This window comes from Canis lupus, chromosome 11, assembly GCF_003254725.2.
Source record: "Canis lupus dingo isolate Sandy chromosome 11, ASM325472v2, whole genome shotgun sequence".
Lineage (NCBI taxonomy): Eukaryota > Metazoa > Chordata > Mammalia > Carnivora > Canidae > Canis > Canis lupus.
The window spans coordinates 54,074,275-54,135,222 of NC_064253.1; the positions used below are offsets into that span (position 1 = coordinate 54,074,275).

General features: G+C 46.2%; 1 protein-coding gene across 1 annotated transcript; it reads left to right on the forward strand.

The window, feature by feature from the left end:
* The first annotated feature begins 7,918 nt into the window (after positions 1 to 7,918).
* LOC112650020 (stimulated by retinoic acid gene 6 protein-like) lies at positions 7,919 to 58,297 on the forward strand. Its single transcript, XM_035697084.2, has 18 exons — positions 7,919 to 8,218; positions 21,164 to 21,239; positions 23,080 to 23,180; positions 25,461 to 25,591; positions 30,829 to 30,949; positions 32,777 to 32,822; positions 35,720 to 35,848; positions 36,185 to 36,255; positions 37,615 to 37,726; positions 41,197 to 41,350; positions 47,252 to 47,327; positions 50,919 to 51,000; positions 51,319 to 51,367; positions 51,827 to 51,944; positions 53,503 to 53,622; positions 54,849 to 55,012; positions 55,793 to 55,939; positions 56,582 to 58,297. The coding sequence occupies exons 1-18, from the start codon at positions 8,037 to 8,039 to the stop codon at positions 56,719 to 56,721; spliced, it is 2,019 nt and encodes a 672-aa protein (XP_035552977.1). The 5' UTR covers positions 7,919 to 8,036; the 3' UTR covers positions 56,722 to 58,297.
* Positions 58,298 to 60,948: the final 2,651 nt, after the last annotated feature.

Consider the following 60,948-nt stretch of genomic DNA (forward strand, 5'->3'; position numbering starts at 1 on the left):
TGGCATTGTCTGGTTGTCACAGTGTCCCTAGGAATGAAATAGCATCCTACTAAAATGTTACTTGCTGTGTACAATGGGAAAAAGCTCCAGGTCTGGTGTCCAGAAGCGGATTTGAATCACTAGGTTCTCTTTTCCAATTTTCAGGCCTAATTAGAAGGGGAGGCCAGATCCCTTACACAAAGATGCTATACAAATTCTATTAAGTCCTCCTTCAAGGCCTTCCCAGAAGGACCTCTGACCATTTACTAGAGTGGCTCACTGTAGCCCACAGTCAAAGGGGGCCTTGCAGGACTCAGGGTCCATGTTCAAATCACAGTGAACCATGGGGCGCCTGGGTGGCTCAGTTGGTTAAGCGTCCAACTCTTGACTTCGGCTCAGGCCCTAATCTCAGGGTCATGAGATTGAGCCCTGTGTCAGGCTACCCACTCAGCAGGGAGTCTGCTTGGGATTCTCTCTCTCCCTCTGCCCCTCCTCCCTGCTCCCTCTCTCTCTAAAATAAATAAATCTTTATTAAAAAATCCACAGTGAATAGACACATTTGGCAACTGGCCGAATCCCAACATCAGTTCTGTGACATATGGAGTGTGGACTATTAGAAGAGGCAGGGACTAGTGGAAGCCCCTGGAACTTTTTTTTTTTTTTTTTTTTTTTTAACCAGGAGAGTTAGCAGCTGCCACCAATTTCCTCATAAATAATTGAAAGAGAAGTCACCTTGCCATGGGGAGGATTCATTTTCTTAGAGGACAACACAGCCTAGTCTCACTAGAGGAAAGCATTTACCTCCTTTTAACATGCCCTTGGCTCTACTCTTTTCAAAGTAATAGTGTGTCCTTATTGTGCTAAGGAGTATTTGGTCTCTTCCTGAGCCAGTGTCAACATAAAAATGTACAGTGGATCCTCCAGCAACACGGATTTAAAGTAGGCAGGTTTCTTTTATATACTACAGTACTGTAAATGTGTTTTATTTGTGATGTTTCTTAATATTTTCTTTTCTCAAGTTCACCCTATTGTAAGAATTCAGCATTCAATACATAGGACATACAAAACATGTGTTAGTCGCCTGCGTTATTGGTAAGACTTCTGATCAACAGTGAGCTAATAGTGTTCAGTTTCAGGGAATCAGAAGCTATATGCAGATTTTAAAAAAGATTTTATTTATTTTATGAGAGACACACAGAGAGAGGCAGAGACACAGGAAGAGGAAGGAGAAGCAGGCTCCGTGCAGGGAGCCCGATGCAGGACTCGATCCCAAGACTCTGGGACCACGGCCTGAGCCGAAGGCAGACCCAACCACTGAGCCACCAGGCGTCCCTATATGCAGATTTTCAGCTATGCAGATGGTCAGTGCCCCTACCTACCCGCTCCATGTTGTTCAAGGGTCACCTGTAGTTGTTTTTTCTTATTCTCAAGTGTCTCCCTGTTGGAGGAGAGATGGTTCTCTGTTTGTCTTGCTCCATCACGTCCCTAATTTGTAGATTCATTGACTCATTCTTCATGCGGCAAGCTCTCAGAGGGCCTGCTACTACTTGCCAGGCAGGTGCAGGACAGCAGGGTAAGCCGGGCGCTGTGTGCTCAAGAGGGTGGCCTCTGGAAGGCAAATTGGAAGCAATTTCAGTACAATAAACAGGACTACAGAAAAGCGCTGGGGGCAAAGAGTCCACCTTCTGGAGAAGGTACTCTTTAAACTGAGCCTCGAGGGGCCAGTAGATGCTGTCTAGGAGGGCAGAGAAAGGGAGCGGAGTGTCTGAAGGCATGAAGACCAGAGAAAGCATGGCACAGTCAGGAGCAAAGAGGAGGCTCAGCCCAGCTGCGGGGCTGTGGGAAGTGCTGAGGCTGGTGAGGTCAGCGTGCTGGTCCTGCCGGCTGAGGAGCTTGGAAACATGGGATCCAGGCCTCAGCCCTGTAGCTCAGGTCTGTGTTGCTGTCTGACAGACCGACACCTTAAAGATGGGGAGGAAAGGGATAGTAATACCCACCGGGGAGTCAGAGGATAAGTCTTTCAGGAAAATCCCTGGTTCTCTGTTTTCCCATCAGCATCTTTCCCAGGGCTTCCACCAAATGCGAGGCTTGGGTTAGGGCCACCTGTGCACAGTGCCACCTTGTGGACAAGGTCGGGATTACAGACCTAGAAATGACCTTGTAACCTCCTTCATTTAGTTCAATCTATGCTCCCTGATCATTCATTTTATTTTATTTATTCATGAGAGACACACACACACAGAGGCAGAGACACAGGCGGAGGGAGAAGCAGGCTCCATGCAGGGAGCCTGATGCCGGACTCGATCCCAGGACCCCAGGATCACGCCCTGAGCCGAAGGTAGGCGCTCAACCACTGAGCCACCCAGGTGTCCCGCTCCCTAATCATTCAGATGAACCAAGGTGCTGGCATAAAGCACTCTTGGTTAGGAGAAGAGAACAGAAATGGATACAGATAATCACAGCGTACTCCAGAGGTATGAGTCCATCTGAAGCAGTGGGGTTCTTGAGGGAGCTCAGGGAAGGCTTCATCAGAGCTGGGTCAGGTGGGGAGAAGGGGTCTTTAGAGACCACCTCTGACATCTTCACTTTAAAAAGGGGGTGACTGGAGCCAGAATGGGAAGAAACTTGCTCAAAGTTCCAGAGCCCTGCAGGGCAGAGCTGAGGGGAAGACCCGGGTCTCTGGGTGTCCCAGCGCTGAATTCCTTTTCCCATATGTGGTTGGCTTTCAGTTTAAGTGGGTCCCCCTCCTGATGCTCTAGAAATGGCCTTTGCAGGGTCTGATCTGCTGCTCTGGTCTGTCCCTGTGTAACCCCAGCCCAGCCTCCTGGTGTAGTCATCTCATTCTCTGCATCCCATCTGTGAGCAATTACAGAGTACCAGAACCCTCCCCAGGGAGCACACTGTGCCTCAGCCAGGCTCTTGGCTAATGGGAAGAGGGCCCAAGATGTGTCTCTAGAGTACCTATCCTCAGGGACTGGCATTCTTCTTGGCACACAGGTACTTTGTAAATATTTGTGACAAGAATGAATGGGTGATTGCAGGGGAAATGGATGGTACCTGAGAGGTCAGTCCTGATCTCCTGAGGACTTGTCCAAAGTTGAGTCTAGTATGGGAAGATAAACTGGGGCCAGGTCACAAAGGTCGCTGAATGCCCAGTTAAGTTTGTCTTCATTCTCCTAGCAGGTGGAGCCAGGCTGGTCTGTAATGGAGAAGGAGCAGGATTGGAACATAGATTAGTTTCCTTCTTTTTCTAAGTGAGAAAATTGTCCCTAGTCAAGGGATATCGATGCTCTAGAAAGCTGTCATAGCTACTTTTTTTTTTAAAGATTTTATTTACTTATTCGAGAGAGAGAGAGAGAGAGAGAGAGAGACGGAGGGAGGGAGAGACACAGGCAGAGGGAGAAGCAGGCTCCCTGCAGGGAGCTCAATGAGGGAGTCAATCCTAGGACCCTGGGATCACAACCTGAGCCAAAGGCAGATGCTCAACCACTGAGCCACCCAGGTGCCCCACATCATAGCTACTTAATGGAGAAATTGCACTAGATCATCTGGATAGCTGGGTTCTTTTGTTTCTAAATTTAATAATTAAGCCAGCCACGTGTCTGGAATAAGTAGAGGCTGTCCTATGATAAGCTCCCCACACTCAGGAAACAAGCACAGCCTTTGAGATGCAGTGCTGAGTTCCCTTCTGTCCTGTCACCAAACTCTGAACCCTGCTAAATACACAGCTGCAAGACAGTAAGCCAGCCTAACCCGGGTTCTGGTGTAGCTGCTCATCTCTGTCCTCACTCTCTGCCAACTGCAGCACCATCGCATCGCTGCTGGAAGGAGGTCTCTGGTGGAGTGCTGTAGGGCTCTATAATTAGTGTTTTTATCAATAACCTGGATGAACTCAACATAAGTATTCAGGTGCCCCAAAACTTCAAGAAGGAATTAATGTGCTTTGGATAGAAGAAGCAATATTCTGAAAGGTTTGCATAAGTTAGACTGGTAGAGAAAAATCAAATGTTGAAACGTTCTACAGATGCCCATCAGGTTCTTTGTTTCGATTGAACACTAAAATGAGAAGGCTTGAGAGAAAGAAAATGGAATCTACCAGAGAGGGCTGCCTCCTGTTCAGAGGGGCCACGTCTGGAACATCATAGCTGCTTAGAAATGGGTGCTTATTATTGCAGATGAAATTTTGCTGAACTTGAGCATTTTAGCTCAAGCATGTTAGCGTTTCTCCCACTTTGAAGTGGCTGTTCCCATCCTTCCCAGGGCGGTCAGTGGCAACTCAATAATGACTTTTCCTGAATGGTGTGAAGAGAAGAATTGTAGAATTGAGGGAAACCACCATTATAATCCAAGAACTTAAAATAGCCGTTTGAAGCCTGGGCCATGGAGCCAGGAAGCACCTGGCTCCTGGAAGAGATGGCCTCTCCATGTGTCTGGAGGGAGAAGAGCTTTGCGGTTCTTTTCTCTGAACCATGTGGCATGGACATGGCAAGAACCTCTCCTTCCCAGGAAGGAGAGGGCCTGGTTTTAGAGGAAACACATTTACAGTGTTTCCTTGTTTCTAGACATCCGGTACCAGAGTTGTGTTGGGCTTGATCCTCCTATGTCTCTTTTTCATTTTCCTTTTGTTATTTTCAATTCCAAGAATAAGCATTTACAAAGCCTCCCCTGTATTGCAGACTTTGCATTGAGCCAGATCTAGTGCTGGCTTCCAAGTCACTGTGATCTACTGGGGGAACTGGACACAGTGACCTGGGATGTGACTATATACTCCGAGTCCCAGTCAGCACCCAGCTAATGTCCATCGAGTGCTTACTGGGTGTCAGGCACCCACCTAAACGCTTCATGGGTATTTGCTCATTTCAACCTCACGTGACCACGCAGCATTGTATACCTTATCTCAGGTGAAACCAGTGCTCAGAGAGGATAACAGTAACTTGGTCAAGATTATGCAGCTAGTTCACAATGAAGTTGGTCCCAGAGTCCACACTTGGAACCACTGCACCCATTGTTCCATAAATATGTGTCCTATAGCAAATGAAGAAGACCTAATATGTACCATAAAAGAGCTGCAGATCACACCAAGACAAATAAGGTTACACTGTAGTGACCAGTGACACTTCATGCCAGATACTATGTTTGAGGTAGGACTTACTGAACAAGAACAATGGGGATAAGCAGGAAGAGGAGGTGTTTAATGGGGATAATAAAGGGATAAAAAACAAATGGTCTGAATTTGTCAGTTATGGTGTCTGTTTACTGCTTACGTGACCCTTTCCCACTCCACCAGAGCTGATTAGACCAGTTGTGATGGACTGACTCATGTCCCCCTGCATATTCATATGTTGAAGCCCTAACCCCCAGTATTTTCTAATGCAACTATATTTGGAGATGGGCCATCTAAAGAAATAGTCAAGTTAAAATGGAGCCATTAGGGTGGGCTCCAATCCAATCTGATTGGTGTTCTCCTAAGAAGGGGAGATTAGGATACAGAGAGAGACACTGGCGGTGCACATGTGCAGAGGAAAGGTGGCGCAGGGACAGTGAGGAGGCAATGCTCTGCAAGCCAGAGACCTCAGTAGAAACCAAACCTGCTGACACCTTGATCTGGTTCTTCCTGCTTCCAGAACTGTGAAAGATTACATTTCTGTTGTTTAAGCAACCCTGTGTGTGGTATTTGTTATGGCAGCCCTAGCAAAGTATATACAAAGGCTGCATGAGCCAAAGACAGAAGAACGTAGACTGGTCTATGACCTACACGGGGTAAAGATAAACCAGGACGGAGCTTTACTGTGAGCACTTCCAACTGAGGGAACTGCAGAGGAGGGGGTGACCTTTGGGGGTAGAAGTTGAAAAGATAATCCTCAGGACAGTGGTGAGTTGAAACCACGAGACAGCAGAAGCCATAAAAAAGCAAAGAGACTGAACCATAAAGAGAAGCAAAAATACCCAAAGGGAGAGAGACAAGAGAGGGCTCTCGGCCAGGGAGGTAGAAGAACAATTCTCAAGAGCTGGTTTGAGTTTCCAGAGCCTTCCGGGGTTGGGACCCTGCAGGGGAGTAGTAGGAAACCCCACTAACCCCAGGCACCTTGAGTAGATCTCTGTTCCTTGCTCCCTGAAGATCCAGAGGAGCATGGAAGGTTGTGCTTAGGGATGGACTACAACTCACAGAGAACGTAATGTGGCAGGAAACTAGTGGAGATGAGGCCAGAGAAGAAGGTGGAAGCGACTCCCTGGAAGGTTTGGAAAGGCCCCTAGGAGGGAGGGCAGGAGTGTAGGCCCTGGGAGGGCTCTGAGCAAGGGCAGGAGCGCCTGAGCTGCGCCGGGGAGATGTGCCCTGTCCTGAGCGAGGGGGAGGCGGGGCAGCGGGGGGCAGGGAGCTCCGAGGTGGTCCGGCACCGGCTGTGAGGATGCGGACCAGCAGCTGTAGCAAGCCGCCTCCACCATGCGTAATGACTCGAACGTGATGGACATTTACTCCTTAATCCTGCAGAACCTCAAACAGGTATTTCCCATCCCCCAGTGTTGATGCAGGACCCCGGCTCATTCCGGGTTGTGCCTGCACCCGTTGTGATGTGGGCCCCCTCCGGGCTTGGGGAAGGGGTGCATGAGAGGGGCCGGAGTGAGAGCTGGGAGGAGGGCGGGTGGTGCCTGGCCTGGCCTGGCCTGGAGCTGGGCGCAGGGGGCACTGACAGACGGGGACTCCTGGCCTCTCCTTCCCAATCAGACCATTTGGAAACAGCGAGGCCATTTAGAATCCGTGGCCACTGCGGTACCTGGGAAATCGTAACTGTTCTCAGCTGCAGGAGAGGCATGCTCGGCCCTGATCGGGACGCCACCCCTCCCTATGTCCTGCATCTATGTGTCACTTGGTTCTCGGTCCCACTGACCAACACTCAGCTCTTGCTCTGTCTCAAGGTCAAACTCCCGAGACAAGTGACCCGCTGGGCAGAGTGTCCATCACAGATAATAGGTTGATGCAGTTTATGACTGGCTGTCTGGGGTCGGGCATTTGGTCCAATCAGCAGTGCCCTGGGTTCTCTACCTGTGACATGAGCTGCTCATGCCCTTGGCACAGCTCTGCGGGCACAGCGGGGTTTCCGAGGCTTGGCCAGTCCTTTTAGTCCACTTCTCTTCCTTAAACCTTAGCTTTCTTACCTTTAGAATAAAGGACCTGGACCTCATGATGGTTACAAGTCCTCCACATTCTGTGCCGCATCAGCGAGGGCAACATTTGTCGTGACAAAAGCCTGTGCTTCCCTGGCTTGTTACAGTAGAACTTTATTTCTTGCCCACAGACCAGTGTGTGAGAGGTCCGCTGGTGCAGAGAACAGATTCCTTTACATAGTGATTCAGGGACCCAGGCTTGGTCCATCCCATTTCTTTAGGTCCTTTGTGTTCTAAGCCAGCAGATGGGGAAGGGGAAGGTGGAAAAGACACACTTGCTTCTTAACTGTCTTGGCCCAGAAGTAACCCCTGTCACCTCTGCTCACATTCCTTTGGTGAGCCTTAGCTCCATGTCTGTTCCTAGAAGCCAGGGCCTGGGGAGTCTGGGGAGTATGGCCCTGGCTGGGCAGGTCCTTCTGAGCAACAGTCTCACTTTATGGAAAAGGATCAAGAATCCTGGCGGCCAGCAAGCCAGTTCTGCTGCATGGGTGGGGTTCAGTTTTGAACTTGTCTCTAGCCTCTTCTCCTGGCAATGGGTGGCCTCGTTTCCAAGGAGAATCTTGAAGCCAGTGGTCCTCGTTTCCTGGTTTATTGCCTCGAGACAGAGTCCTACTTTATTGCCTATAATAATTTTTATAGCTAGCCAAAGAGGACTTAGCTGCTGGGCAAAGTTCTGATAGTTCAGCAACCCCCCCCCCCCACACTCCGGTGCCCACCCCAGGGGGCTAAAAGAGATAGCAAGTGTCCAGGAGAGAGCAAATGGGAGGGACGTTCCTGCTTTACCTGAGAAAGCAGGAGAAGGGGAGGAAGAGCAGAAAAATAGCCGTTTGTCTTCCAAAACAAGGAAGAAAGCCACCTGCCTGCTTTCATTTCTTTGGTAAATATTTGACTGGATGTTTGCCTTTTCTCTAGGGTTTTTGGGTGCTGTGAAGGCAACTGGGCACAACACCAGAATATCAGAAGCAGTTGATAACCAAGAGGCCAGAGAAGCTCACAGCACAATCCAGAGAACCAGATTGCTCACTGGGGTTGCAGGCAACTGCTTTCCCACCGAGATGCTTTCTACAAACTCAAGGTGAGTTATCAGAGTCGGATTCAAGACAAGTCGTGCTGGACAACCACTTGTTCTTGTCAGCTGTCTTCTTTGATGTTGGTGGTTCACGGAAACTGGGAGAAAGGCATAGATTTAGCTGATTTGTCGGTAGGCTGGCATGTAGACAGAAACCATGGATGGGTTCCTGGGTCAGTGAACAGATTTCTTTTTTTTTTTTTAATTTTTATTTATTTATGATAGTCACACAGAGAGAGAGAGAGGCAGAGACATAGGCAGAGGGAGAAGCAGGCTCCATGCACCGGGAGCCCGATGTGGGATTCGATCCCGGGTCTCCAGGATCGCGCCCTGGGCCAAAGGCAGGCGCCAAACCGCTGTGCCACCCAGGGATCCCAGTGAACAGATTTCTATTTACCTTCAGTTTGGAGCCGGAGTCAAATGGGAAGAGCCCAGGGATGGTGTTGGAGGACCTGAGTTGGAATCCTGGCTCTGTAGTTTCCGGAAAATCCAAATGCCTCAGTTTCCTCATTTATAAATCAGGTGTAATAACTCTGGTCCAGCTGAACCCCAACTTTGTAAAGATCGTATGATTAAAAAAAAGATCATATGAGAAGAGGATGTGAAATGACTTTGAGGTCTATAAAGTCCTGTCCAAATGCCAGTGATTAAGAACTCTCATTCAAACATTGGAACTTAAATCTTTCATCTTAAATAATCTAAGACCTGAAAAGAGTAGCCCAAACTATGACAGAAAGTAGAACTGTCACTTTCTGGTGTCATAGTGTGTCTGGTTAGGTTGTTGAGGGATGCCGTGGAGGGTGAGTGACAGAAGAGGAGTCATGGACAGACAGACATGATGGGAGTCCCTTGGGGAAGCAGGCTGTCTGTTACTAAACTTTTCATAAGCCAGAGTGCTGTAAAGCCGTTATGTAGAAAAATTTTTGAGTGTTCCCAGACCCCAGAACTAACCTCTCTTAGGCTTTTCTGTTATCTTAGGACACATCTGGCTAACAGATGCACAAAATAAATCAAGATAAAGCACCAGTGCTCACAGACACAGTTCCAAGCTCTGGCAGCTTGATGGAGATGCTGAATGTGTTTCCTGGGGAAGGAGCAGGCGGGGGGCTGGGGGCGCATCTCGATAACTGGGGTCCCTGCTGCTTCTATAACAACTTGCTATAAAACAAACGCTGAACACTGTTTTTTTGCTTTTGGCCTTTTTTCATAAAGGGGAAAACCCCCTTTGGGTTTCTTTTGGTTAGTGAAAACAAGTACTAATGTAGGGCTTTTATAAAAGCAAGATGGCCTAATGTGAGTTTTTGAAAAGAAGGGCATACCTGTACCTGGAGCCCTAGGTATGGGGAAAGAGGGAGGAAGCCTCCAGTGGGTGGAGAAGGATGTGGGACAGGGAACAGACCAGAGGGTGTCCTGAAGGACAAGTGGACAGAGAGGGGAGTCAGCTGAGTGCTGGGGGATGTGAACTAGGGAGCCTGAGGGCGCTGGCTGGTCTCTCTCTCCCCTCTCTCCAGCTGGGCTCCTTGGGCTCAGAGGGAAGCATTAAGAGGAAGCAGTAAGAGGAAGCAAGGGGGTGTGGTTGGATGTGGACTTCGGGAGGTCCCTCTGGTCACAGGGTAGAGGACAGATGAGGGGGGCAGCGCAGGATGTGTAGGACATGGTGGGAATTCTATCCTGAAGTCCAGGTGAGGATGAGGGTAGCCTAGACTGTGGTGGTGACTGGGGGGATGGAGGCGTGTCTGGATTCAGCAAGGATTGGAGAGTCCTCCTGACCGGGCTTGATCTAGGGGTGGATTAGAGAGCATGCCTCTGGGCCTCTGGCTTGGCCTAATGGACGGGCGGTGATGCTACTCCTGACCTGAGGATCCCTGAGGAGGAGCAGGTTGGCAGGAGTGTTCAGTTGGGACAGGTTGGACTGGAGTGCTTGGGACATCCAAACCGAGATAACGAGAAGGCAGGCAATTGGCTATATGGTCTGGACTCAGAATAGAAGTCTGAGCTGCCCTCAGAGAATGTGATGTACCTCATGGGGCTGTTGTGCCCTCTGGGCCCCTGACATTCTTTTGAGGTCAGCCTCATGCCCTCATGGCCTCCATGTGCCCCTCCCAGGACCTCCTCTTTATCATGGTTGTCTCCCTGGACCCAGGCTGGTTGTCTGGCTCTGCTCACAGAGAATAAAGACCTGGCACATGGTGGGGAAAATAAGAGGCCCTGGGAGAAAATGGAATAAAGGCATGAAAGGCCCATTAATACCTCAACTCTGATCCTCAGAGCTTAAAGTCAGTACCTGTGTTGGAGTCCCCCCTCCACTCCTGTGGACAAGTGACAGCCTCTCTCTGAAGCTCCTTCTCTAAGGGTCCAGCCAGACCTTGGGAGTGAGAATGCTTTGGGAACTGAAGAGCCCTGTTCCTTCCCAAGGTACCCCCTAGCTGACACAGGGGAAGATCCCATGGTTCCTATGTTCCAGTGAAGAGCTCTGTTCCCAACCTGGCCGAGCTGATCTGGTCTCCCCAAGACACTGGTGGAGCCGGGGCACCCAGTCAGGATTTTGGTACAGTGGCTTCTGTGTCTCTCGATGCTGCTGCTGGTGCCACCCAAGGAGAGCGCCCCGGGGTCCTCTGGGGGCCAGGCTGCTGCTTGGAATCCACCTGAGGCATTGAGGGAGGCAGCTATAGGGAAGGGGGATGTGGGCCTCAGTTAACAATGCACCATCCATATCCATTCTTTAATGATCTAGGGAAGTGCTGGCACTCTACCCATTCCGCAGCCAGGCAGCCCAGGGTGCAGGGAGGAGAAATGAGTCACCCCAGGTTGCAAGGTGCTTGATTCCAAATCCCAGACTCTTCCCTCCAGACAGATCTGAGGTCCCACAAGAACATAAAAAATAAGCCTATACATGCCCTCTTAAGGAGGTTACTGACCCAGAACCGACCATTTCCAGCTGTACAGCAAGGGCAAAATGAATGACAGTAGTCAAGGCAAAAGAGAAGGAAATGTATTTGGACACAGAGAAGACAGACGCCCCGGGAAAAAAGTGGAATAAAAACAGAGTGTGTGTATATCTTTCATTACATAGCTTTCCCCTGGTTCTCAGAGTCACAGAAAGTGACAGAGACAAACCAGCAGGCAGACAGTAAGAGAGAAACAGACAGAAGACACATATGACTTTTCTGGAAAGGCTGTCAGAGGCAGGCCTGAAGTGGGGTAGTGGGGCAGGGAAGAAAACAAGAGATCGTCCGCCAGGCGGCCACCCGTGTGGGTTTTATGATAGTCATGGACTTAATTTTATTTTATTTAAACAATTTAAAGTTTTAAAATTGGAAGTATACATATTTATAACAGAGGAGGGAATAGTGTATTTTTTTTGTAAATTTATTTTTTATTGGTGTTCAATTTGCCAACATATACCACCCAATGCTCATCCCATCAAGTGCCCCCCCCAATGCCCATCACCCAGTTGCCCCCCCCCCACCTCCCCTTCCACCACCCCTAGTTCATCTCCCAGAGTTAGGAGTCTCTCATGTTCTGTCTCCCTTTCTGATATGGAAATAGTGTATTGAACGCATGTCTTCCCATCACCAATCCCACAGCCAGACTGGTTTTCTGGGGACCCCCTCCTGCTCCCCACTCCTCCAGACAGCTTATCATTTCATCGTGGATCTCAGACTTGAAAGGAAGTTTGCTTCCCCCCATGGAACTCTTAAATCTGTGCACAAATGACCTGGCACACAAAGTCAGTCCTTCACAGGCCCCCGTGCAACTCTGGTCTTTGAGAGAGTTCAGATTGCCCTGACCATGGAACTGGAATACGACATCGAAGAGTCCTAGAATGTAACAGAAGGTTCTTATGTGATGGTCCACATTGCCAGGGTTCGAGTCCTGCTGGCTCCTCCACTTACTAGCTGAGTAGGCTTGGATGAACTTCCTGACCTTTCAGTGCCTCTGCATTTCCCCATCTGTGAAGTGGGGTGATCGTAGTGCCTCTGTCACAGGGCTGTCATGAGGATGAAGTTAGCTAATATTGTACAGCCCTTAAAGCGTGGCTTGGTGCCCAGTGGGCCCTGAGAAAATGGTAGCCATCCCTCCAACCACTTAGGGAACTTTTGTGAGCACCTACTGGTGCACCCAGGAGCCAGGCACCTAGAGATAAATGTGAAGGGTCTCAGACCCCAGGGAGCTCCCCATCCAGGGGGATGCAGACCCAGGAAAAGACACTTGGCAAGCAGTGGGCTGGCTTCTGTGGTGGTGGGCTGTGCCCCAAGCAGTTCAACCTGCTTAGTTCACAAGTGACCAACAGAAGTGTGGTCTCTGGGCTAAAGGAGCTGTGGCACCTGCGGCACAGCTAGGTGACCTTGAAGCAGTCATGCCTGGCCAGGCCTCTTTATGTGAGGGTCTCAGAAGCTGGTGGCTCTAAGGGGCAGTGGGGCTTTTCTGGGTAAAGATGCTGTGCTTTGGCCACCCTGCCAGTAGCATGGAAGTGAGAGGCGGTCACAGGGCCAAGCGTAGCAGACACTGTGGCTACTGGTTAACCAGGTGAAGGACTTCAGTCCATTGCATGGTCAGGGGGCCAACAGCAGGGGAGTCCCCGATACCCTCATGCCTAGTAAGAGACCGGGGATGCCAGACTGTGCCGTGCAGTGGATTGAGAAGGGCTGACCATAGACACTCCAAGGACAGAGGAGCAGACAGGGTTGGCCAGCAGGAGTACCTTTTCAGCCCAACTGAAGGCAAATCTCTTTTCTTTGGTCAGAGCTGTGCCAAAGCAGGAAAGGGAGAACATCAGTTCTCACTGAACTTGAGATGGGCACTTGACTCTCACTGTGTCTAATTGTCAGGCAGCCCAGAGGGGAAGCATCAGATCCACTTTCAGGATGAAGAGAGTATGGCCCAGGAAGGCATGGTTGGCCACCGTCACACAGCTGCTGAGACATGGAACTGGGCTCCCTCTCAGGTCTGTCCGGCTCCAATGACTCAGTGAAATGGAAGGGTTGGCTTTGTGGGGAAGTGCCCAAATGAGACACCATGGCTGCCTGGGTGTCGGTATGGGTTCTGGGGAGGGTCCTAGAAGGCATTCATGCATCCAAAGGGGTTGGATTCCAGAAACTTCTGGTGACTGGGTGGAGGTCTGTGACTCCATGATGGGTGGATGAGAGCGTTTTCCCTCAGGTGGACAGGGCATAGCTGTGCCACACACAAGCCCACCACTTCAGTGCTGTGTTTCTCATTCTCCCTCCCTCCACCTTCCTTCCTTCCATCTTTATTCATTCATTCATTTAGCACGTACTGGGTTTGTTATGTATCTGTCCCAAGTTAAAAGCTGGGGGTAGAGCTGGGATGGGAGATGGTTGGAGTTTGAAGTTGAGTGAAACTTTTCTTGCTTTGGAAAAGCCCAGGCTGAGAGTGAGAGCTTAGGCCTGAAGAAGTCACCGGCAACAGGAAGTACAGGTGATGAGTACCAGAGAGCCACATGGCTAAGGAGCTGCGGAGAGACCTTCCCAGGGGAGGGCAGAAGGATGGACTCTGGCACCAGGGAGGTGAGCCAGGGCCAGGAGGCTGGTGCAATGCCCCCAAGGGCAGGCTGATAAGGGCCTCATCTAAAGTTTCCAGATGATCTCACCTGCTGTTACACATCAGAGCAAGGCCTGGTATTTGGGAACCCTCAGTGTAAGGACAAATGCTTGCAGCAGGTACCGTGAGTCAGAGGCCTTCAGGGATGGGGGCCCCTGCCCTGGCAATGACCTCATAGTCAGGTTTTTAACAAGCTGCTGATTGAGAACCGTTAGTGGACTGTACAATTAATTTAGTGGTTATGACCGGCATTTTACAAAATGGAATGGACCAGAGCAAAATGAATAGAATTGAATCAAATTAAAAATACTAGAGGATACTGTGCATATGAAGAGTTCTGTGTTGGGAAAATTTGTTTTACGTGTGCTCGCACACATACACAAGTGAACTGGGTCACAGCTATTGTGTACTTGACCACAACTATGACTCGTAGTCAAAAAAACTTAAAAATACTACACTGGTCCAGTTCTCTCATTTTGCAGAGCATGGGAGAAGAGAGTAGGTCAGGGCACTGGCTCCCTCCTGTGTTTTTTTCCTCTAAACTTATCTTTCTCCCAAAGCATATTTTATATCAACATCAGTTTCCAAACTCCGACATCCTCATTTTTTTCGCCCATGCCCAGGGCCAGGGCCACATCTGCCCAGTGGTGTGCCAGGGAATGTGTAAAAACTGGCTCTCTGGAAAAAAATATATATGTTTAACATACATGGTACTAATAGAACAGATGTATCACACAACTTACAAATAATGAAATATACAACACTCTTTAGTACAGGTTCCATACAACCAATTAATTCTCGTGGAATGCTTTCATTGATTTTTTGCTGAACTCTTATCTGTAGCTAACCTGCAATTGATGAATGAGCATAGTTTCGACATGAATGTTATTTGATCATTTTATTTACATTAATGAGTAAGACCCATATGAAACAATGAAGACAAGGGATGGGTCAGAAATTCACTTGTTTATCAATTAATGGAAACTATTTCTTAGATGAATAGGATAGGGGTTTTTAAATTCTGGAAGAGAAAAAAAATTCTGGAAGAGTATTTCCTCAAAATTTTTCTTTTCTTTTTTTTTTTTTTTGCGATTTACAGTGCCATGGCTACAAACATGCTTAAATGTAATCTGCATTATTATTAACATTTTCTCTGCCACTTCATAGTCAATCTACAAAACAATAAAGCAAGCCCTGATTTGTAGTGTTTCCCTGTTTCCACCATGTAAATATTCCCAACATGATGTAAATATTCCCAGCTTGATGTCCCTGAAAGTGAATATGGGAAGAGATGCTCAGTGGCACCCTATAACATAGTTTCCATCATATGGATACAATAGATGTAAATAACCTCAAAAGCATAGATGATGGAAAAATAATTACAAAGTGATGGGTTTTGAGTATTTCCTACCTTTCTTTTTAATATGGCTTATTTAATTATAAATTTATATAATTTAATTTTTAACAGTGCTGGTCTTGAACAACTGGCTGGCAAGATTCCTGATGATGGGACAGTCCCAAGCTGGTACAAGCCAGCCTGAGCACACCATTACATCTGCCCTGAACCCTCAGGGAGGCTGTGCATGAGGGGGTTGATGGGATTCACAGAGGTGGGTCTGGGCTGGCACATCACACACCCCAACACACAGACTACTGCCCTCCTGGAGGTATCACATGGACAGGCAGGCACCTGCACCCATGTAGACACACACGTACACACACACACGGACAGACAGAGACCTCTTCCTCCTTCCCTAATCCTTCTCCACACTGAGCAGTCCTGCTGCTGCTGCCCATGAGGAGGCCAGTGCCTGAACTCACTGGGCTATGCCTGAAATAGTCCTGGGCATCCTGACTTCTTCTGTTCGCTGGCCCTCTCTGGGCCTCAGATTCTTGAGGGAAGTTCCCTTGGAAAAAAATTTTTTTTTGATCTAAAGTATTTACTTACTTAAAACTTGATAGTTGGGAGTTGAAGCAGAAGGCACTCTTCTGCTCAAGCAACTCAGAGGGAGCTGACCTCACCCAAATCAAAAGACTCAACATTCCCCGGTGCCAATTCCTTTTTTTTTTTTCCTCCTTCATATTTATTTATTTTTAAACTTGAATTCAGTTAATTAACATATAATGTATTCTTGGCTTCAGAGGTAGAGGTCAGTGATTCATCAGGTGTATATAGCACCCAGTGCTCATTACATCACATGCCCTCCTTAATGTCCATCACCCAGTTACCCCCTCTCCCCACTCCTCCCCCCTCCAGCAACCCTCAGTTTGTTTCCTAAGATGAGTCTCTTATGGTTTATCTCCCTCTCTGATTTCTTCTTGTTTTCTTTTTCCCTCCCTTTCCCTGTGATCCTGATCCTCTGTTTTGTTTCTTAAATGTAGCAGGCATTCCTGGGCCTCTCTGTGCCAGGTGCCAGGCTGCCCTGGGAGTGGGAGATGGGTCGGCCACAGGCTGGGAGGCCAGGCTACTATAGCAGCTCCAGGGAGCCCTGTGAGTTGGCAGCTGGGACTGGGAGGGTGGTGATGGGCAGCCTCACCTTCTTCTGGGCGGGCTATGAAGCCTCTCCTGGCTTCACTTCTTAATTTTAGGAGATAACATGAGATTCCTGCAAAGATTAGGTAATCTAAAATTGCAGAATGCCTCGGCCATAGCCGACACACAGTTAAGTGACACCCATCTGTCAAGGAGGGCTGTTGTCCTATGTTTAACTTATTTCTATAGAGTGATAATGTTAGGGCCAAAGGGAGCAGTACATAGCACGCCTCAGATTGGCCCTCACAGCATTTTATTAAGAATTTTTAAAAATTAGGGACGCCTGGATGGCTCACCGGTTGAGCATCTGCCTTTGGCTCAGGTCCTGATCCCGGGGTCCAGGGATCAAGTCCCGCATCGGGCTCCCTGCATGGAGCCTGCTTCTCCCTCTGTCTGTGTCTCTGCCTCTCTCTTTGTGTCTCTCATGAATAAATAAATAAAACCTTTTAAAAAAAGATTTTTTTAATTAAAGATTTGTAATTTATACCACCACAAACCTTGCATATTTTCACTTTATGCTGATTTCACACACATCTTCACTTCAGAATGGTGTTTATGGCTTAAGGACAACCATTCATTTTTTCCCCAGATTACAGAGCACATGTTTATTGCCTCTATTATGTGCTAGACACTGTTCTTAGCACTCATCCGGCTAGAAGGACACAGCTGTCAAGCAGCATATCTCTGTGTACTGCAGTTCAGAAAAAAAATCATAAGAAGACAGTAGCATGACCTGAAATCCCACTACCTAGAGATGCCCACTCTTCACAACTTGGGATCAAGAAGGAATTTTCTTTCACTTAACAGTATATCAGAAACACATTCCCAAGGCATCATCCGTGGAAAGAGGATCTTCTACATTTGGGGGTGTTGCTTTGCTGCTGTCCTATAGGTGTTCACCCTTTAGCCACCTGCCCACCAGCCCTGGACCCACCAGGAAGCAGTATGAGTAGCAGAGACCAGGAAGGGGTCTCAGTGGTTTTCGAACTTGGGTTGCCTGTGGTAGGCTTCAAATGTTCACGGTGGTGGCTGCTGGGAGGAAATGTAGCCCCGGGGCTACATGAGCTCACCTGTTTCCAGACCAGCTCTCGGCTCAGCCCCTCCAAGCAGGACACGGGCCTGCTGGTGAATCTGTGTGGCAGTCACCCATCCAGAAGAGTCTGATGCATCTGTATATACTGACACAAGAAATTTCCTTTCTTTAGTAAATGCGTTTTCTTTCCTTGATTAAATGAAGAAATCAAGTGTAGTCAGATCCCATTTTTGCTTAGAACTATAAAGGTTATAAAGGAGAAGGACTTTTTATTTACTACTTTATACATTTGTAAATATTTTCAGTGTTTTACAATGAGCATATATTACATTTCAAGTGTTATATACTTAGAGATTGGCAGAGTGAGGGATAGAGAGAGAGAGAATCTGAGCATATCTTTAGGTGGCTTTCTGAGTACTTCCTTAGCTTCTATTTCTCAAAAGTAGAATTCTTAGAAGTGGAATTGTGTTTTGAAGATTCCTGGTGTATATATTGTAAAATTAATCCACAGAATGGTTATACCTGTTTACACTCTTACTACCAGCAAATGGATAGTAACTTGTCTTAACCTTCAGTTAATACTGGGTAGTATTTTAAATAATTCCCAATTTAGAAGGGAGAAGAAATGGGTGGGAAATATCAGAAAGGGAGACAGAACATGAGAGACTCCTAACTCTGGGAAACGAACTAGGGGTGGTGGAACGGGAGGAGGGTGGGGGATGGGGGTGACTGGGTGGCGGGCACTGAGGGGGACACTTGATGGGATGAGCACTGGGTGTTATTCTGTATGTTGGCAAATTGAACACCAATAAAAAATAAATTTATTATTAAAAAATAATTCCCAATTTAATAGATAAGATAGCATTTTATCTTCTACTTTTACTACTAGTTATAATTTTAAGAACTTATTGCATATTTGGGCCCCTCCCCCCCTGCTGCGGGATATGGCCCAGTGTTTTACCTCCAAATTGGCATTTCACACGTTTTTTGTCACAGTAACTACTTACCAAGATGTTTGTTTGTTTGTTTGTTTGTTTGTTTGTTTGTTTAGAGAATGAGCAGGGGTAGGGGCAGAGCGAGAGGGAGAGAATCCCCAGCAGACTCCCTGCTAAGCACAGAGCCAGATGTGGGGCTGGATCCCACAGCCCTGAGATCATGACCTGAGCTGAAATCAAGGGTCTGAGCCACCTAGGCACCCTGATATTTAACAATATATTTTACTCATTTTTCTGTTGGCTGTTGCTTTTAAACCCTTCTCCTTCTTCCTAAATCCTCTTATTTCTTGAGAATTTCTGTCACTTTTTTCCCCAGAGGGTCTTTTGAGGCCTTGTATTTCTAAGAATGTTATCTATCTATCTATCTATCTATCATCTATCTATCTGTATTTATTTAAATATATATTTACTTAAAATCCTGTGCTCAGGGTTAACAGTAAGTTTTGCTAAGTCCTTTCCCTGCTGTAACTCTTTGAACTCCTCTGCTTCCTCCAAGATTTATGCTTCTTGTAGAGGATTTTCTGTAATAATGATCTCAGAGAGGTTCTGTATTAACTCATGTCTCCTCAAGAGTAAGTTTCTCCTTCTTGAACTTTTGCCTCCCTTTTGTGGTGTAATCTTTCCTCAGATGTTTGATGACTCTTGATTGTGTGCTTATCTTTGTGACTGAGTGGCCACTAGGGGGGTGAGGGTGAGTTACCTACTTCGTGGAAGGTGGCTAGTCCTAAGGCTGTTGTCAGGGCAGCAGGTTGGAGGGGGAGGCACCATTGGGGGAGTGCTCCAGGGACTGGCCATCTGGAAGCTGAAGCTCCTGGTCTATCACAGGACAACCCGTGATCCAGAGCACTACCTGTCTCTCTCTCTGTGACCCATCTATACTACTGGTGACAACCTCTATTGCCCCTGGGTGGTCAGCAGACAGTGGGGAGGACAGTTGTGTCTCTGTGAGACCCCAGTTCATCATTGGATGGGCTGTTGGCAACCCTGTCCTGCTTCCCCTCTGGCACTGTGGATGTAGAGCCCTTTGTGTGGGGCCCCACACTGTAGCCTTATTGGCTCATGCCTTTTCTCTTTGCTGTAATCCTAAATGCCCTCCATAATTCAGGGTCTTTTTTTTTTTTTTTATAGACCTTCCTTTTTTTTTTAAATTTTTATTTACTTATGATAGGCACACAGTGAGAGAGAGAGGCAGAGACACAGGCAGAGGGAGAAGCAGGCTCCATGCACTGGGAGCCCGACGTGGGATTCGATCCCGAATCTTCAGGATCATGCCCTGGGCCAAAGGCAGGCGCTAAACCGCTGCGCCACCCAGGGATCCCAATTCAGGGTCTTCTCATAGGTTCTGTCCCTAATAGATTCCCTTCTTGCCTTCGAATATCTCTGTTTTCTTTCTTTCTTTTCAAAAAAACAAAAACAAAAACAAAAACATAACAAAACAAAACAAAAAAACATCTTGGGATGCCTGGCTGGCTCAGTCGGTTGAGCAGCAGACTCTTGATTTCAGCTCAGCATGTGATACCGGGGTCCTGGGATCAAGCCCCATGTCAGGCTCCCTACTCAGTAGCGAGTCTGCTTCTCCCTCTCCCTCTGCCCTCCCCCTGCTTGTACTCTCTCTCTCTCAAAATAGATAAATCTTTAAAAAAATTAAAAATGAAAAACCACATCTTTATCATTTTAAGGGTTTTGTGCGGGATGGGGAGGCTAATATATGTGCTCTGTGTACCTTCCTAAAGGCAGAAGTGGGACCGTATAGTTCTATCGCATTTCTGATGACCCAGGGTTCCCACACCTTCCCCACCACTTCTAGATCTTTCAGACTCATGGTTAGATATAACTGGGGAATATCAGGATTTTTAAAAACTAGAGGGGAATGTGCCCTGCTCATGGGTTTCCCCAAGGAGCACTCTTTTCCCTCCGAGGGAAAGGCCGGAGCTGGCTGGGGAAGGAAGCCTGGAGACGGCCAGACAGATGGTTTAGGGATGGGGGTTAGAGTCAGCATGGATCTATGGGCACTGGTGAGCGTGCAGAGGGGGTATGGTGGCATCTGAGCATCAAGAACAAAGTATGAAGGAGCCCAGAAAGGAGAGGGTCCCTGTCAAGAGAAGTTTGGAACTGCTGTCTTATGTTTTAGACACGAGGCCCCCCAGCATCCCAGTCCTGCAGAAGGAAGCCTGGAGAGGACACAGTCCGCAGCCTGTGGTCTGAATGACCGTGGCTTTCCTGTGAAGTTCGTGAAGCTCAAGCCTTACTGCTTAGGGAGGGCCCTTCCCAGGCTTGGGGGGAGAGATGGGCACCTTTGTTAAGTGTTTCATGGTGGTATGTTTTCCTGAAAATATAAAAAGGTAAGATTACTTTTAAGATTACTTTATAGTTCTATTTGAAAAAAAAATGTCCAAATTATAGAAGCTTTGGGCCTCACAGAGCCTGAATCTATCCCCAACTATGTCATCAAGAAAGGAAGGAGTTAGGGATGCCTGATTGGCTCAGTTGATGGATCTCTTGGTCTTGGGGTCCTGAGTTTGAGCCCCATGTTAAGTGTAGAGATTACTTTAAAAATATTTTTTTTAAAAGAGAGGAGTTAGATCCAGTTAGCAGGAAAGTTGGATTGATAATCAAGTTGGAGAAAGAAATATGAATGAAGATGAATTCACCTAGGGAAGACACATCCCAGGTAGGCAGTATCAGCCCTGAGGAAGCAAAGTTAAGAAAGATTAGATGATCTTAGTAGGGTACAAACTGCACTCCTGACAGTGATGCTCAAGGCTGATGGGTCAGTGATTGCAGCAGTGACTGATGATGAGAATGTGTTTTTGGCTGTTTTTCAGAATCAGGCAGCTAAATGGCACCTGTGTTGGCTCAGTGGACTTGGAGCTCTTCCTCCATTATTCTCTCATCCCATCAGTAAGTAAAGGCAGGGGAGAGTGTGGAGCAGAGGGTGGGGGGAATTGGGTCACCCCCATATACAGACTCCCAAAGTGGCCTGAAAGATCAGCAGAGAGACATCAGCTGAATTTTCTTGACTAGCTCTTTTGTATTATGCACCAAAAAGGCAGGTAGAAGAAGGCTTTTAAAGGCTGAAGAGTAAAGGACACTGGTTTTTAAGGGAGTCAAAAAAGACAAAAGACTCTTCTAAGGAAGCAATGACAGCTGAGATCTGAAGGGAGATGTGGTGAAGAGCCTTTCAAGCAGAGGGGGGAGCACGTGCAAAGGCCCTGTGGAGGAGGGGAATGGAGAGTGTGAGTGGTACCTGCATTTTTAGTGCAGTGGGAAGTAACTGGAGTGTTTCTAGCATGCAGCTGGTGTGATCAGATTTCCCTTTTAAAATGATCATTCTGGTTACATTGTGGGTCACATTTTAGCTCATCCTTGATGGTGGTGGTGAGCTCAAGACATCTGGGAGGTGAAACAGTAGGACTGGGTAGTGTGTGGGATAAAGAAGTTAGGGAGAGGAAGGGTTGAGGATGACGTGGGTTTCTAACTTGTGCAGCCAGAAGGATGGTGGTACCTGCCGTTCACTAGTTAAGGGGAACCAGAAGAGATCAGCATTTGGGTGGTTGAAGGTACAGGGCAGGGATGCAAATTATGAGTTCCATTTAAGACATACTGAATTTAAGAAACTCTCAACATGTCAAAAAGAAATGCCAACCCTGTAGTTAGATAAACAGTTATGGAGCTCATGTACAAGGTCTAGGCTGAAGAGTCTTCTGTGCTTTGGTGGCCTTGTGAGTCTTCTGTGCTTTGGTGGCCATTGAAAGCATGGACATGTATGAGAGGACGCAATAATAGAAGGAGTGGTCTTTGGACTAAACTATGAAGAACTCCCGACTTTCGTGGTTGAATAAAGAATAATCCAGCAGAGGAGGTTGAGAGGTAATGGACAGCACCCAAAAATTCATGGCTGTTGGAAGCCTAGAGAAGAGGGTGTTTCTAAGAGGAGGAAGTGGTCAACCTGGTGAAACTCGGCTGAGTGATCAAGCCAGATTTGAGCTTCAGGTTTCCATTGGATTGATGATAATTTTTGGCTTTGACCAGAGCTGTTTCCATGGATGGGTGTGAAGCCAGGTTAGGGGCTGAAGAGCAAGTAACAAGTGAGGAAATGAAGACAGCAAGTGTAGACAATCCTCAAGAAGTTTCTGATAAAGGGGCATCAAGGATGTAAGAATATAAGAATATGATTGAATCCACAGGAGGAGAAAAAAAAAAAAAAGCAAAGAAGGATTTGCAACCTGACAGGCATTAACCCCTTTTTACAGATAAGGAAATGGAAGTTCAGAGAAGTTAGGTCTCTCTTCCAGTCAATATGTGGGGAAGACGAGACCTGAACCTGTTCAGGGCAACACAGAGGAAAACTCAATACAAAACATTCTGAAGGGGACCCCTAGGTGGCTCAGGGATTTAGCGCCTGCCTTTGGCCCAGGGCACGATCCTGGAGTCCCAGGATTGAGTCCCACATCAGGCTTCCGGCATGGAGCTTGCTTTGCCTTCTGCCTGTGTCTCTGCCTCTCTCTCTCTCGTTCTCTCTCTCTATGTCTATCATAAATAGATAAATAAAATCTTAAAAAAAATATTCTGAAAACTCAGGAGTATGTGCAGCCAGCTCCTTGACTTGGGGTTGGGGGGGTCTGAGGAGTCAGACACTCTACGTCCTCTCCTGACCCTCACTTTCTCTTTCAGGGAAGGGCCCCAGGGCTGCACTGAGGATGAATGTTCCCACTGACACTCCCATCTTCTCTTCCCCTAGCTCTTCATCATTTTGGTCTTGTCCTTTCTCCAAAAACGAGATCACCGTAAGCAGAGAGATGAAACTTCCCGCCTCCTGGGAAAGCGCTTTGAAATCATCATGTGAGTGGAGCTCGGGCTGATCACTACAGCTTGGGGTGTCCTGTGTTTGGGGTCAACACCTGTTATAAGGCCAGGGTTACTCCCCGCTGCCTCTCCAGGCAAGGCAAGGGGCCTTGCCTCCTCCCCCTACTTCTTCCCCTCCCTGCCTCACCCCAGCCCAGCTCTGGGAGTTCGGAATCGGTGTCCAAGCTCATGCAGTCTCAGCACCCAGGGCTGCCCAGATGTGATGAAAACATCTCAAGGAGGCTCAGCTCACTATGGGAAGGGCCTTCCCACACCCAGCACTATGGCTGCCTCAGGAAGCAGGAGGAAGAGTTCTTGGTCGGCGCCTGCAGCAGCAAGCATTCATGCTGGGATGGTGCCATGAGTCACTCACAGGGAGATCTGCTTGGACCAGGCTGCTTTCCAGGCTGTGCTGGCTCAGCCATCCTGTCTCTGCACCTGTTATCAGTTTCTCCTTAAGCTCTAATTGCTTATATCTCTGCTGCATCACCCCTTAATAATTCAAAATAATAATGATAATAAAGCAGGTAACAGTTATTGCACAGGGACCGTGGCCTGTGAACCATTTGTTTTGCCTATATTCCATGGATGAACCCTTTTGCCAACCTAGCATGCTGGCGGTTCTTATCCTCATGTAGTGTATGAGCAAACTCAGGCTCAGAGAGGTTAAGTGACTTGCCCAAGTCCACACAGCTAACTAAGTGACAAGAGCTTTAACCGAGGTCTGGTTGATATTTGCTCTGATTCCCCCAGTATCATATGCTAAGCAGGCTCAAGCCTGTAAACATGCGAAGGTCTCAGCCGTGGGATCTGGAGAAGGGAGAGGAAGCCAGGGTGTCAAGACCAAGGCTAATGGTGACCTAAGGCTTCAGGGCGACAAATCCACCTGCAGTGTTCAGGGAGTCTCTGTACCAGCTCTGACTAGCAGACTCATTCTGGATACCACCCAATGGAGGGCTCAACTGCTCCCAAACTGCTGGGTCTGAGCCACACTGGGTGGGGCGCAGAGGTATACCCTCCCAGGTATTGGACACGCAGGGCCTGGTACAGGACTTTTTAAGTGGTAGGAGCTCTGTATGGGTCATGTTGAACTACTTTGAATTCAGTTGCTAATGGCACAACTTGCTTGCTCCCTGGCCACTTTCCCATCAAAACCCCTGCTTTTCTGAGTAGTTCTCATTGAAAGCCCCTCACATGTGCATGGCACATGACAGTTTGTCAAGTATTTCTTCATTTGTCACCCACAGTGTCTCTGACATGAGTGGAGCGGGGGTCGTTATCTGTTTTAAAGATATGGCAACAGTCTCATGTATCTCTGAGGTACTGATTAAGTTTGGTTCACATCAACAAAATGCGTGTCTGTGAACATGTAGTGAGCACTTACTCTCTTCAATGGCCTGTGCTAGGTGCCACCCGTTGGAGCTTCTTGTTTCCTAGACCAACAGATAGCAAGAGAGGTGTGCTGAAATATGGCCACACTGTTCATGCTGAGGGGACACAGGCAAGGCAGCAACCCGCTGGGCCTGCTGGGAGTAGTTTGGGTGATGGTGGGGGGCTTCCCAGAGGAGGTGCTCATTGAGCTAAGCCTTGAAGGGGAAGACAGCAAGACAAGCGAGGCAGGAGGTGAGATCCAGATCCTGCCCCCAGGTCCCTGCCTCCATGCATTGCTCCTGACTCTGATTCCAACCTGGCATGACTTTCCAGAACAGAATTTTGACAGCTGACTGGTTCCTGTTCTCAGCGTCAGAAACCCAAAGTGCAAGGCCAGGCATCTGATTGGCCCATCCAAAGTCAGGTGGTCACCCCTGGTCCAATCAGCTTTGGCTGAAAAGGTAGGCTTGCATGGAACCAGCCCAGCTAATGCTACCCAGACCTTCCTAGGGGTATTGGAACCCTCACAGTGGCAGGGTGCAGGGCATGCTCCCCCAAGCCTGCCAAGCACATACTCCTTGTTTAGGTCTCTTAAGTCCTATTGCCTGTGCCTCTCATAGGTGAAACTCATCCTATTTTGTTTGTTGTCATGGCTAGTGGTGTCCTTGCTTGTGTCCCCCTCCCCCAGGACCTGAGCTTCTCAAGGGCAAAGATTTTTGTCTTCCTGCTTCAGTACCCTGAATCCACACTTACCCCAGAATTGGAGCTGAGGGTCTCAGAAAATGTCAGTTGAAATGAATAATTCACTACCCAGTAATCCCTCCTCAGGGTGAGATTGCTATCTTGGAGATGACCTGTGGGAATGAGCCACTCTCTGGCCTCACAAGCTGTTTCTCTTGTTCACAGACCTCTGGACTTCGTGGGCACCTTTAGTAACCGATGGTCCTATGGCATCGCCTTTGGGGCCACGGCCAACAAGGTCATGTTCTTGTTCTCAGAAGGCTACCAGCCCTTGCAGATCCCGCAGTGGGCCCAAGGTAAAGGCTGCCTCATACTTGCTGGGCATTTTGCCATGGCAGGTCTTGCTCTCAGAGACCGCCTGGCACAGGTTCCCTGAGATCAAAGGATAAATGTTATGAGAGTCAGTGTTCTTCCCTAGCTGTTACTTGCCCAAGGAAAATGTCTAGCTTGCCAGGTCTCAAAGCTTGTTTGTGGGGCTTTCTCCCAGTGAGATTTAGAGCTCCTTTAGACAGAACAAAGGCTCAAAATTAAATTCATCATTACCTAGCCCAAAACTCTCTTGAGTCCTAGCCATTTCTGCCTTCTTCATATCAACAAGCCCTGGGATTCCTCCCTACAGAACAATGCTTATTTCTGGGGCCATTGGTCTGAAGCCTCTTCATTTCCCATGCCTCACATTCTCCCTGAAGGATCACTCTAGTATACAGATTCAGTCACCCTAATACAGTGACTCTGAACCTCTCTGTCCCACCTCTCTCAGGGCCTCCAGGCCTGTCTGAGCAAATGTCTACCAAGATCTCATTAGTCTTTAGGGAAATGCAAATTAAAACTGAAATGATATACTATCACATATCTCTTTGGCATATATGATTTGATAAGTTTTGACAAATGTTTATATTCATGAAATCATGACCACAATTGAGACAATGAACCCCGTAAGTTTCCTTGTCCTCTTTTGTAATCTCTCCTTCCCCCTATTCCATTACTGCCCTCATTTCTGATATTTTATTAAAAATTATTTAAATGGGGGATCCCTGGGTGGCGCAGCGGTTTAGCGCCTGCCTTTGGCCCAGGGCGCGATCCTGGAGACCCGGGATCGAATCCCACGTCGGGCTCCCGGTGCATGGAGCCTGCTTCTCCCTCTGCCTGTGTCTCTGCCTCTCTCTCTCACTGTGTGCCTATCATAAATAAATAAAAAAAAATTATTTAAATGGAATTATACAGAATGTACTTTCCTTTGGGGTATAGTTTCTTTCACATGGCATAGTTATTTTGAGATTCATACGCATTTAACCATGCCAGAAATTCATTCTTTTTTATTGCTAAGTTGTGTTCTACTATATGGAGAAAACAGAGTTCCTGTGCCCATTCACCTCTTTTTTTTTTTTTTTTTTAAGATTTATTTATTGATGAGAGAGAGAGAGAAAGTGAGTGAGTGGGGGGAGGGGCAGGAGGAGAAGGAGAGAGAGAATCTCAAGCAGACTCTGCACTGAGCTGGAGCCCAAAGTGGGGCTCAATTCCATGACCCTGAGACCATGACCTGAGCTGAAACCCAAAGTTGGCCTTGTAACCAGCCAGACCACCCAGGTGCCTGCCCATTCAACTCTTGATTGACATTTAATTTATTTGCATTTTTAGCTATTGTAAGTAAAGCTGCTATGAATATTTGTGTACAAATCTTTGTGTGTACCTGTGCTTCCATTTTTCCTGGTTTCCATTTTACCTTTGAATGGAATGGCTAGATCATATACTTCATGTAGTAGATCATACTTTTTTATATTTAGATTTTTAAAAAAAGTTTTTAAAAAGTTTCTTTATTCATTCATGAGAGACACACAGAGAGAGAGGCAGAGACATAGGCAAAGGGAGAAGCAGGCTCCCTGTGGGAAGCCTGATGTGAGACTCGATCCCAGGACCCCAGGATCACCACCTGAGCCAAAGGCAGACGCTAAACCACTGAACCACTCCAATGCTCCAGATCATATTTTTAAAAAGAAATCGTCAAACTGTTTTCCAAAGTGATTGTTCCATTTTAGATAACCATCATTGATATGTGAGACTTCCAGTTTCTCTATGTCCTTGGTAACACATGGTCAGTCTTTTTATTTTTTATTTATATTGTTGTTGTCAGTTCTCTTTATTAAAAAACTTGGGGGGCACCTGTGTGGCTCAGTCAGTTAAACACCTGACTCTTGATTTCACCTCAGGTCATGATCTCAGGGTTGTGAGACTGAACACCATGTCTGGCTGTCTGGCTCTGTTTTAGTAGGGTAGAACCTACTTAAGATTCTCTCTCTCTTCTCTCTCTGCTCCTCCCTGCTGCACTCTCTCTCTCTCTCTCAAATAAATAAATAAATCTTTCTTTTTTTAAAGGGTTCTCTTTCTCCTTTCTCTGTCCCTCTCTCCCACTCCCACTTGTGCATGCACTCTCTCTCCACACAAAAAAAATTATTCTGGGTATAGTTGATGCACAATGTTACATTAGGTTCAGGTATACAGCCCTAGTGATTCAACATCTCTATATGTTATGCTCTGCTCCAGGCAAATGTAGCTACCATCTATCGCCATACAGCACTATTATAATATCGTTGACTATCTTCCCTGTGCTGTGCCTTTTAGTCCTGTGACCTGTTCATTATTCATTCCATAACTGGCAGGCTGGAAGACCCTTTCACCCACTTTGCACTCCCTTGCTGGCAACCATCAGTTTGTTCTCTAGAAATATAGATCTGATTCTACTTTTTGTTTGTTTGTTTGTTTAAGAAATAACAAATGTTGGCGAGGATGTAGAGAAGAAAGAACCTTCATGCACTGTTGGTGGGAATGTAAATTGGTACAGCCACTGTGGAAAACAGTATGGAGAGTCCTAAATAATTAAAAATAGAATTACTAGATGATCCAGTAATTCCACTGCTGGGTATGTACCCAAAGAAAATGAAAACACTAAGTTAAAAAGATACAAGCACCTGTGTTATTTACAATAGGCAAGAAATGGGAGCATCCCAAGTGCCCATCAATAAATGAATAAAGAAGATGTGCTACACACACACACGCGCACGCACGCACATAGGAATATTACTCAGCCATAAAAAGGATGAGATTTTGCCATTTGCAATAATGTGGATGGACCTAGAGTGTCTAATGCTAAGTGAAGTAAGACTGAGAAAGACAAACACCATCTGATTTCATTCATATGTAGAACCTAAAAAACAAACGAAACAAAGTCTTTTTAATTTTAGCCATTCTAAGAGGCACATAGTCATGTCTTATTGTGGTTTTCATTTGCATTTTCATAATGACTGATGATATTGAGCATATTTTCATGTGCTCATTTGCTGTCCCTCTAACATCTTTGGTGAAGGTCCAAATCACTTTCCTTATTAATAAAAATTAGGGTTTTTGTTTTCTTCATATTGAGTTTTGATAGTTCTAGATCTAGTTCTGTATGTAAGTCTGTTATCAGATGTCTGAACTGCATTTGCTCCAACAATTTCTTTTGAAAGCTCACTTAAAGTTTTGATGAAATCTAATTTATTCATTTTCTTTTATGGATCATGCTTACAGTCTCATAGAAGAAATCTTTGCCCAATCTAAGGTCATTTAGATTTTCTCCTGTGTTTTTGCTGGAAGTTTTATAGTTATGATATTTTGCATTTAAGTTTATGATACATTTTGAATTAATTTTTTGCATATAATGTAAGGTATGGATTGAAGGGTTTTGGGGTTTTTTGTTTGTTTGTTTTTTGCCTTTAGTTACCCATTTTTTCTAGCACTGCTTATTTCAAAAACCTACCCTTTGCCCACAAAATTGCCCTTGGACTTTTGTCAGCATCAGTTGGCTACATACGTATGGGTCTGTTTCTGGACTCTGCTCTGGTCCATCGATCTGCAGCATGGGAGGGCTTCAGTCTCTCCACATCCTCCCCAACAGTATTTTCTATTTTTAAAACAATTACAGCCATCTTAGTATGTGTATCTGTGTGTATCTTAGTATCTAATTGCTGTCTGGATTTACAGGTCCCTAAAGACCAATGCTGTGGAGCATCTGGCAGGGTCAGAACATCATTTCCTGCTTCATGGCTCTAGATTCCTCTCTTCTTTTTCACATAGTGATTATAGAGGCGTATCCTCCTGTTATCCTCATACTTTCTGAGTCAACTTCTTTCCTCCACTTGTGTCTGGACACGCTGTTTCCCAACTCCTAGGAGTCTTACGGTCCTCCCACTTTGGAGTTTACTGTCTGTCCGCAGGCCACCTCCTTGGGGGGGCCCCATCCCAGCAGGGGCCTGAGGTATTCAGCATAGGGAGGTCACAGGCCTGCCCGCTCCAGCACCAGCATACCGTGCTTCTTCTCACCTGCGAATCTCGGCCTTCAGCACCTTGCCTGCTTTCAGCTGGGATTTCAGCTTTGGTGTCTCGTGTCTGCTGGCACTTTGGGATTCTACTGTTGGGCCCTTCAGACATCCCACTGCCTTCTTCTGCTTCTTCTTACTCGGGTATTGATACCAAATGGTCTTGAGACCTAGATTTCTGATAGGTGTTGTCTCTGGGTTTGGTTTTGCCATCTTAGTTGCTCTGTCTGCTTCTGTGATGGGGATTTCAGGTAGATTGCAAAATGATGCTGTTGTGTCTTCTATCCTTACATAAATTCTTCCTTGTATATAGTCTGTCCCTGCCAGCCTCCCAATGCTCACATGCACATAAATATTGACCAACCCCAACTGGCCATCCCCCCTCCTCTGAGTGAGGAATGCCCTTTCTTCCCTTCTCCTCTCCATCTTACAAACTCCTGCTTGCATTTCCTGGCCTTGCTAAATGTCACCACCTCTGGGAAGCCTTCCCTGACACAGACCCCAGGTGAAGTCATTGGCTTCTACTTTTTGTCCCACAGCAGGTTGACTATGTCTCTGGTAATACAACACTCACCTTCCTCCCTGTCTTCTCTTTGGGGCTGTAAGCATCTCAGAGCAAGGAACTTGTTCATTCTTCCCATAGCCTGAGTGCCTGGCTCTGAACCTGGCTCAAAGCAGATACTTTGTAAAGGTCATCTTGCATGGTTAGATTTTCCTGGATCCTGTTAGATCCTCTAAGAGTGAGTCAGTGGTAGAATGAATATTATCATTGCCTTGTTTAGAAAGTAGGTAGTGGTTGCAAGAGGTATTGCACACACACACATCACCAGTCCTTGTGTTGCTATGGTGTATTTGCAGGGCTCTTCTCTTGGTGATTGCTGTTTGTTCACTTATATGGCCTGTCTCCACACATCATACTGTGAGCTGGCCAGAGGCAGGGGCCAGGTCTTCTACATCTCAATACTTAGCCAGTGCCTGGCATGGAAGAGTCCCAGGGAAGGTCTGTTGCAAGACAGAAAGACATTCCTGCATTCCTTCTTGCTAAGCTGGGGCTTGTCCTCTCATCTCCTTGGGTCCTGAGGCCTGTGACTGGAAGTCGGTGAGAAGTCCCATAGCTTCCTTGGGACACCCTGAGCCCGGGAGAAGCGGACTCACAGCGTCTCTGGCCCTGTCTCTCCCAGCCTTTGTGCTGCTGATTGGAGGCATGGAAGTCGGCCTGTCCCACTTCCCCTTCTTTGCCTGCCTCTCGTCGGAGTTCCAGCTGGTCAGCTCCATCCTCGGCTTCAGCTACTCTCTGATCTGGTAAGACGGATGCTGCCTGTCTGCCTTCCTGTGACTCCTTTGGCCATGGCTGAACTCTGGACAAAGGGCTGGAGGTGACCTGAGAGCTCCCTGAGGATCTTTGCCCAGACCTGGGGCTCATGATGGCAGGGTGACTGGTCCCAGGTCCCATTGTGCCCTCTCTGTGGGCCTGCATTGAAGGCTGCAGAAGGTCAGGGCACCATTCTTTCTGCTTCATGGGCCACTCATGATTAGACTATTCCCAGAAGTCAGGGATATAGCAAACTTCATTTCTGTAAACTGCCAAGGATCCCATAGGGGGATGCAGGAGTCCTGTGTGAATGATGTTTCTCTGTGTTGTCACATATCTCCTGGGAGCCCAGGAGAAAATCCATGCACCTCAGTTCAACATTGAGGGCCATTGCAGTCTGGCCTCCCCTCTCTCTCCATCCCCCACGATCTCTAGCACACACCTTAAGTCATACCACACTCCTGCATTCCTTCGTTCACCCACTAACTCAGCAGACATGCTATCATATCCTCGCTGTGCCCCAGGGAACATGTTAGAGAATAAGAGGGACCCTTGTGGTTCATGCATTCTGACCTCCTTGTCTATATGTGGCTGTTCCCCCTGTGGATCAGCCTCCCCTACTTGGCCTAGTGATAGATACATGTTCTTCCTTCATGGATTGTTGACCCCACAGATGGAGAACTTCTTGACCTTCTGGTTGATGTCTATGTCCTCAGCACCAGCATGGAGCTGGCCCCAGGACTACTTGCTGATTGAATAATCCCACAGGCATTCTGGCCAGAGGATTTGAGCCTCTGTCCCCTTCACTGAGCTGGTTCTCGGCCCCCCCCCCCCGCCCCGCCCCAAACACTGCAGCACTTTCTGTGACAGAGGAATCCTCAGGCCCGTGTGCAGGCCACCTCAGGGGCTTGCAAGCAGCTGACGCACCAGCGACTACCATTCCCAAGTTTGTAAATGGCTCGTTTTATAAAATTAAAAGAGAGTATCCAGGGTCAGACTTGGAGTAATACTGTGCCGTCTGTCAGCCTCTGACAAATCTTCGCCCCGGGGAAGAGAGGGTAGTGGGACTGGCTCAGCAACCTGTGCTCCCCAGAAGATGAATCAGGCTGGAACACAAAGAGGATTGTGCGTCCAGTGGGCAAAAGCTTTAGGCTCCTTCCTCAGGGCAGTGTTTACAAATGAAGCCAGTCTGAGCAGAAGGAGCCTAGATGCCAGAGTCAGGAGACCTGGGCCTTGGTCCTGGCTCCAAGTGTGACTCTGGACAAATTCCTGTCTCTCTGTGGGCTTTGGCTTGCCCACCTGAGTGACAGAGGCAGGGAGAAGGAGATCACTCAGGGGCTCTGCTCTGTGGGTTCTGGGATTGGGTCCTATTCGAGGCATATTAAATGAATTTGGGGCATGTACTTTGGCATAAGCAGGGTGTCTGATCTGGGAAGGATGTACACAGAGACCTTCCTGAGGAGGAAGGGAAGGGGAGGTTGTAGCTCCAGGCTGATGGGATCTGGGCCTCTTTTTTTTTTTTCATCTTTTAAAAATTATTTTATTTAAATTCAATTAAGTAATGTATAGTGTATTATTAGTTTTGGATATAGAGGTCAGAGATTCATCAATTGCATACAAGGCCGAGTGCTGATCACATCCTATGCCCTCCTTAATGCCTCATCCCCCCACCCCCCTCCCCTCCAGCAACCCTCAGTTGTTTCCTAGAGTTAAGAGCCTCTTATGGCTTGTCTCCCTCTCTGATTTCGTTTGGGCTTCTTCACAGGGAATATGCTGGGAGCAGCCATAGTACCCCAAACCCTGTTTTTGTCCTGCAGGTTTGCTGTCACCATCCTTTACATCACAGAGTGTCCTCATGGGCAGGTAAGTCCCCACTGAGCTATGTTTAGAGTATTCAATCCTGTCACTGTGACCAGTTTGTTGTGTGGTATTGGACAAGCCTCTGCCACTCTCTGGGCCTCAGTTTGCTTGTGTGAGCAAAAGGAAAGTTGGAGCCATTCACGATATTCCATTTGTACAGCATCTTTTATTCATCAAGGTGCTCATTCATAGACAGATGTTCTCTCAGTTGATGTTCACAGCAGCCCCTCAAGGTGGGGAACTCCTCAGCAGACCTATTTCATAGGTGAGGAAACTGAGGCCCAAGTGTATTAAGTAACTCTGAAGTAGTAGCAGATTTGAGAGTTGAGACCAGGTCTGGCTGACTCCTTCACATAGCCTTACTTTCTCTGTCTATAAAATGGGAGACTTGGACTGGATAAACCCTCCAGCTTTGCCATGCATTGTCCTCTTGGAATTGAGAAACTGGTTCATCTGTGTAGCCTTGTATGCTAGGAAAAGGAGAAAGATGAAAGAGAGTATCACACTGCATCTAGAAGTGTTGCTAGGCAGGTGGGGGGGGGAGCATCAGGAGGCCACCGGGAGCAGGAGCCAATGGGAGCCTTGTCAAAGTCTCTCCCAGGTTTCACTAACCATGGAGGGTGTGATGGAGCTGGATTGGAAAACAAGCTTGAGGGCTGGGCCTTCCCTCTGCATCTCTGTGCTGAAATGCATGAGAACATTCTAGCATACCTCTGCCCAAAGAGATACCCTCCACCCTGCTCACAGTGCCAGAGATTCCAGATCACAGACATTTTCTTTGGAGAGGTTCCAGACTTCCTGAGGTTCTTCTGAAATTTGAAATATTCATGGTCAATTAAGGGAAATGGCAGGCTCTTACCTCTATGCTCAGTCACTAATGTTAAGAACTGCTATTCTAGGTGCTGTCCTAGGCTCAGGCCCCCAGATTAACTATTGCATGATTCAAGGCGCTTCAAGGTACTTTGAAGGCTGTATGGTAGTGCTATACCCAGCTCACCAATAAATAAGAAAGTTAGACTCAGGGGCTAATGGGACTTATGAGTGAAAAGTCATGGGACTAGAATCCAGATCAAGGTAATAATAAAGATTTCATCTTGTGTTCTCAAATGTGTTCATGGAAGCATTATGTATGAAAATGAGACATTGGAAGAGTAAAAAATGTCAAATATTAGGAGAAACTTTAAATAAAATTGGATCATCTAAGTAATGCAGTATTACAGAGCATTAAAAGTGACATTTGCAAATAATTTGTAAGCACATGGGAAGCTGATTACGATGTATACAGGCCTATGTATTTGGTATAATTTCAATTTATTTTATTTTTTTAAAGATTTATTTATTTATTCATGAGATACACAGAGAGAGGCAGAAATAGAGGCAGAGGGAGAAGCAGGCTCCCTGTGGGGAGCGCAATGGGGAACTCGATCCCAAGACGCCAGGATCATGCCTTGAGCTAGAGGCAGATGCTCAACCGCTGAGCTACCCAGGCATCCCATAATTTCAATTTATAATAGACATATATGTAAGGATAGATACAAAGAAAAGACACTGGAATATTGGTAGTGGTGATGTCTGATGTCTGAGTGGTGAGCATACAGTGGTGAGGATGAGGGGGAGACATGAGCGCCCACATCTCAGCATGCTTCTGCCTGGTACCTGAACATCACAGCATCAAAACCTAACTCCCCATGGGGGCAAGTACTCAGGAAACAAAAAACATGAAACCAGGGGCATCCGAGTGGTTCCATTGGTTAAATGTCTGACTTTTCATTTTGGCTTGGGTCTTGATCTTGGGGTCGTGGGATCAAGCCCTGCACCTGGCTCTGCAGTGGGTGCAGAATCTGCATGGGATTCTCTCTCTCTCTCTCTCTCTGCCCTTCCCCCCACTCACACTCACTCTCTCTGAAATAAATTAATTAATCTTTAAAAACAAAAATCCCCATGAAACTAACCACTAAATTGTGAAAGATAAGTCACAATATTATTTGTCTTAAAACAGTGAAAAAATACTTTGTGTGGGGTTTTTCCATTAAAATGAAACTAAAATTACAGAAAAACTATGAATAATATCTTGAGAGACCTGTACTCTTGAGAACTTCTGTTGCTGCCAACATGATGGCAGTTATGAGGCCTTCCTGCCTTTCTTTCTTTCTTTCTTTCTTTCTTTCTTTCTTTCTTTCTTTCTTTCTTTTCTTCTTTCTTTCTTTCTTTCTTTCTTTCTTTCTTTCTTTCTTTCTTTCTTTCTTTCCTCCCTCCCTCCCTCCCTCTCTCCCTCCCTCCCTCCCTCCCTCCCTCTCTTCCTTCCTTCCTTCCTTCCTTCCTTTTTTCCCCTTCTTCTCTTTCTGTTTCTCCTTCTCTCTTTTTTTCTCCTCTCTGACCCTCCTCTCCCTGTTTCTCCTCATTACCCCTCTTTCTATATCTCTCTCTGTTATGTGTATTTTCCAAAAGTAGCAGTATTTGATACCTGATCAGAAAAAGCCGTGGGGCACCTGGGTGGCTCAGTGGTTGAATGTCTGCCTTTGGCTCAGGGTGTGATCCTGGGTCCTGGGATCGAGTCCAGCATCAGGCTCCTCACAGGGAGCCTGCTTCTCCCTCTGCCTATGTCTCTGCCTCTCTCTCTGTGTCTCTCATGAATAAAAAAATAAAATATTAAAAAAAAAGAAAGAAAAAGCCACGAAAGCCCTTTGTATAAAATACAATGGAAGTGCTACGACTCACACCCAGGGCTGCTAGACTGTAGACCCACTGCTCATGCCATGGGACCGGGTGAGCAGAGATTGACCACTGGCCGCCCAACTCTGAGGGAGTGGGCAGACAGGCAGACCCCTGTCCGCAGCTTTACCGGTGGCCTGGCCTCGGCCCACCTACAGCCCGCACCCCACGCTCTGCTTCTGTTGCAGTTTTTGGGGAGGTACGAGACAGTCATGTTCTACTGGCCTTCACTGCTGTGCCTGGCCTTCCTGCTGGGCCGCTTCCTGCACATGTTTGTCAAGTCTCTGAGGGTCCACCTGGGCTGGGAGCTGCCGATGGTGAGTACTGAGGGGGAGCCCCGTGTGTGTCCCCGCAGGTCTAGTCGGCACAACCGCCCTGTGAGGCAGGCGCTGGTTCTACTTCTCCATTCTACGGGAGGAAACGCGGACCCAGGGAGGGGAGTTGCATCGGCCGAGGTCACACGGCTGGTCTGGAACAGAGCCAGAACTGGACCCAGAGAGCTCAGGGCTTGAGGCTCTCTCTTAACCGCTGTTCTCAATCCAAAAGAGCAACTTTACCCAAATTCCTGGCCTCTGTGACAATAGCCAGTTAAAGAGACCAAACCCTGACAAGAATTTGTGAGCCTAAGCATACACCCTTCTCTCGCCTCACAGGAAGAAAAGCCTTTCCTGGAAGCTCACCAGGCAGAGCACGTCAAACGGCTCCTGAGGAAGCCCCCCCTGCAGTAAGCCCCGGGGTGCCTCAGTCACCCCTCGGTGTTTGCACCAGCGCTGACGAGCCCTGACAGTGTGGCAGACCGTGAGATGACTGGAAGGGCGCATAGTAGTCAGGACGTTTGTTTGCTAAAGACAGACACTCAACTTGGACTAAATTAAAGAGAAAACAGAAATGCATGGCCTTCCATAACTAAAAGTCTAGAGGTGGTCAGCTCCGATGCAGATGGAGCCAGTGACTTCCTTGTTATCAGAATCAGGGCTAGTTGCCTCATTTTCTCTTAGCCTGTGTTAGCCTCATAGTGAGGTGGGCTTCCTCCCTGTGGTGGCCCCCAGAATCTCTAAGCTTATACCCTCCTGGTTTAAGATCCCAGAAAAAAAGAAATTTTTCTTTCTGAAAATTCAAACCAAACCCCCATTGTGATTTATTGGATCAGTTGGACCCCATGCCTTCCCCAAACCAATTACTATGGCAGGGTGATTAAGTGGATTGTTAAGCCTGTCACATATTCCACGTTGGAACATAGGAAGTGGTTCAGCCTCACTTAACCGCAAGGACTGATGGGAGGGAGCAGGTTCCTAGAGAAAGACTGCTTTGCTGTTACTAATACAAGAAGACACAGCTCACGGCCAAGCAAAAGCACCTGGTCTTCAGTGACCGAAAATAAATGGTGCCACTGCCACCATGTATAAGAGGATGTACCCCAGAGGAGGGACGTGGCTAGTCCAAGGTCATACACTGATGAAGCTTGTACATTGGTTGGAACTACATTTGCTTACATGTAGCAGAAAACACAAAATAATGGTGGGACACGCAAGAGGGAGATTTCTTTTTCATGTGAAAGAATTTTGGAGGCAGGTAGTTCATACCGACCCTGAACTGCCCACCATGGAACTTTGCTGATCATTCTTATGATTTTCATCATGAAGGCTGTCCATGTCCAAGGTAGATGCTGGGTAGGCTCCAGCTTGGACTGGCCACCATGTCTGCATTTCAGACAGCAGGCAGGAAAAACGAAGGAAGGGCAATGGGGTCCCTTTCAGCTGTGTCAATTCCACTTCAGCGCCTTCCCCAAAGCGCCACACCACACTGTGGTCACATCTGATTGGCCTGTGCTTAGTCTTGGTCACTCTTAGCTGTAAGAGAGTTCAGGAGTGATGATAGCTCTTTAGTTTGGTGAATTGCTCTACTGAGTAAAATTGAGTCTCTGTTCTTAAGAATAAGGGGAGAAAGAAAACTAGAATCTACCAGTGTTCTTTCTCTTCATTAGATTCTAAGATAAGCAGAGGCAATGAAGTTATTTTCAGAAGAATCAGGCATTTGTTTATCAACTACACCCTCTCTTTTCTTGTTATTTATTCATTCACAGGGAGTCTAAAAAGTCCTGGTTCCAAACCAGAATATATGAGTGGGACCCTTGCTTTCAGTTCCCAAGCAGAATGATTGGAACCATTGTGTTGGCTTTCATATGCCTGTACCTTGTAAGTATATCTGAACAAATTCTTTTCTTTTTTATAAGTGAGAATGGATGGTTTAGGGCAGGGGTGATTCTTTAAAAGCTGGGTCAAAGAACTTTTGACCATGTAAAGAACTCACAAGATGCCACTCCATTCTAACAGCAAGTAAAAATCTGAACAAATTGAAAAATCAACAGTTCTTCTTAGATCCATAAAAGAAGAGAAGTCATGGTACAAACTACTGCCCCTACAATTGGAGACAGGTAGATAAAAGAACCACAATGGAATGGAGCAAATCAATCCAGCAATGTATGAAAAGAATTATATACCACAACCAAGTGGGATTTATCTCAGATATGCAAGCCTGGTAAATGTTAAAAAGTCACTTAATGTAATCAATCACATCACTGACCGAAAGAAGAAAAATCATATGATCATACCAATAGATGTAGAAGAAACATTTAAAAAAATCCAACACCAGGTCGTGAGAAAATTTTTCAGCAACCTAGGCATAGAGGGAAACTTTCTTAATCTGATAAAGAATATCAACAACAAATCTACAGCTAACATCATACTTTATCGTGAGAAATTAGAAGCTTTCCAACTAAGATCTGGAAGAAGGCAAGACTGTTCCCCTCACCACTCAACATTTACTTAGGAAATCCTAGCTAAGTAACAAGACAAAGGAAATAAAAGGAATACCAATTGGGAAGGGAGGAGCAAAAATGTCTTTGTTCACAGATAACAGGATTGTGTATGTGGAAAACCCAAAAGAATCAACAACAGCAACAAAAAACTCCAGAAGAGGCACCTGGCTGGTTCAGTCAGTAGAGCATGTGACTCTTGATCTTGGGGTTGTAAACTTAAGCCCCCGTTGGGTATAGAGATTACTTAAAGTCTTAAAAAAACTCAACTGGAACTAATAAGCAGCTACAGCAGGGTTGCAGGGTATAAGGTTAACATACTAAAAAGTCAGTTTTCCTGCATGTGGATGTTTGTAGCAGCTTTATACATTATTGCTAAAAATGGGAGTGACCGAGAGCCCTTCAGTGGGTGGATAAATAATCTTTGGTACATCCAGACAAGGGGATACACTACAAGGAAATGAACTATCAAGCCCTGAAAAGACATGGAAGAAACTTACATGCATAATAGTAAGTGAAAGATGCCAATTTGAGAAGGTCACATATTATGTTATTCCAACTGTGTGCCATTTTGAAAGGCAAAATTATGGAGACAGTAAAAGATCAATTGTTACCATGGGTGGGGGAGGGGAGGGATGAATAGGAAAAGCACAGAAGATTTTTAGGGCAGTGAAAATACTTTGTATGATATTATTATGGTAGATACATGTCATTAGATGTTTGTCCAAATCCATAGAATGTGCAACACCAAGAGTGAACCCTCGTGTGAACTATGGAGCTTGGATGATAATCATGTTTCAGCATAGGTGCATTATTTAAGTGTGTTTTCTCAACAAAAATTTTAAATGTTGGCATAATTCTGACTTTAATATATTTTTTTAAGATTTTATTTATCTATTTGTGAGAGACAGAGAGAGAGAGGCAGAGACACAGGCAGAGGGAGAAGCAGGCTCCATGCAGGGAGCCTGATGTGGGACTTGATCCGGGACCCTGGGATCACGCGCCAGGCCGAAGGCAGGCACTAAACCACTGAGCCACCCAGGGATCCCCCTGACTTTAATATTTTATTAAACACAGGATCAAAACACTTCATGTGGTCAGTTACCTGAGGTAACTTGTCTGAGTCAAAAGTGGGGTGAACATGGAGAGATAGAACTGGCAAGACCAAGTTGTCTTTTGTTGTTGTTGTTTTTAAAGATTTTATTGGGCAGCCCCGGTGGCGCAGCGGTTTGGTGCCGCCTGCAGCCTGGGGTGTGATCCTGGAGACCCGGGATGGAGTCCCACATCGGGCTCCCTGTGTGGAGCCTGCTTCTCCCTCTGCCTGTGTCTCTGCCTCTCTCTCTCTGTGTCTATGACTAAATAAATAAAATCTTTAAAAAAAAAAAAAGATTTTATTTATTCATGAGAGATACAGAGAGAGAGAGAGAGAAGCAGAGACACAGACAGAGGGAGAAGCAGGCTCCATGTAGAGAGCCCCATGTGGGACTCTATCCCCAGTCTCCAGGATCAGGCCCTGGGCTGAAAGTGGTGCTAAACCGCTGAGCCACCTGGGCTGCCCCCAAGTTATATTTTGGATGATACCTATATAAATTCATCCTGTGATTGAGTTTTAGATGAATGTATTAGGTAGGTAATGCTGAAGTACCACATAAACCCCTAAATTTCAGTGTTTTAGCACTATATGTATATTCGCCCATATAACAATGTTGAGTGGGTATTCATATTTGAGGGGGGCAGCAGTCCTCCGTGTGTTTTTCCATAACCCAGATTCTTCCACCATATGCCTTATGATCCCCAAGAACCCTCACCCTCTGCATCTAGTCAGCAGAAGGGGAAGGAAGGTATATGGAGAAATGCATGGGGGGGGGGGGGTGGCGGTTCAAAGACCTGTGTGGAATAGCACACATTCCTTCCACTCCTCTTTCACGGGCAAGAACCATGTCATGTGGCCACATCTAACTCAAGGGAGGCTGGGAAATGTAGTCCGGCTTTGTGCCCAAAGAATGAGAGAATGGGTTTTAATGGACAACTGGAATTTTCTGCAACATGACTTGGCGTTACTGTGTTCCTTAAGTCTTTCATGGTTATCTACTGTATGCCAAGTACCATGCTCAGACCCGGAAGAGAGAAGACACCTGATTCAGAAGAGTCTTGGTCTGGGAGAGACCTGGTCTAAGAGATGGGGATACAATGTGGTATGAAGTACCTGCCATGTAAAGAGAGAAAAAAAAAAAAAAGATGAAAGTACTCTGAAAGTTTAGTGAATTATTCTAGTTTGAGAAGCTCCCTGAAGATGGTAACATTTGGCTGCACATTCAAAAACAGACAAAATTTGGTTGATGAAGTAAAATGGTAGTGGGAACTCTAGAAGTTTTGGTACGCTAGTAGGTGGCATGAAGGCATGATGCCAGGATGATGGGAGTGAGCACGTGTGACATGTTTACGGAAAACAGTACTTCCTATAATGTGGTTACTACCAAGATACTATATACAGGAAACAGTACTTCTGTAACTTGGTTACCACCAAGAAGGAGAGCAGATTCGGCTAGAGTTGTCCCCAAGATCGCTCCTTATTCACAGGCATTCATTTCACTTCGATGTAATAAATCTTGGAAGAGTTCCCTGAGCCCTTGTAGGACCTAGTCTTGTATGCTATAGGGTAAAGAAAAGAGTTTGGGGTGACTCCAAAGGAGTCATAATCCCACTCATCTTGGTACTGTTTAGAGTCTATTTCAGATGAGTTTTGTACTTCAAAGAGTTTTGACCTCAAAACCAAAGAAAGATCCATGTGTTATTCACCTAGTAGGCTGGACTCAGGTGAGACTTTGAAATGTTTGCTCTTTGTACCAGTTCATTGTCATTGAGTTCTGCATGTTCGTGTTTGTGAGAGACGAGCTGGATGTGTTTGAAGGGGAGCTGGAGTACTACATCGCCTCCATGAACCAGACGGGGACCCTGACCCCAGTCATCCTGCGGGTGAAAGAGCTGATGAGCGTCAGCAAAGGTAACACCGTCCTGCCACCTTTGCTGGGAAGGTGTGGGAAACTGAGAGATAGTGGCAGGTGCACACCTGGGATAATGATTGCTCTAGGATTGCTATTACCTGCACAAGGTGACTGGTTTTGGAGAAAAGTGGGTTACAACTGATAACATGCCTCTCTGGGTGATTAGAAGGCCAATGGGGTCAGGATCTAGGCCATTTTGTGAAAACCTGTTTGGAGCTGAGTTGAACAGGCCCTGAGAATTTTCCCATTTTACATAGCCCGTTTTGTTTTGATGCCAGTGGAAACAAACTGAAATCATCATATCTTTTTCACTTTGGAAAAAATAAAACAGCAAGTCTTGGCTTTTCTTTAGGATTACATGAAAAATTTATATATGTTGTTCAAATTTAATTTCTGCTTAGTTCACACTGCTGTAACAAATTGCCATAGACCAGGTAGTAGAAACAGCAAACACTTATTTGCCAGTTCAGGAGACTGGAGAGTTCCAGGTGCCAGCAGACCTGGTGTCTGTTCAGAGCCCGCTTCCTGATTTCTCTTTGTATCCTCAATGCTAGAGAGTCGGGAGAGGAAGTAGGCTGGCTCCTGTCTCTTCTTCTAAGGGCAGTACTCCCAAAAGCCACATCTCTAAATACCATCATACTGGGGGTTAGGGGTTGGGTTTTTTTTTTTTTAATATTTTATTTATTTATATATTTATTTATTTATTTATTTATTTATGAAAGAGAGAGAGAGGCAGAGACACAGGCAGAGGGAAAAGCAGGCTTCTTGCAGGGAGCCCGACGTGGGACTCGATCTCTGGACCCCGGGATCATGCCCCGAGCCAAAGGCAGACGCTCAACTGCTGAGCCACCCAGGCGTCCCTGAGGTTAGGGTTTTGACATATGAATCTGTCCATAGTGGTCACTTTACCTTAAAATAGCAGCTTTCTTTGAAAACAATATTGTAATTCTATGTCCATTGCCTATGGAGGGAGGAGAGTTCTTCCCTCTTTCCTGCTGAGAAAGGCCCTGGACAAGATGTCAGGTAAGCTCTGTGTCATTACAAGTCATTATTCTCTTGGCCTTGACTTCCTTATCTTTAAATGGGAGCTTGAAACAGGGTGCTAAGTGGTTCCCAAAAGCCACTGACAATTAGTTAATGGCTATAAATTTCTAAATGTTCCTTAAGCCATGAAACAGGTGTTGCAAATGATATTTTTACTTAAGATTCATAATCTGGTGGAATATTACAACCAGAAGGAAATAGATCTGTGAATTATTTGAGGGAAGTTCTCTTTCTTGCATGTGACATGGAAAGTTACTTTTACATGAGCGCTGGGGCAGGGACCACTTTTTTCCATACCACCATACTTTATTGTTGCCCTTGAACATTTGTATTCATCTTTTTATTTTTTATTTATTTATTTTTTGTATTCATCTTTTAAAAAATGATTTTATTATTTATTTGACACACACACACACACGCATACAGAGCAGCAGCATAGGGAGTGGCAGGGAGAAGGAGAAGACTCCCCGCTGAGCAGGGAGCCTGATGTGGGGCTCCATCCCAGAATCTTGGGATCAGGACCTGAGCCAAAGGCAGATGCTTAACCAACTGAGCCATCCAGGTGCTCCATTTGTATCCATCTTTTTTTTTTTTAATTTAAAGATTTTATTTATTTATTCATGAGAGACACAGAGAAAGACAGAGACATAGGCAGAGGGAGAAGCAGGCTCCCTACAGGAAGCCCAGTGAGGGACTTGATCCTAGGACCCTGGGGATCACAATCTGAGGGGAAGACAGGCGCTCAAGCACTGAGCCACCCAGGTGCCCTGTATCGATCTTTAATGCAGGTTAATACTCAGAGCGATGAGTCCCTGAGTACACCATGCAGCACACGTGGTCTAATCTTTAAGTTTAGTCATACAATTTTTAAGTCATAGTTTTTTTAAAATTTCATTCCCCTTCCCCCCTCTTCTGGCAAGTTTTTTTTTTTTTTTCTGGCAAGTTTTTAATGACAACCTCAGGTACTTGCTCTGGGTGAACTGGAGTAAATATGTCACTATATTCCCTCATGTTGTACGCCCTCTTTCATGTATTTCTCACATGTTTAGTTAATTTGAGAATCAATGCATGAAAAGAAAGAAAATTTTCATAGAATGAAATTTTTTTTATTCTATCTTCATCTTTTTCAGCTTTAAAGCAGCTGTCCTCTGACCAAGAGAGACTTTTAAGCTGAAAATGCTTCATCTTTGGGTAGATAAAAGCATTAAATTAAAGGTGTGCATTGAGTCATGCCCTTGCTGCTGGCTGGAGCAAGTCTGCACTCATTCTGCTTGTGGCAAGACTCCTCCCATCCTTTCTTCAAGGATCCATGTGCCCCACAGGGGTGAGCTTATGGTGGTTTACCTGCACCCTTTGTGTTGGTTGAAATTTGGGATATAGCAATTGTGTAATCCTGGTGATGCTGGGGGAGAGACACATTTAAAACTTAAAAGAAATAGAGATCAGCTTTCTTTTTCTTTCTTTTTAAGACAACTTTTCAAAGATATAATTCACATACCTTGCAATTCATCCATTGAACTCCCAAGTACAATTCTGTGGTTTTAGTATATTCTCAACTACCACCATTGTGTGACCATCACCACCATCACATTTAGAACATGTCATCACCCTGTAAAGAAATCATGGCCATTTGTAATCACTCCCCATTTCCCTTCAACATTCTCAGCCCTAGATCACTACTCTTTTCTGACTCAATGATTTGGCTCTTCTGGACTTCTTACATAAATGGAATCACACGATATGTGGTCTTTTTTGATTGACTTCTCCCACATAGCAAATGTCTACAAAGTCCATCTATGTCATAGCATGTGACTGAACTCTGTTTTTTTTTTATTGCTGGAATTGATTCTGTTGTATGAATATATCACATTGTATTTATCCGTTCATCTGTTGATGGAAATCTGAGTTGTTTCAACTTTCTGGCTATTATGAGTAATCCTGCTATGAACATTCACCTCCAAATTTTTCACATATTCTCATATATCTTGGGTGTATATCTAGGAGTGGAATTCTGAATCATATGACAACTATGTTTAACCTCTCAGGGAATTGGCAGACTGTTTCCAAAAGCAGCTGCATCACTTTGTGTTCCCACCAGCAATGTATCAGGGGTCCGGTTTCTCCATATCTTTACCAACATGATATGTCTTTTTTTTTTTTTTGATAGCCATCTAGTAAGTGTGAAATGGCATTTTATTGTGGTTTTGATTTTCATTTCTAAGTGATATCTAGATGTTGAAAATCTTTTCATGTCTTTATTGGCCAATTGTACATCATCTGTGAGTAGTATCTTTGGAGATTCTTTGCCTATTTCTAAATTGAATTCTTGGGCAGCCCGGGTGGCTCAGCGGTTTAGCGCCGCTTTCAGCCCAGGGCCTGATCCTGGAGACCCATGGATCGAGTCCCATGTCAAGCTCCCTGCGTGGAGCCTGCTTCTCCCTCTGCCTGTGTCTCTGCCTCTCTCTCTCTCTCTCTGTGTGTCTCTCATGAATAAATAAAATAAAATAAAATAAAATAAAATAAAATAAAATAAAATAAAATAAATTGAATTCTTTATTGATTATTGAGCTATAAGAATCCCTTAAGAGATATAATTTCCAGGTATTTTCTCCCATTCTGTAGGTTGCTTTTTTACTTTTTTGATGGTGCCCTTTGAAATGTAGATGTTTTTAACTTTGATGGAGTTCAGTATATTCATTTTTCTTTTATACGTGTGTGTATCTAAGGAAATGTTGCCTAACGTGAGGTCACAAAAATTTATTCTATTTTCTTCTGAGACTTTTATAATTTTAGCTTTTACATTTGAACCTATAATCCACTTTGAGTTAATTTTTGTATATGCTGTGAGGTAAGATTCTAACTTCATTGTTTTGCATGTGAGTATCAGTGACCCAGTGCCGTTTGTTGAAAAGCATATTTTTTCTTCATTGAATTGTCTTTTTTATCCTTGTTGAAAATATTTGATGATGTGAGCTTACTTCTGAATTCTTATTACATTGATCCTACACATCTATCTATTCTTTTTTTTCTTATTATCAATCATGATTTTTTTTCGTTTTTTTAATAATAAATTTATTTTTTATTGGTGTTCAATTTGCCAACTTACAGAATAACACCCAGTGCTCATCCCGTCAAGAGCCCCCCTCAGTGCCCGTCACGCATTCACCCCCACCCCCAGCCCTCCTCCCTTTCCACCACCCCTAGTTCGTTTCCCAGAGTTAGGAGTCTTTATGTTCTGTCTCCCTTTCTGATATTTCCCACACACTTCTTCTCCCTTCCCTTATATTCTTATGGCAGTACCACACTATCTTCATTACTGTAGCTTCGTAGTAAATTTGAAATCAAGAGGTTGAGTCCTGCAATTTTCTTCTTCCTTTTCAAGATTGGCAATACCTATTCTGGATCCCTTCATTTTTATATGAATCTTAGGATTAGCTTGTCAATCTATGCAAAAATGGCATTGGAATTTTGATAGGTATTGGGTTGAATCTTTGGATCAATTTAGAGAATATTGCCATGTTAGCGAACATCCTATACATGAATATGGCATGTCTTTCCATTAATCTCCATCTTCTTTAATTTCTTTCAACAGTCTTTCATAGTTTTCAGTGTACAAGTGTATATTTCTTAAGTTTGTTCTTAAATATTTCTTTTTGATACTAATGCAAACGTAATTTTTTTCTTCATGTTCAGATTGTTCATTGCTAGCATACAGAAATACAGTTGATTTTCATATATTTGCCTTGTAACCTGCAACATTGCTGAACTCATTTGTTAATGAGTTTATTTCTTGGGACTTTTTAAACATAAGAACCCTGGTGAACAGAGATAGTTTTATTTCCTCCTTTACAGCCTGGCCGCATTTTCTTGCCTAATTTCCCCAACTAGACCCTCCAGTACACTGTTGGATAGAATTGGTGAGAGTGGATATTGATTTTCTTGTGTCCGAACGTGGGGGGAATGCAGTCAGTCTTTTCTTGTTTAGTATGATGTTAGTTGTGGATTTTTTGCAGATACTTTTTAATCAAGTTGAGGAAGTTCTCTTCTGTTTCTACACTATGGGGTGTTTTTAATTATGAAGAGGTGTTGGATTTTTAAGAAATGTTTCTTGTGGACCTACTAATAAACAGCTTGTCCAGAAGCTTTTATACCTACATATCATCTCCCTCGCCTGTTTCTCCATCCTTTTCTCACAAGCACACAGGATCACGTGAAAGCAAACCAGATACAGCATATTAAAAACTTGCCAAAAGAGGGTTGAAAGAATAGTCAAGACCTCTTGATTCGAGTTATCCTTGTATGTGGTTGCTCTTTACTGGGGGGGCAAATAGAAGTCAACTATTAATGGTTTTACGAGGACAGAAGGTAACTATGATGTGTATATTCCCTAATTTTCTCTTCCCATTACTCACTCTAGATGGAAAATATTAATACCAAAGGAGAGGCATGTGCAAGAAGTGAAGTATAGTGAGGGTGTGTGTGTCTGAAATGAAACAGAAATATAAACAAAACTTTATTTACACAAGAAATGTGGGTAAAAAAGAAAGAAAGTAAAATGTATTTACCCAGCCCTTTCTGATATGAGCATCTGCCTTTTTTTTTTTTTAAGATTTTATTTATTTATTCATGACAGATACACAGAGGGGAGAAAGAGAGGCAGAGACACAGGCAGAGGGAGAAGCAGGCTCCATGCAGGGAGCTCGACATGGGACTCGATCCTGGGTCTCCAGGATCTGGCCCTGGGCTGAAGGCGGAGCTAAACTTCTGAGCCACCCAGGCTGCCCGAGCATCTGCATTTTGAAAATAAATTTCTGACTCATCTTCTCAGGCCTGTCCTGTGACTTTTTCTATTTCAGGAGTCTGGCTGGTGACCATCTTGCCCGCCTCTTTCACATGCGTCAGCTATCTGTTCCACATATTGGCCTGTTACAGGTAGGAGGGCCCTGGGAGTCATTTGTGTGTCTTCAGCCAGAATTTTCTAAAAATTCCTGAGCAGTGACAGCAGTGCCCAAATTGGAACCAGAAATATATATGTGGCCCAGGAACAGCCACATCTATTGGTAGTAGGACAGAAAACCCCAAACCAAAACACTGCTGATTTGAACTTCTACTATAAACTTGACATTGTGCTTAGACTCTTGATTTTAAGGGGCTTCTGGGTGGCATGGTTGGTTAAGCAGCCACCTCTTGGTTTCAGCTCAGGTCACAATCTCAGGGTCCTGGCATTGAGCCCTGCATCACATCTGGCTTCCCACTCAGAGGGGCATCTGCTTCTCTCCTTCTCCCTCTCCCTCTGCTCCTTCCCTAGTGAGCATGCTCTCTTTTTCTCTCTCAAATTAATCAATCAATCAATCAATCAATCTTTAAAAAAGATAATCTTTTGATTTTCACCATAACCCTGAGAGGTAATTTTGTCTCTGTTTTTTCAGCTGAAAAGATTGAGACTCAACAAAATAACTCACCTAAGCCATTAGCAGCTGGCCATGTCTTCTGCCCTGAGAGGCCTTATTGCTTCTTGTACACTAAGCATCTCTTTTGAGTGTCAGACCTGCTCTGGTCTCCAGGACTAACCACACTGAGTTCCCAGCAGGTACATCTGGCTCAAGGGAGCATCAAAGGAGAGCAGGTCAAGGACACCAGGTGCATCAGTCTCTAGAAGAGCAGAGCAGGAGGAGGGGATGGCCTTCAATATGAAGTGAGCATTTCATGCAGATAGTTGAATTTTAGGTAACTGCCCTCTTCTCTCTCTCTATCTCCCTTTCCCTCTCCCTCCCCCCCCCTCGTCTGTTCCTCCCTTGTCCCCCCTAAGTCTCTAGCTCACATGCAGTCACAGAAAGCCTAGGGCCAACTCCTACCCTTCCAAAGTATCCTGCCTCACATCCTTACTATCTGGCTGCCCAAGGATGGATCTTTTGCAGTAAGGACTCTCCTGGCACGAAGAGGCCCCAGCTCTCCATAACAGCCCTAGCTTGCTGCCTCTCTCTGCTTTCTTCTCCCCGGACCCCAGGGGTGGACCGGACACTGGCGCTCCCCCCTGCCCTGCCTCATGTGAGGATATCCCTACTCCTTCCTTCATTGGCCTGACAGTGCCTGGGAGATTATCAGTGAGACATTGGACCACAACCAGTCACAACCACCTTTTAGAGCTGGCTGCACTGACATGGATGGAGGGCACAGGGAAGAGAAGGTACCTGTAGCAGGGAAGCCTTATTCTTGCCCAGGCTGGCCCCTCCCTCCCATACCTGTCACTGAGGACTGATGATCCTTGCCCTGTTGGCTTTACAGGACCATGGGACAAAGGAAAGAGTGGATAAGAAAAACCTACAGCTGGACAGCACTAGTACTGTGCCAGTATTTTTATTTTTCTTAGAATTATTCCAACCTATACGCAGTCTCTTTTTATTTTTTTAAAGATTTTATTTATTTGTTCATGAGAGACACAGAAAGAGAGAGGTAGAGACATAGGCAGAGGGAAAAGCAGGCCCCCTGCAGGGAGCCCGAGCCGGGTCTCGATTCCAGGTCTCTAGGATCACCCCCTGAGCCAAAGGCAGATGCTCAACCACTGAGCCATCCAGGTATCCCTGCAGTCTCTTTTTAAAAAATGTTATAAAAATATTTAGTGTAAAATTTTTCTCTCAGTCAGACCCCAATTTGTTGCCTTAGTGCTAAACATTATTCATTTTCTGCATCCTTCCAAAAATTTTCTGTACATCATGCAAATATATCTGTATGTTTGTATTCCTGGTGGCATACTCCACTCCAGTCCTGCTGAGCTGAAACATAATGAAAACCATAGATGCAATTTTGGATTTTCTAATAGACATTTGTAAAAAGTGAAAAAGGGGTGAAGATAATTTAATAATATATTTTAGTTAATCCAACATAGCCCCAAACCATCATTTCATCATGTAATAAGTATACAAACTATTTATGAGATATTCATATCCTTCATTTCATACTAAGTCTTCCCAATGTAGTGGTCATAAAATTGCAAAACATCCTGGAAAATGCTAGATATAGGATGTTAGGGAAAAAAGCAGCACACAGATGTGAACGTGGACCATGAACATAGCCATCACCAACCTAATCTTTACACAAGGGGCCAGGCCGAGACTAGCACAGGGGAAGGCATGTGGAGGCTTGCAGGGGTGCTGGGAGTATGAGGGGCTCTGGTACCTTTTTCAGTTTCCTTTATGTTGTTATAAGGTGGATTTATCATTAAAAATGGTTTTCCATTATTACCTGTTTTGAAATATTATTACATAAGTAATACATATTCATCACAGAAAAAAAGAAAATATAGCAAATTGAAGAAAATAAAAGCCACATATAGAGTCTCAATGATCACATTCAGTCATCATGAAGACTGGGTAACTACATATTATTTTTACAAAATATGTTAAGATTTTTAAATCATCAGGGAAATGCGTGGCCATGTTAAGACCACAATGAGGCATCACCTCACATCTGTTAGAATGGCTAGTATCCGAACCACAAGAAGTAACAAGCATTGGCAAGAATGTGGAGAAAAAGGAGTAAGCCCTGCTGGTGGGGATATATATTGGTGCAGCCACTGTGGGAAATGGTCTGGAGGTTCCTCAAAAAAAATAAAAATAAAAATAGAACTACCAGATGGTCTAGCAATTTCATTTCTGGGTATTGATCGGAGGAAAACAAAAAACACTATTTCGAAAAGATATTTGCACCCATCCATGTTTACTACCATGTTATTTACAATATTCAAGATATGGAAACAACTTAAGTGTCCATTGAGGGATGAATAGGCTAAAGGATGTCACACACACACACACACACACACACACACACACACACACAGAGTGGAATACTATTCAGACATAAAAATGAATGAAATCTTGCCTTTTGCAGAACATGGATGGACCTTAAAAGGCATTATACTTCATGAAGAAAATTAGACAGAGAAAGACAAATACTGTATGATCTTACTTACATGTGGAATCTAAAAAAATAAAAAAAAACAAGCTCACAGGTAAAAAGAACAGATTTGAGGTTGTGAGAGGTGGAGGTGGCAGGTGGGTGTAGGTGAAGGAAGCCAAAAGGTATAAGCTTCCAGTTATAAAATAAATGTCATGGGATGTCATATTCAGCATGGTGACTATAGATAATAGTACTGTACCACATATTTGAAAGTTACTGATGTAGCTCTTAACAGCTCCCCTCACAAGAAAAACAAACTTGTAACTATGCGAGGTGATGGATGGTAAGTAGACTCATTGTGGTGACCATTTTGCAATATACACAAATATAAAATCATTATGTTGTACATCTGAAACTTTATGTATTATATCAACTATATCTCAATTTAAAAAGTACTTTAAAATATTTTTAAGACTCATGAGAACTGTCTCACGAGCTGTGGTCAATACAGGGAAGCCGAGCTGGCCACCATCTCCTTCCACAGGCTTTTCTGTTTACATCTGTTGAGTCCTAAGTACATAAGGAGCCATGGTTATGAACAACACTAATTTCCTACTTTTTCTCTAGAAAGCACATGAAGAGGTTGTGGGCAGGAAATAAACACTTTCTTCCTTCGAAGTTCCATAATCCTTCCTCAGCAGAGAGTGTGGTAAGTCCTCAGAGGCCTCTCTCTGCTCTGAAACTAAGTGATCGGCCGAGTCCTGCTCTCCTGCTTCTGGGACAGGAGCAGCATCCTGGGGTAGGGAGAGCCCTGGACTGGGAGTCCAGAGGCCTCATTTCTAGTCTGTTCTGCTGATGGGTGACTCAGGATAGTCACTATCCCCATCTGGCCCTTGGTTTCCTCATCTGTAAAATGAAGACCATCATGACACCTGAACCTCAGATGAGGCAGGGATGTGGGACCCGTGTGTTACAGGTGATCAGTGTTTTCTTCCTTCTGAAACCCCTTTTTCTTTTTAAATCTCAGGTGGCCATTGCAAGATACTCTGGCTGGCAAATAGCCTATATTCTGTGGGGTAAGTGCCATCATGTTACCTATTCAACTCAGCACCCATTCCACAGGCACCTGCAGAGTCCTGGCTGCGTGTAGTAAGAAGAGAAGTGAGGAAGAAGCAGCCCTTGTTCTTCCTCCTTCTGGAATGAGAGAGAATCCCACTCTCACATAGCTATCATTACCTCCTGCCCTAAGTCCATGGGCTGGAAATGCTAAAGGCAGTGGTGATATAGAGAAGGAGGTGACTCTCCATATCCAGGACAGGACACAAATGCTTTCTAGTGGACTTGACATTTGAATGGCATCTGGCAGGAGGTGCAGAGAAGGTCAGCAGGAAGACAGCAATGCCAAGCAGAAGAAACAGCATAAATGAAAATGCCAGACCTTTGGTGGGAAGAGGTTAGAGGGGGAACTTCAGGGAGGGGCATGTATGACAGGTCAAAAAGGGCCTCGAATGACCGTGGGTTCCCTTGGCCCACAGGCTACCTCATCATCCACGTGGTACAGAGCCTATGCGGCATGCTGATCATGTACGGCCTGGTGTTGCCTATCATCCACAACCAGGGCCTGGAGATGCTCCAAGGACTGGGCATTGGGACGTAAGTGCTGGGTGGGTTCCCTGTCAACTCCCAGGGTCTAGGAGTTGGTGGACCCTTGAAGCTCCTGTTCAGATTGATCCTTCCCTGTTGGGTTCTCACCAATTCCTGGACCCTTGCTCTCAACTCTGACCCAAGGATGGGCCAGACTAGCAACTCATCACAATGGGCACCATACAGTCGACACTGTTCACTGGGGCACTCACAATTGTGTCGGGGGGCGGATAGGCATATGTCCATTTTATAGCTGGGAAGATTGAAGTTCAGGGAGGTGACCTGAGAGTCACAGCAGTGTAGTGGAAGAAGAGAGGGAATCTGAGCTTAGGTTCTAGATCAGCTGTGTGACCTTGGGTAAATTGCTTCTCTGAGCCTCAGTTTACCCAGATAGAAGATAAAAGTGAAGGCTGACTTTTCAGTAAAAGACAGAATTACTGAGAATTCACTATGCATCTTTTCTCTTAAGAACCCTTTGAAGGTTAGATCTCATGTTAACACCCATTTTTCAGACAAAGAAAGAGAGGCACAGAAGGCTAACTGATTTGTCCAAGGAGGGGAAGAGGCAGGGTTGGGAGCTAGCAATCTGAAGCCAAGGCCCCACTTAACTGCCATCCCACACTGCTGCTCAGGGAATGCAAATACAGGATGTGGCCCTCTCTGGGAACTCCCTGATCTGAGCTTCTTGGTTCCATTCTCCTCTAGAGCCACGTGGGAGGCTGGGCAGAGCCTGTCCGTCCATTCTCAGGGCCTTCATGAACTCTTTAAAAAACTCCATGCTTTTCTTTGATTTCCATGCTGTTAAACATGCATCTCAGCTGCCACTCGTGGACAAAAGGACTTAATTAAATCCTGGAGTTCTGGTCTGGAGCCAAGACCTGACTGTGTGGCTTTGAGAAAGTCATCTCCCCTTCATGAGCCTCATCTCCCCTTCATGAGCCTCAATTATTTTTCTTTTTCTTCTCCTCCTTCTTCTTCTTCTTCTTCTTCTTCTTCTTCTTCTTCTTCTTCTTCTTCTTCTTCTTCTTCCTCTTCTTTTCTTCTTCTTCTTCCTCCTCCTCTTCTTTCTTTCTTTCTTTCTTTCTTCTTTCTTTCTTTCTTTTTCTTTCTTTCTTTCTTTCTTTCTTTCTTTCTTTCTTTCTTTCTTTCTTCTCTTCTTCTTCTTCTTCTTCTTCTTCTTCTTCTTCTTCTTCTGCTTTTTCTTCTTCTTCTTCTTCTTTGATTTTATTTATTTATTAAAGAGAGAGAGAGAGTGCACAAGCAAGGGGGAAGGACAGAGGGAGAAAGAGAAACAGACTTCCCACTGAACAGGGAGCCCAATGTGGAACTCCATCCCAGGACCTGGGATCATGACCTCAGCCAAAGGCAAATGGTTAACCAACTGAGCCACCCAGGCACCCAAGCCTCAATTTTCTCAACAATAGGTGGGAAAATACTTTGGAGGCCTACAGCACAGACCTGAGCTACTTTTGTTCCCAGTGGACTGTCCCATCTCTGTCCTATCACTGGCCATTGGAGCAGTGCTTGGACAAGGCCACCTGAGGACGGTCTTTGCCCTGTGTTGCAGCCTCACCATATCCATCGTCTTGGGTATCATGATCCTGCAGGTGTGGATCGCCTCCAGCTTCTTCCTGCAGCCAAAGATGAGTGCGGCTGACAAGCAGAAGCCCTTGGCACTCGACAACCGGTGAGGGCAAAGGAAGGAATGGGGATTGGAGGCTTTGGCTTCAGCAGTCTCTAGTTCCTTCCTCTTCACCTTTGGCAGAATCCTGGGTAGTCTGTACCCTCTCTGACAGGGTGAGGGGCCATGCTTTGAGAGTGGGCTCTGAAACCCAACTCCTGGGTCCAAATCCTGGCTGCACCCCTTATGAGCTATGAGATCCTAGGTGACCATTCCAAATACTCATCAAGTGCAATTTGCTCCTTTTACAAATAATTGTGCACCTCAAAGAGGTATCCTGAGAATGAAATGTGTTTAAGTATGAACTTAGAACAACAGTGCCTGGCCCATGGGGACCCTTTGTGATTCACTCATTCAAAGTCCAGGCACTAAGGATACAGAGATATCCCCATATGACCCTCTTGAGGAAGCTCTTGGGCCACAGGAGCCAGTAGACACAGATGTGGGGACAGTAGACTCCAGAGGGGGTGAAAGCCTCACAAGAGTGACCCGGGTACTGGAGAAAGAGAGGCAGGAATGGTTCATTCAGCTGCACATGGAATGTTGGAGCTGTAGTCCATAGGGTGGTGGGGTTCCTACAGGTGGCTCTGAGGAGAGGGTGTGGCTGGCAGCCCTCACTCTGCATATGCAGGCAGGCAGCCTCAAAGGGCAAGGCAGATGGAGAGAACAGTGATAATCCAATATGGTGACCATGCACTGGCCTTGGATGAAGAGGGGCAGAGAGAGTGCACAAAGGGATGACCCCAAAAATGGCCCCTCTCAGAAGTGGCCCAGAAAACCAGGATGCTGAGTTCAGGCTTCATCCCCTAGGCAACAGGAAACCACATGATCCAGTGGTCATTCAGGAAATTCCATTTGGAGGACTTGGAGCAGTTCCAGCTGGGGCAGGTCATTGTTACTACAGACGGTGGGAGAGCCACAACCTCTGCTGTAACCACGATGTCAGCTACGGCCACATGAGATTTCTTTCTTGTACAGGAAACCTCAAAACCCAAAGAGCCCATGAAATATGACAGCCACTACTGACATTGACCCTGCAATGGGCTCAGTGCCTTCTATGATGTATTGGGCCAGTGCCCATACCAGTGCTGTGTGGCAGGGACAATCAAGATCACATAGCTAGGAGATGGGAGCTGCAGGATTTGACCATAGGCCTGGAGCCCTGAGCCAGCCTGCCTAGCCACCTCCTCATACTGAAAGGGTGCAGCCCCTCTGTCTCCTTCTGTTTGCAGGAGAGTGTTCCATAACTTCAACTACTTTCTGTTCTTCTACAACGTGCTGCTGGGACTGGGCGCCTGCCTCTCCAGGCTGCTCATCAGCTGCATCCTGGGCACGTGGCTGATCGCGCGTATCGACAGGACCATCATGCAGAATGGCTATGAGGGGGCAGACATGGGTAAGTGGCTGGTCCCCCAGTGGCCGCTCATTGAGTCAGGGTGAGGTGCGGGGGGTAGGAGGTGGGGGGCTGCTGGTCTTGCAGCTTTATGGAAGCTGCCTGCAGGTTGGGTACCAGAGGCCTGGCCTTCACACTCTTCATTCTGCTCAGAGCTCTGCTTCTCATGGAAGTTGTAACACTGAGCAGAAAAAAACATTCGGCCTAATGGTCAAAAGAGAATTCAGGCTAGTAAATGGCTGCGTATTTGAAGGCCTCTGAGGAATCATGGAGAGCAGCAAGAAGTACTAGAATTCCATCTCAACAGTTAGAAAGTAATTGTTTTATGAATGCACAGCTCTGAAAATTTTGAGAAAGAACATATCTCAGAATTACTGGTGTCATTAGTTGGAAATTTAGTTAAGAAAATGGTCTGTTCAGTTGAAAGATTCCAAAATCAAGCCACTTCTACAGAGCAAAAAATCATTTTTGTTTTATATCTGACCTGTGTCCATTCATTCACTCATCCATTCATTGTGTGACTGGAAGCCTCTGCGTATTGGCCACAGCACTCCTCCTGATTTCAGCCGCAAGCTCCCCATAAAATGGATAGATTAGAATGCTATCGTAAGAACCCTTAAGAGCTTAAGAGCTCTTTATACCTAATTTTCTAGATTCTCAGTGAAAACATGGGCACCGTTTAGGAACAAGGTGACACTGCAATTCTGTTATCGAAAGCACAGGTGTCGAGCATCCTGGGACACAGGGCATACTGCACGGCCTGACTCGCCTTCTGCATTTCAGGATTCAATGCCTGGATCGGCATGCTCTATGTGGATCATTATCATACCAACCCTGTGCTCGTCAGCTTTTGTAACATCTTGATCATAGGGCACAGGGAGAGGAGGCTGCAGCGAGCCATCAAATACTGGTACCTAAATCAGTCAGCAGGTAAGGCTCCTGTTCGAACCTATGCTGGGGCTGGATGGTAGGAAACAAGTACCCTAAGGTTTCTCTGGGATCCCGGAGATGTCCCAGCTTCCCCCTTCCCTGCCTACCTTCCTCCATACTCCATGCCCTGGGGAACCTTCTACCTAGGAGAACAGGATGCACAGCTTGCAGCCACCCTGAGGCCTAGTGTTTCCGTCCTTCTAAGTGGATTCTTGTTCCCAGAAATGAGCTCTAGTTCTGCTGAGTCCTCCAGTCCATTTGTTTGAGATCCCACCTATATCCCAGACTTCAGGCCAGATGCCCTCCAAGATGGGGCTCAGTTCTGCTGGTCACCATCCCCTGCCCCTTCAAGGGTCTCTACTGTCTACTCCACCCCTCCCATCCCTATTACTCTGCTCTGCCTCCTGCTGGGAAACCCACCAATTGTCTCATGAGTATTAGTCTGGACTATGTTCCTCACTGTTCCCAACTGCAGATATCCGGTTCTGGGACAAACTCACAACCCTCCAGCCATCTTCACGTCTTGGTCCTGCTCCTTCTCTGGTACCTCACACCTAACAGTCAGCTTCCCCTAGAGCTTCTGAGAAGGACAGAGACAAGCTGACCCATCTCCCAAGTCTGTCTGCTCTGGTTCACTCCTAGGTCCCCGAATCTCAACCAGGTCCAGGACGCGGTGGCTCCTGCTGCAGACCCTGGTCAACAACCCCAGACTAGTCATGCTCAGAAAATCAAGACCAGGTCACGGCTCTCGGGAGTTTACCCAGATTCTGTTGACATGCTGACGGTAACCTCCAGCATTGCTGCAAGGCCATTCCAGGATGACTGCCCCACGACAAGGCCCAGGCTACCCAGCCTCTGTCCCCTGCAATGTTGATGGGATGCAGTCACTGTCCACTGTCCACAGCACCGGACACTCATGGGATGGCACCAGGGCTGAATTGAACCATGAAGTCTCAGGTCTAATAATCCACTCCCTTAGTAAAAAGATCGAGAACTAAAGAGAATTTCTGTTGAACAATCTTTTCTCAATAATGGTTTCCCCTATCTATGGTTAGGAGGCAGTGTTGGGGAGTTCTATGTGGGCAAACAGCTTAGACCACAGGATAGAACTTTGTATCACTGAAGAAGTTGGTAAAATGTCTACACCAGGAGAGCTTAACTGTTTGACACAGTTTTTCTCTGGAAGAAAATATGGCCTTAATCCAACAGCATTCTCACTGCTTCCCCCCTCCCAGGCCTTCTGGTAATAGGAGAGAAGGAACTCCATGTCCCCAGCCTCTGATCTGATAGGGTCAGCAGGCACACAGTAGGCTGTCCCTATCATGGCCACTGGGATGAGGAACAGATCAGAACTGATCTGGCCTTGGTCACAAAATAGATCTACAGATCTGACAAGGAGGGGCTCCCCTGGGAAAGCTGCCTATCTGCGGAGGCAGAGATGTGAGTGGGCTGGCATTTTAGTTGGGGGCAAAGGTGTGGGAGCAGGAGAGCCCCAGGCATGTTTGAGGAGGGGAGGCCTCTGGTATTCGCAGCGCAGGGCATCGGGGCCTGGTTAGATCACCTGGGGAGGCCCAGATGCCAGGCTGGGAAGCCTGGACATTTCTCTTTGTACAGCAGGCCCAGTACTGTACCCTGAGTCTTTGCACCCATGCATAATGTCTCTGATGGCTCAGGACTCATGCAGAGTGACCAAGGCCATCATGAAGCCTATGCAAATGCCAAGAGGACCTACCAATGGGCGAGGGAGGTCCCCATCCATCTCACCAGTCCCAGAGCCATTGAAATCCAGTAATCATTACTGAGCACTTACTGTAAACTTAGTCCTGTTGCTAGATGCGTTTGCCAGACTTCTTTTAATTTAACCTTCACAAGCTCTAAACTCTGTCATTCTGCTTTAGAAACTGAGACAACTGGGGTGAGATTGTTGGGATCCCTCACCACCACTTTTAGCTATGTGACGCCGACTATATGACTTTGCCTTTCTGTGCTGCTTTTTCCTTATGAATACACAGGGCAATGCTTGTAACACTCCAAATTATTTTGAGGATAAAATGAGTTAATACCCACAGACACTCCTTTTTTTTTTTGTAGTGATCTTTATTTCTTTTTTTTTTGTATATTTTTTATTGGAGTTTGATTTGCCAGCATATAGCACAACACCCAGTGCTCATCCCGTCAAGTGCCCCCCTCAGTGCCCATCGCCCAGTCACCCCATCCCCCTGCTCACCTTCCTATCCACTACCCCTTGTCCGTTTCCCAGAGTTAGGAGTCTCTCATGTTCCCCACAGACACTCCTAAGCTAGTTCCTGCTACATCCTACACTCAATAAATATCGGTTATTGTTATTTGCAATGTTAATACTTCGTGGTGATGTGATTAATGTCTGTTTACCTCTTACGACGCTCTCAGCTGGGAGAAAAGAGTCTCCCCTGAGGTAGCTGCTACCCAAAGTACTGTGAGTTTTCCTCAGGACCTCTGCCCACCAGCCTTACTTGCTTCTAGACCTACTAGTAGACTTAGCCCCAGAAGTCATCTTGGCCAGCAAGGGAGAGTATGGGGGTCTGCCCATGGCCAAGCATATGGACCCTAAGCCTGGCAATTCAGAAGTCATTTGTGATCTATCAGGTGCCAACCAGGGAAGAGTGGCCTCTATATACCTGACAGGCTGGAGCCTCTAGGGAATGTCTTAAAAAGAATGATATAAGGAGGTGCAGAAATGCTGGAAATCCTAATGCATAGGTAGTGCAAATGTTTATGGAATGAGGCTCAGCTTTTGGCTTGAAAGGGACCTCACAAATCTTTGCCCTAGACATGATGCAAGCGGGGAAAGGAGCATGGAGGTCATGGGCAAAGCTCCCAGGAGGATTCTAATGTAAGTCAGGAGGAAACACGGAGTCCCTAGGTGGGGGGACTGAGACTGAAAAGTCCTGAGACTTAGTCCACTTGTGAATTATCTTCCTCTGGTCTTGTCCTTTCCACGTGCAAGGTTTGATTTCTTCACGTTTTTTCCTCTACTTCGTGCTGATGCAACTCCAGAGACCGACCTAGAAGACAAGTTCCTAAGGTTTGGCCAAGGGACGGCTCAGTGGTTAAACCTGATGGCTCAGTGGTTAAACCTAAGGTTTGGCCAAAAGAAACCTCAACAAGAGAAGCAGAAGATGTTTCCTCTTCCTTTAAAGCTGTGGAAAGCCCCCCGGGGTGGGGGGCCAGGCAGAGCGGGCCTGGAGAGTGTTATTTGTAGCCACTCAGATTTCCCTCGTTGCTATGCCTGTGAACTCTGAACCCCAGGAGCTCTGAGGGGCTGTCTCTGCTCCTGGCCCAGGTTGGTGATAGGCCATGTCCTCTGAGGAAGGAGGGCTTGGGGGGTCTCCTCCACTAGTGAGGGAGGGGCCCGGCCTGCTTCCTTTCTCCCGCATACAATAAGCTGGTGACCCTGCAGGATTTCTTGGTTCAAGAAGGATGTGAAAGTCTGTATCTCATTTAAATTAGCATTGGAAGTGAAAGAACTAAACCTTAATTCTCAGGCTGTTAAAAAAAAAAAAAAAAAGGATTTTAATATATTAGTATTCAAACCCAGCGTTTACTATTTGCAACAAATAGATGTACCACACTAGGTAAACAGGCTTTGGGGAAGAGCAAGCAGGGTCACCTTCTCTTATCTTGGCCTTCAGAGGAGTCAGAAAAGGCTCAATGTTCTCCTGCACCTCAGACGGGGTAGCTGACCCGGTGCACTCTGAGGGTCCCGGCTGCTGGGGAACTCGGGAGTGTGGTCTGCCTCTGGGCTCTGCTGGGGACTTGGTGGCTGGCTAGAAGAGAGGGGTTACCTTGGGGGGCCTCCCCCAGGGTCATGGCCCACCCTGCCCACCCTGCCCTCATGGCACTGTGCTCCAAACACTGTGCTGAGTGCTTGGTCAGTCAACAGTACCCCATTTGTCCCTGCCACATGAGTGATCAATTAGCATCACCTACTTCACAGACGAGGAAGCTGAGTCCCAGAAACCTAGGATGAATCGCCCCAGGCACAGGACCGGTCAGTAGTGGAGCTGGGATCTCACTGCCCATTAACCACGTCTCATCTGAAGTTTTACCTTCAGCCCCCAGGGTCCAGCTACTGTCAAGCCTGGATGCTCCCTCAGGCCTGAGCTTATTGGTAGCCAGTTTTTTTTAGCCTTGAGTGTTCTGCTGGCCAAAGAGGACTGGAGTTGCCCTGGCAGGACAAGCTATAGCTATGGGACAGAGTGGCACCGATGAGGCTACCAGGAGCCACATGTCAGGTGTCCCTCCTGGTGCCTGCTCAGCAGCTGGAGTCCAGGTGCCCCAGCGCTCACCATGCAATAAGGTCTGGGCTCAGCAAGGGAGTCATGGCCAAAGGCTCTCTGGAACCAGCCACCAGGGACAGTCTGTACCCACTATTGCTCAACTCCCGCCTGGTCTCACCTCTAATCTCCCTGAATGGCTCCATATCCTGGAACCCAGCCTCAAACTGCTCCCTGGGCTCAAGGTCATAATGATTTGCAGCCCTATGGAGCAGCTGGATCTTCCTCATTACTTGGTATTCCTGGGGTCAGAGGGAAGGACAGATGAAGACAGGGCATGGGTAGGGGGTGCTATAGGGGCATTGTGGGGGTGAGGAGAGAGGCAGGGGGGCAGTCTTGGGTCTTCTTTGTACACTGGAAACGCTCTAATTCTATCCAGGTCCTACCTATTTTCAGAGATGAGTGTAAATAGTCCCTCCTTAGGAAGTTGGACATACCCCACCCACCAAATTGATGGGTCTCCCACTTCTCTGTTATCAAACTCCCAGGGAGTGTCCTGCTTCCTCCACCCCCTGGCATGCTCCCCCCTCAGTGAGTGCCACAGATGTTCACCTTTTTTCCTTTTCTGGAGGATGGTCGGAGTCCCCTGGGAGGCAAACAGCCAAGGCCCATTAGAAAGAGCCCCTAGGGCCACCTGGGTGGCGCAATGGTTGAGTGTCTGCCTTCAGCTTAAGTTGTGATCTCAGGGTCCTG

What these genes read in the sequence shown, in the direction of transcription:
- LOC112650020 (XM_035697084.2), top strand. Translation starts at nt 8,037, where the DNA reads ATGTTTGCCTTTTCTCTAGGGTTTTTGGGTGCTGTGAAGGCAACTGGG. An exon ending in TTCAGCTACTCTCTGATCTG is followed by an intron (nt 30,950 to 32,776) that starts GTAAGACGGATG and finishes TTTGTCCTGCAG; the next exon opens with GTTTGCTGTCACCATCCTTT. An exon ending in CAGAGTGTCCTCATGGGCAG is followed by an intron (nt 32,823 to 35,719) that starts GTAAGTCCCCAC and finishes CTTCTGTTGCAG; the next exon opens with TTTTTGGGGAGGTACGAGAC.